The sequence below is a fragment of the Thamnophis sirtalis genome, unplaced genomic scaffold (genome assembly GCF_051295495.1).
Source record: "Thamnophis sirtalis isolate CommonGarterSnake01/CBP01778 unplaced genomic scaffold, rThaSir2_p1.2 scaffold_15, whole genome shotgun sequence".
Classification (NCBI taxonomy): Eukaryota; Metazoa; Chordata; class Lepidosauria; order Squamata; family Natricidae; genus Thamnophis; species Thamnophis sirtalis.
In genome coordinates, this window is record NW_028261395.1 from 24,040,841 (window position 1) to 24,112,929 (window position 72,089).

A 72,089-nucleotide genomic window follows, 5' to 3' on the forward strand; every position below is an offset into this window, starting at 1 on the left:
CTCACTCACTCCCTTCTTCCTTTTTTCTCTTCCTTCCTCCTTCCATTCTTTCAGCTTCATTTCTTTTGCCTATCTACCTTCTCTGTCTTTCTGCTCTTTCCATTTCTCCCTTCCTCTTTGCTTTTGTTCCTTTCTCCTTCCCTCCTTTCCTATTTCTTGCTTCTTCCTTCCTTCTGCCTATCTACCTTCACCTTCTCTGTCTTTCTGCTCTTTCCCTGTCTTCCCCTTTCCTCCCTCCTTCCCTTCTTTCCTTTCTAGTTCCATCCTTTCTTCTTTCCTCTCTCCCTCTTTTTTCCCTTCCTTCCCCCTTCCTCTTGCCTATCAACTTCATCCTCTTTGTCTTTCTGCTCTTTCCCTCTCTTCCCCTTTTCTTCCTACCTCCTTCCTTCTCCCTCCCTTCTTCTTTTTCTTCCTTTCTTCTTCCATCTTCCTCCTTCTCCTTCCATTCTTTCTCCTTCCATCCATCTTTTCTCCTTCCATCTTCTCCCCCCCTCCCTTCTTCTTTTCCTCCCCCCTCCCTCCTTCCTTCCTCTCCTTCCCTTTCTCACACACAGGAAGGGGAGGGGGGGCTATCTAGTCGCTTTCACAGCATAATTTCTTTATCTAACTTTTAAAAAACAGTGTGCAAATCAAACGAGATTTTCGTAACCTGCGAAGCACCAAGTTATATTATGTTGTTACAAATTCGCAACTACTCCATTCTTTCTGATAGGGAACTACATTTCCCAAGATGCCTCAGGTCCTCAAAGTGCTGAACGCAGTTTTGCAATTGACTCCAGCGAGGCCCGGTAGCCGCCGGTTGGGGTGGCTGTCAAGGCGCTGAAAGTAAGGAGCTGCAGCCGAAGGGAGAGACGCTCCCCCCCCGTGTTCAGCAAAGCAAGGTCCAGCCATGGACGAGAAGCTAGCTAGCCCCAACAACAACAACGTGCTGCTCTTGCCGCCACCTCTGGATGGGAAGCAACCAAGCCTTGCAGACTCGCTTCCCGCCGCACCGTGTTGTTGTTGGGGCCAGCCACCGCCGCTTCCCTCGTCCGTCTCGATCCTGGAAGCAGTAACAAACTGGCCGCGTCCGCTCCACCGTCAGCGCCCCGACAGCCACCCCGGGCTCTGGAAGAGGCAGAGGTAAAGAAGGCGGCGGCGGCAGGGGGGGGACCCGCAGTTGGCTTCCCACCACAGCACAGGCGCCGCCAGCGGGCTTGCTTTGCTGAACACGGGGGCGAGCGTCTCTCCCTTCGGCTGCAGCTCCTTCCTCCCGCGATCCCATTCACGAAGAGGCAGCTTCTCGCGGCCGCAGGCGATCCCAATTAAATTCACTCTGTGCGGGCGGCAGGCGCTGCGCCCACGAGAAGCTGCCTCTTCGTGAATGGGATCGCGGGAGGAAGGAGCTGCAGCCGAAGGGAGAGACGCTCGCCCCCGTGTTCAGCAAAGCAAGCCCGCTGGCGGCGCCTGTGCTGTGGTGGGAAGCGAACTGCGGGTCCCCCCCCTGCCGCCGCCGCCTTCTTTACCTCTGCCTCTTCCAGAGCCCGGGGTGGCTGTCGGGGCGCTGACGGTGGAGCGGACGCGGCCAGTTTGTTACTGCTTCCAGGATCGAGACGGACGAGGGAAGCGGCGGTGGCTGGCCCCAACAACAACACGGTGCGGCGGGAAGCGAGTCTGCAAGGCTTGGTTGCTTCCCATCCAGAGGTGGCGGCAAGAGCAGCACGTTGTTGTTGTTGGGGCTAGCTAGCTTCTCGTCCATGGCTGGACCTTCCGTTCTTCCTCTGCACCTCGTTACAGTCGCTGCTGACGTCCGCCGCCACCGCTTCCCTCGTCCGTCTCAATTGCTGGAAGCAGTAACAAACGGCGCGTCTGCTCCGCTGTCAGCGCCCTGACAGCCACCCCGGGCTCTGGAAGAGGCAGAGGTAAAGAAGGCGGCGGCGGCAGACTAGACAGCGGAGCAGACGCGCCGTTTGTTACTGCTTCCAGCAATCGAGACGGACGAGGGAAGCGGTGGCGGCGGACGTCAGCAGCGACTGTAACGAGGTGCGGAGGAAGAACGGAAGGTCCAGCCATGGACGAGAAGCTAGCTAGCCCCAACAACAACAACGTGCTGCTCTTGCCGCCACCTCTGGATGGGAAGCAACCAAGCCTTGCAGACTCGCTTCCCGCCGCACCGTGTTGTTGTTGGGGCCAGCCACCGCCGCTTCCCTCGTCCGTCTCGATCCTGGAAGCAGTAACAAACTGGCCGCGTCCGCTCCACCGTCAGCGCCCCGACAGCCACCCCGGGCTCTGGAAGAGGCAGAGGTAAAGAAGGCGGCGGCGGCAGGGGGGGGACCCGCAGTTGGCTTCCCACCACAGCACAGGCGCCGCCAGCGGGCTTGCTTTGCTGAACACGGGGGCGAGCGTCTCTCCCTTCGGCTGCAGCTCCTTCCTCCCGCGATCCCATTCACGAAGAGGCAGCTTCTCGCGGCCGCAGGCGATCCCAATTAAATTCACTCTGTGCGGGCGGCAGGCGCTGCGCCCACGAGAAGCTGCCTCTTCGTGAATGGGATCGCGGGAGGAAGGAGCTGCAGCCGAAGGGAGAGACGCTCGCCCCCGTGTTCAGCAAAGCAAGCCCGCTGGCGGCGCCTGTGCTGTGGTGGGAAGCGAACTGCGGGTCCCCCCCCCTGCCGCCGCCGCCTTCTTTACCTCTGCCTCTTCCAGAGCCCGGGGTGGCTGTCGGGGCGCTGACGGTGGAGCGGACGCGGCCAGTTTGTTACTGCTTCCAGGATCGAGACGGACGAGGGAAGCGGCGGTGGCTGGCCCCAACAACAACACGGTGCGGCGGGAAGCGAGTCTGCAAGGCTTGGTTGCTTCCCATCCAGAGGTGGCGGCAAGAGCAGCACGTTGTTGTTGTTGGGGCTAGCTAGCTTCTCGTCCATGGCTGGACCTTCCGTTCTTCCTCTGCACCTCGTTACAGTCGCTGCTGACGTCCGCCGCCACCGCTTCCCTCGTCCGTCTCAATTGCTGGAAGCAGTAACAAACGGCGCGTCTGCTCCGCTGTCAGCGCCCTGACAGCCACCCCGGGCTCTGGAAGAGGCAGAGGTAAAGAAGGCGGCGGCGGCAGACTAGACAGCGGAGCAGACGCGCCGTTTGTTACTGCTTCCAGCAATCGAGACGGACGAGGGAAGCGGTGGCGGCGGACGTCAGCAGCGACTGTAACGAGGTGCGGAGGAAGAACGGAAGGTCCAGCCATGGACGAGAAGCTAGCTAGCCCCAACAACAACAACGTGCTGCTCTTGCCGCCACCTCTGGATGGGAAGCAACCAAGCCTTGCAGACTCGCTTCCCGCCGCACCGTGTTGTTGTTGGGGCCAGCCACCGCCGCTTCCCTCGTCCGTCTCGATCCTGGAAGCAGTAACAAACTGGCCGCGTCCGCTCCACCGTCAGCGCCCCGACAGCCACCCCGGGCTCTGGAAGAGGCAGAGGTAAAGAAGGCGGCGGCGGCAGGGGGGGGACCCGCAGTTCGCTTCCCACCACAGCACAGGCGCCGCCAGCGGGCTTGCTTTGCTGAACACGGGGGCGAGCGTCTCTCCCTTCGGCTGCAGCTCCTTCCTCCCGCGATCCCATTCACGAAGAGGCAGCTTCTCGTGGGCGCAGCGCCTGCCGCCCGCACAGAGTGAATTTAATTGGGATCGCCTGCGGCCGCGAGGACCCCTGCACAAATGGATTCCTCACGGCCGCAGGCGATCCCAATTCACTCAGCCAGGGCGGGCAATCTCTGCACGAACGGACTACTCCTCGCGGCCGCAGGAGAGGGAGGAGGAGGGGGCAGCCGAGCCGCCCGCACAGAGTGAATTCAATTGGGATCGCCTGCGGCCGCGAGGACTCCTACACAAACGGAGTATTCCTCGCGGCCGCAGGCGATCCCAATTCACTCAGCCAGGGCGGGCAATCTCTGCACGAACGGACTACTCCTCGCGGCCGCAGGAGAGGGAGGAGGAGGGGGCAGCTGAGCCGCCCGACTCCTGCACGAACGGAGCATTCCTCGCGGCCGCAGGCGATCCCAATTCACTCAGCCGGGGCGGGCAATTTCTGCACGAACGGACTACTCCTCGCGGCCGCAGGAGAGGGAGGAGGAGGGGGCAGCTGAGCCGCCCGACTCCTGCACGAACGGAGCATTCCTCGCGGCCGCAGGCGATCCCAATTCACTCAGCCGGGGCGGGCAATTTCTGCACGAACGGACTACTCCTCGCGGCCGCAGGAGAGGGAGGAGGAGGGGGCAGCTGAGCCGCCCGACTCCTGCATGAACGGAGTACTCCTCGCGGCCGCAGGCGATCCCAATTCACTCAGCCGGGGCGGGCAATTTCTGCACGAACGGACTACTCCTCGCGGCCGCAGGAGAGGGAGGAGGAGGGGGCAGCTGAGCCGCCCGACTCCTGCACGAACGGAGTATTCCTCGCGGCCGCAGGCGATCCCAATTCACTCAGCCAGGGCGGGCAATTTCTGCACGAACGGACTACTCCTCGCGGCCGCAGGAGGACAGGGAGGAGGAGGGGGCAGCCGCCCGCACGCGGTTCAGGGGCTTCTGCCGGGCGGCGGGAGCCCCTGCACCGCATGGAACTTCTCTGCCGCGGGCGGCTGCAGCTGCCCCCACCCTCTCCTCCTGCCGCGGCGAGCGGAAAATTCAATTAGAATTAGATTACTCACCAGTCAGCGCAGCTGCAACCTCTTTTGTCTTTTGTAGAAAGGAAATGGAAACTCGCGCAAGCGTGCTGAAAATTTCCCATCCCAGCCAGCTCACTGATTGGCTGGAGTCCAGGCCAATCCAATCAGTGAGCGGGAGGCTGGGCTGGCTTAAATTTGTAGGTAGTAGGTAAAAGGCTAAAAGCACGCTTTTTTTGGCGCTCGCAGCTCCCGCCCATCAGCTGCTAGCTTGCTGGGCTGGCTCATCTGGTAAGATAGAGAACAGAACGATGAGCCAGCCCAGCAAGCTAGCAGCTGATGGGCGGGAGCTGCGAGCGCCAAAAAAAGCGTGCCTTTTAAAAAGGCGGGCGGGACGCGGGAAAATGCGTTGGAAGGCGGGTGTGTCCCGCCAAAAGCGGGACGTCTGGTCACCTTAGACTAGACAGCCACTTGTCTGGAATGGGATAGGGTCTCCGAGCAGGAGGTTGAACACCTCCAAGTTCCCTTCCAACTCTGTTATGTGTTCTATGAAAATGCCTACCTTTCAGTCCATGTTGCAACCACAGATTCTTGTCAGACCTTGAAGATGTTGGGTGAAGGAAAAAAAAGGGAAGAGATGATGAGAGTGCCCTGGTTTTATACCTTCTCTGGGCTTTTGAATTTGAGCTTGTATTCAGACTCCCATGGGGCCAGGCAGGGGCAACTCTGTAGGTTGTCCTGAGTCCCAAGTTTGGTTGAACCTTGCTGGATGATGTAATCTTCCCAGCTGGCATGTGGTGAGATGGGTAGAGGGATAATCGTACCTTTGTTGGATCTTGGGTGAGGTCATTTGCCTATGAATAGACCTAGCTATCTCTTTATCTCTTAAGTGCAGATATTTGCTGTGGGCTATTGAGGAGGGTGGGGGTTATTAAGAGCGAGTCTATTTCCTGCCTTAAAAAACATGTGTCGCCATTTCTCACCCAGGGAAATATAATATTCTGCCTTTTTAATATTTTCTAAAATATTTCATTTTTCTAGGAGAGGGGTAGGTGCTAACTTCCTACGGTGGAATGGGAGAGAAAGAATCTTAAATGCTGGACACTATTTGTCATGTTTCCATATCAGAATAAACATTGTCCAGGCTGAAGGTAATGGGAGGAAACTTGAAGTAATGCAGCCTGGCTCCTGGGATCATCTGATTTCCAGAATTTGGAATGCTTGGAGTTAGTATTTTGGTATACAATACAACTGTTTTCCCCAAGGTGTTGTCCTACTGGAACTCTATTTGAGCCGGGATGGCTAGAAATTCTAGACGTTGTAATTGATAACCCATCTGGGTAGCACCAGACCGAGAAGGATGTTTGAGGATATGCAGTTGTAAGTATGTGGTGGGGATGGTTATGCCTAGCTGGTATCTTCTTTGTTGCTTGAGTTTGTCAGGCACCTGATACTACTCCAGAAAGAAGGAAAAAAATCACGTGGGATACTTTCACATGGAAATGTTTTGATCTCTCACGAAACCTGGAGATAATTAGCAGCAATCATCTGCCAGCCTTAAAACATTGAGAATACATGAGGGCCCATCTGAGCTAACTTCCAACCAACTGATAGAAAAATCATCCAACCATATTCCACTCCTTGAATTTGACAGTTCCTGGAACAACGAAAACCTCTTATTCCCAAACCTTTTGGTCGTCCTACTACAAAAAAGATGTTGAGACTTTGGAAAAAGTGCAGAGAAGAGCAACTAAGATGATCAAAGGCCTGGAGGCTAAACCATATGAAGAACGGCTGCAGGTTTTTGGGTCTGGCTAGTTTAGAGAAAAGAAAAATTAAGGGTGACATGATAACAGTAGTTCAGTATTTGAGGGGCTGCCCCAAGGAAGAGGGGGTCAAATTATTTTCCAAAGCACCTGAGGGCAGGACAATAAAAAATGGATGGAAACTAACCAAAGAGAGAAGCAACCTGGAATTAAGGAGAAACTTCTTAACAGTGAGGATAATTAACCAGTGGAACAACTTGCCTTTAGAAATTGGTGACCCTCCATCACTGGAGGTTTTTAAGAAGAGACTGATATATATATATATATACACACATTTGTTAAGTCATTTGGAAAAAAATCTTAGTGGTTATTATGAGAGGAAACTCCCTGGCTACAAAGGTGCTATCACTCAGTTGCCTTTAAAAGACCTTGTAAGCTCTGAATTTGAGTTATGGGTTTTTGCAACCAAGCTTTTCCCTTCCCAGATATAATTGTGGCTACTGATTGCTATTGTAATTTGAGAGGTGAAAAGGGGAGAGGAACAGGGGTGGGGGGGGAGGATATTACTGTCCAGAAGCAAAATGGCAAAGTCTTAATAAATTATTGAAGCCCAACATTATATTGCTTAAACTTCACAAATGGTACAGAGAATCAGATCTAATAATAATTTAAATAACCAGAGAAAGGAAAATGAAAACCCGACTAAGCCTGGGCTCCATAAAGCTGACTGAAGTCCCAAGGCTGATGGTTTTTGCAGGTTCTGGCAACATATGAATTAAATGAAGAAGCACATATGACTCAATAATCTGAAGTTGTTTTTCTATCCTGTTCTAACAACTGTAAAGAAGGTTTAATTTATGTTGGCTGGTAAGTAATGTTATATTTCATTGACATAAAAAGAAGATTATTCCAGATGACCGCCGCAGTCAACTTTTTAAAACCTCAAAGCAAGGAATTTTGGGGGCTCAGAGGAACTTCTGGCAGCTGAATCCATTCAGGGCATATTTGCATTGGTGTCAGCTCCGTTGAGTTCAACCATGCCTGGTCTCAGAGAAACGCCTATAAGACTGAAGTTTTCAAAAGCTAAGAAGAAGGTTGAGCTTTGGAAATGTGGGGATATACTAATAGAGTAAATTCAGAATTCTCTACATCTTCTGGTCCTTAATAGGCCCATTTGTCACCCAAATATAATAGATTTTCTTATTTTGTTACTTCATTTTGTGGGTGGTGCTGATATTTGGCAAGACAGAAATAGCTGCAAATACACTGCAAAGCTTCTCAAGCCTCTTTCAATTAGCAATTGCAACCACTCAAGGCCCACGGGCCGCATCCGGAATGCAATGTGGCCGGACTCAAGGCCCGCGGGGCCATCCTGGTCTATCCAATACGAAGAGGAAAGATCAGGCCAGCATTGCTTCGGCCCAGTCTACCCAGTGAGAAGAGGAAACGGGGAGTGGTGTCAAGCTGGACATGCCCACCTGGTTGGCTACACCCATCTAGTCGGCTACGCCTGCCCAATCCCACAAGGTCAACCACAGCCCTGACACAGCACTCAGTGAAATTGAGTTTGACACCCCTGCTCTAGAAAGAGTGCAGAGAAGAGCAACCAAGATGATTAGGGGACTGGAGACTAAAACATACAAAGAATGGTTGCAGGAACTGGGTATGGCTAGTCTAGTGAAGAGAAGGACCAGGAGACATGATAGCAGTCTTCCAATATTTGAGGGGCTGCCACAGAGGGGGGGGGGGGTTCAAGCTATTTTCCAAAGCACATGAAGGCCAGACAGGGAATAATGGATAGAAACTGATCGAGGAAAGATTCAACATGGAAATAAGGAGGAATTTTCCGACAGTGAGAACAATCAACCAATGGAACAGAAGTTTCCTTCTGAAGTTGTGTGAGCTTTCAAGAAGAGACTGGACTGCCATTTGTCAGGTATGGTGTAGGGTCACCTGCTTGGGTGGTGGGTTGGACTAGATGACCTACAAGGTCCCTTCCAACTCTATTAATCTATGTTGTTTTCCAACAGCACTCTCAGCACACATATAGTGAAGTACATTTTTTGTGGGGGTCTCTCTTGACTAGGACGTAGCCTTCTACAGCTGTTTCATGCTGGGCTGCTGCATCTCTTGCAATCTCTCCTGATGCTAATCAGTACAGGAGCTCAGCTCGTTTATCGACATGGGGAGGGAAATATTAAACACAAATTTTGTGGGGCTTTCATGTCAGGTATCTGCCAGGTGCGAGTGGAATTGAGCCAAAGATTGTTCTTTGAAGACAATCTGGGAAACCTCTGCTTCTCTCCCACCTACCCTTTTTGGATATGTTTGCCATCTGTTTTCTCTCACAATTATTAATGGAATTTCACAGCTGTAGTATTACACACTTGAACTTGGAAGCAGCCCTCCTCTTAATTTAGAGAGTCCAGTTTGGAATACAGATCCATAGTAGGACGCAATCCCATTTAAGTTGATCCTCCAACTCCCACCGAATTCAGGACAGGTTCAGATCTTTTAACTGTTGGATGTTTCATTGGTGAACTATGTCATTGGCAAACTGTTGAAACTAGTTGGGTTCTTACAGTATCTTTTAAATGGGCCCCAACCACTTCCAGATCTTGCTATAATTTGCAGTGAAGATTTTTAAGTCCAGTGGGACTTAATATCAGATAAAAGTTCATATATATATATATATATATATATATATATATATATATATATATATGTATGTATGTATGTATGTATGTATGTATGTATGTATGTATGTATGTATGTATGTATGTATGTGTGTGTTTTGTATTTGTGCTGATAAATAAATAAAGGGAGACTAGTATAGATCTATTTCAAGCTATTTAGCTCTCATCAGCTAGCCTAGTCTCCCTTTATTTATTTATCAGCACAAATACAACACAAATATAACAAAGGCAACAGTAAAAATATTTTAGATCATTTGTCATTGTTGTTGTTATTATTATTACCCTGAGTTTGAAAGGTGTTTGGCAAAGAAGATAATTCTCATTTTCAAGGGAAGATAAATACTGTTGCTGTAAAAGTCTAAAGCTGCTTCTTAGTTCTGCAAAAAACTTTTTAACAAAAAGAAGGTGATGGGTTAAATAAACTCTGCCTAATAAGTATCATGGGTGTTCCAGCAAATAAATTTCCAAGCAATTTGATATTAATTAATTTCAAACAAGATACAGCCAACAATTGAGTGCAGAGATAGATTTATTACAAGAAATGGTATCTGGAAGCCTAACATGTAATGAAGGATGTCATAAGATAGCAGCCCAACAAAGTAGAGCAATATAAATGACTGAATCATTCATTATTGTAAATCTTTCTGTCTTGGGAATGAGTTATATGTATGGTGAATTAATAAGTTATTCTGATGTACGGTCTAAAAAGGATTCAGGCTGTGGTCTTCTCCTCACTTATTTAGGGGAAAACCTCTTCCCACTCAATAGGCCAGGACTTAGATATGATATGAATGATGGTCTGTCTGTCACATTTCCCATTGTAAATATCCTTATCTAAAGCAGAGGTCTCAAACTTCAAATTTAAGACTTGTGGACTTCACCTACTAGACATGGCCAGCTAGGGAACTGAAGTCTTAACACCAGTCTTAAAGTTGCCAAGGTTGGACACCCCTGATCTAAGCAGATAAGAGGGAAGATGCAGAGAACACATTTAGAATAGCTACAGGTTCTCCATATATGCATAATGTACATGCATCTGGTGTGCACATACACAGATCTTAATTTTTTCTTTTACGTAGACTCAGTAATGATAATCTGATGGTAATCAGAACAAAAGAAAAGTGAGGAGCAAGGAAGATGTTTAACTCCCCCCCCCCCCCCCGTAGCTCTTTGCTGAAACCTTGCTTCTTTCCAGTTGCTTTCCTTCATAGGGAAAATAGCTCAGGTTAGATTAATTTTACCTACAGCAGAGAAAGCTGTTGAGAAATAACAAAACCAAAGGACTAAAAATTATGATTCTCCTATCACTCTGCAGATTAAAGTCAGAACGTTGGTTAACTGTTGTTCATAGCGGCATGAGGTTCCCCCCTCCCACCCCCCCGCAGTGATTGGTACCTCTAATACATTCCATGTCACAAGTAATTTGGAAGGCGCTGGCTATTCTAAATTTAAATAAATATATAATTAGTTGATACTCTGAATATTGGACTTTGTTAACTTGGGAAGAGGAGGAGGGGGAGAAAAATGAGGAGAATGAAGAAAGAGGTGGAGGAAGAAGAGGTGGAAAAAGGAGGAGAAGGAAGAGGAGGAGGAAGAAGAGGCAGAAAGAGGAGAAGGAGGAGGAGAAGGAGAAGACAAAGAGGAGGGGGGGAGGAAGAGGAGAGGGAGGAGGAAGAGGAGGAGAAGGAGGAAGAGGAAGAAGAGGAGAGGGAGGAAAGAGGAGGAAGAAGAGGAGACAAAAAGAGGAGAAGAGGAGGAGGAAGAGAAGGAAGAAGGAAGGAAGGAAGAGGAAGAGGAGAAGAAGAAAAAGAAGATGACCTACTTGAAACCTTTTTTTGGTGCTGTTGCCTTAAGATTTACAGAATGGAATCCTTCAAGAAGCATTGTAATATTATTCCCAAGCTTTCATTTCCGCTCAGGCCAAGTCCCCTTGGTGGTTTTTTTTTGCTATTCCAGTTTTCTTTACCTTTATCCTTGCCACAGGGGGCAACTGAAGCTTCCTTTAGATCCAATGATTTGAGAAGATATTTTTTGGCTAAGTTAAAATGCTTTAGGCTTTATGGCCTAAGCAAAGCTAATGTGCTGTCCTTATTACTCCTAGCTTCTTGTTTCATCAATGTCTCCCGTTATCGAAGAAGTTGCAGCCAAGCGGTTTAGAAGCGCCCCATATTTTGCGACTTTCCCCCTTCCCTTCTTCATACTTTCCTTCCTCCTTTTTCCTCCTTTTCTGGCATCTTAACTAAGTTGGTTAATTGTTCTGTCTGAAACACATTTATCTCCACCTTTTAGAAAAAGGAATCATTAGAGGCTTCTTTTAGTTTTATCTTTCCTTCGGGGTCTTTTCTTTCATTTTTGAATAACATTATCGAGTAAACTGCCCTTTTCCCATTCCCCCTGCAAGTAACCTCCCTGACTCATTTCAAGTGAAGGGCAGGTCAATCTATCTAACAAAATGAAATTCAATGTAGACAGTGGTGGGATTCAGCCCGTGTAACAACCGGTTTGCTGAGCATGCTTCACTCCATGCGTGCACAGTGCATTTGAAAACAGCTCAAAAACTTATCTTCTATTGCAGCCCTGGTGAGTAAAACAGCTGAGGTGTGGCAATGCATTCTGCCGCACCTATCAGCTGGGCTTCAAACGAAGGAAATATAGGTCAGTATAGTGCAGGGGTGGGTGGGCAGGCCCACCTAATCCTCGGAGCAAACCAGTTTGCTCTCAGCATATCATCGAAGCTGCCAGTTTGCCTGAATCTGTCTGAACTAGCTGAATCCTACCGAATGTAGACAAAAGCAAAGTTTTACACTTAGACAAGAAAAATCAAATGCACAGGTACAGACTAGCTGAAACTTGACTCAGCAGCGGTAACTGCGAGAGGGATCTTGGAGTCCTAGTGGACAATCACTTAAATATGAGCCAACTGTGTGCGGCAACTGCCAAAAAGACCAATGCAATCCTAGATTGTATTAATGAAGGGATAGAATTAAGATCATGTGAAATATTAGTGCCACTTTATCCGACCTTGTTGTGAGACCACACTTTGAATATTACATCCAGTTTTGGTGGTCATGATATATATATGTACAGTATATATGTTGAGATTCTGGAAAGAATAAACAAAGATGATTAGGGGACTGAAGGCTAAAACATGTAAATAACGGTTGCAGGAATTGAATCAGGGGTGGGTTCCTGCCAGTTCTAGAAGAGGTTCCACAAATCCACAGTGTCGTTTAGAACTGGTTCCAGCTCCTGCCCATCGCCCGTCTGCACATCATCAAGATGAAGAGCGAGAGGAGGAATTCTGGGAGTTCAAGTCCACAAGTCTTAAAGCTGTCAAGTTTGAACACCCCTGGGTTTTTTTTCTAAAGGGTTAGGGGTGCAAGGGTCTTGTAACTTGACAGCTTTAAGACTTGCGTGCTTCAAATGCCAGAGTTTCTGAGCCAACATTTTGGTTGCTAAGCAAGAGCGTTGTTGAGTTTCACCACATTTTACAAGTTGGCCACACTCACTCAGTCACATGGCTTGCAAGCCACTCCCACCCAGTCACACGGCCAGCAAGCCACTCCCACCAGTCACATGGCTGGCAAGCCATTCCCACAAAGCAGGCCACACCTACAGAAGAGGTTCTAAATATTTTTGAAACCCACCACTGAATTGGTTATGTCCAATCTAGTGAAGAGAAGGATTAGGAGTGACATGATAGCAGTGTTCCAATATTTGAGGGGCTGCCACAAAGAAAAGGAGATCAGTCTATTTTCCAAAGCATAGAAAGCAAGACAAGAAACAATGGATGGAAAGTAATCAAGGAGATAAGGAATATATACATAAGGAGAAACTTCATGGCAGTACGAACAATCAACCAGTGGAATAGATTGCCTTTGTGGGTGCTCAATCACTGGAGGTTTCCAAAAAGAGACTGGGCAGCCATTTGTCTGAAATGGTGTAGGGTCTCCTGCTCAAGTAGGGGATTGAACTAGATTATATTGGACTCTAAGGTCCAGTGGTGAAATTCATTTTTTTTTAGTATTGGTTCTGTGAGCGTGGCTTGGCTGACATGGCAGGGGAAGGTTTCTGCAAAATCTCCATTCCCACTCCACTCCTGTGGGAAGGCTATTGCAACATCTCCATTCCCACCCCACTCCAGGAGAATGATACAGCAAAATCTCCATTCCCTCCCCACTCCAGGGGAAGGATACTGCAAAATCTCCATTCCCTCCCACCTGAAAACAGGACAACAATTGGCACTGCCGTTGGGTCAAACCCAGTATTGGGATTCAATTTTTTTACTACCACATCTGTTGGGGTGGTGTGGCTTGGTGGGTGTGGCAGGGGAAGGATACTGCGAAATCTCCATTCCCAGCCTACTCCTGTGGGAAGGCTATTGCAACATCTCCATTCCCACCCTACTCCAGGGACAGGATATTGCAAAATCTCCATTCCTACTCCTGTGGAAAGGATACTGGAAAATCTCCATTCCCTCCCCACTCCAGAGAAGGATACTGCAAAATCTCCATTCCCAGCCCAATCTAGGGCCAGCCAGAGATGGCATTTGCTGGTTCTCCGAACTACTCAAAATTTCCGCTACCGGTTCTCTAGAACCTGACAGAACCTGCTGAATTTCACTTCTGCTAAGGTCCGTTCCAACCAGCAGTGGGAGTCACTTACCTTCCCTGCCGGTTCGCAAATGTGATCCGTTTCTGTGCATGTGCAGTACTCATGCATTACACTGGAGCGGGTGTGACGACCTTCTGCAACCCTCTGTCAGTTAAAACGGAGCTCCGAAGGGCTTCCCATGGCTCTTGCAAGCTCTGTTTTTGGCTGTGACGGCCTCTTGAAACTCTCTTCCAGTGAAAACAGAGCTTGCAAGGATCGCCTGCAGCCCTCCTGAGATCTGTTTGCACTGGCAAAGGTACCACAGGCCAGTCCTTTGCTGTTTCCAGGGTGGCCCCGTGGGCCAGATATAAGTACCCCGCATGCTGGATCTGGCTCCCAGGCCTTGAGTTTGACACCCCTGAGATAACAAGTCCAACCCACATGTCTGATTAGGTGAAAGGGTCTTCGTCTCACTCCTCAGCCTCATTTATTTGTAGACGTTCTCCAGGATCCAGCCCTAAAACCAAAACTTCAATTTGTTGCTAGGTTCTCTGATTTCTTCTTTTCAGTTAAGTGATCCTATCAATACCACTGACAATTCTTAGAAAAATTCATCAGGCCCATGTAATGTGGTTTGGTTTTTTCTTTCCAGTGACACACCATCTGGGATTTCCAGTAATATGTTCCTACCACTTTAAATTAAATTTGGATGAAACAGAATGTATTGCTTTGCACCTGTTTGTCTGCCTTTCCTCCTATTAATTTTACTTGTCACAACTGCCATCTTTGGGTGTCTTCTGAAGTCCAAGGTCTGGGAGTTCTTCTTGACGAAAAACTGACTTTCATCATTAAGCAACAGCAACTTCCATTTTCTCAATATCTGGAGAATTTGTTCATTTCTTCTTATTCAAACATTTCAACAGTTCGTTCATACCTTGGTGGTGACTCGCCTGGACCATTAGTGAGAAAGTTTTCCTGACTCTCTTTTCCATTCTGGGTTTTAGGTCCTCTGCAATTCACCTCCTTCCATCAATCCTTCCACTGACTAGGTTTTGAGAGCATTGTCGGTTTTAAATGGTGGATGCTAATTTTTTGAACTGAAGTTTGATTGCAATCGATGTGTCAGGTCTGGAAGCCATCTTTTACCTTTGGGACTTCAGGCCTGCCACATTTTCTGCTGTGGGAAAAATGGGAGGAGGATTATACAGAATATGGGTGATATATAGTCAAAATAACATTCTTTTCTCAGAGAATCAAGGCCAGCTTGCCCTGCAGCTGCGATAAGGTGACTGGGAGGCATCTCCAGTTTGGGATGGTGCCTGATTGGGCCATGTGATGGACATGTGGGTGCTGGGCAGGGACTTGAACTTTCACTTAGGAGGGGAAAACCTGGAAACTTTCAGATTCGGCTTTTTCTGGATGTGCCAGTATGATATCTCTAATAAAATAGAACTTTGAGAAAATTCAAGCCTTCTTTTGTTAGGGTGTTACTTGGAACCTGACATTAACCCCAATCTCTTTTAAAGAACTCTACCAGCTCCCCTGAACTCTGGGGTGCTGTCCGGAGGCCTGAGCCGCAGTGTCAACCTGAACCCTGGCGGCGTCAAGACTTAGGAGAGATGGAGGAAGACAAGAAACCCTTGGAAGGAGCCACCGGAAATGGTTCTGATTTATGTCGAGACCAGGGGTGGGTTCTCGCAAAGATTACTGCTGTTTTGCTCAACTAGTTTCCACAAACTAATTGTCTGTCAAGCAGGTAAAATGTTGAACATGGGTCACATCTACAGAGGAGTTGAAACCTTCTCTGGGGATCATGTGTCACACATCCCCAGCTCCTCCTCCTAACAATCTAGAGGTTTTCATCAACAATGAATGCAGCTTTACAAGCAACTAGTATAATTTGAGGAACAACTCTGTTTGTGTACATTGTGCTGTCACATCCCTGGCTCATCTTGTCCCCCAGATTTTATGGGTGGAATGAAACTAGTGGTGGGATGCCGCTGATTTTACAACCGGTTTAGTGAGTGCGCGTTTCATGTGCAGTGCTATATGATGGATTTAGAAGATCAGCTGCTTATCTTCCAAGTCAGCAATGATAAGTAAAACAGCTGGGGGAGGAATCAGCTGTGGTGATGTGATTGAGATAAGCTGGAAAGCAGGAAATAAAGGACAGGATAGAGCAGAGGCAGGTGGGCAGGGCAGCTGATTGTTGGAGCTACCTGTTCCCCCGAACCAGTCTGAACTGGCTGAATACCACCTCTGAATGCAACTCCCCATTCTGATTGGCAAATGAGCATTGGGCTGAGACATCTCAGGGCTCAGCGATTGGCCAAGAATGGAAAGTTCTGATTGGCTGTGAGCAAGCACCTGTTTCCTGGGTGAACTACATCATAGGCTCATTGTGAGGATAAAAGGAAGGAATTATTCATGCAGGCTTGTAGTCCTTAGAGGCACCAAAGCAAGAATTTGCTGTGATTGCTATTAAATGCCTCATTATAAGCAGTGACATTGTGTTTCTGACTAATAATCCATCAGAAATGCAGAGGGTGGGGGCAGATTTCTCTTAAATAGGACCCCTCGATTTGCCTCATCTCATTTTTCCAAGGTGAGGTTGGTGTGGCAGCTTTTACAAAACTTCAGAGAGAAAACAGCACACCGTCGTCTCAAATGTTTCTCCCTCGCTTGGCCTGTCTCCTTCCATCCATTCAAAAATCTGTTTTTTAATTGCCCTGATGGTGTGAACCTCAATATGCTGGGTGCTAAGCTCTTGGCATACAGAGGTGAATGGAGGGTCGCTGGTCCCTGATTTTTGCTTGCAGATGGTTTGGCCCTGCCTGAATCACGTTGAGTCAAAGCCACGGAGCTGTCAACCGAAAGACAGGTTGACTTCATCCTCTTGATGTCCCTCAGGTGAGGATCTCTGGCAACAGGGAAGTTAACTCAAAGACGGGCCGTTGCTTCTGCCCTTTGAAGTTTGGCATCCTGGCTGTGAACAGGAAGCCTGGGGTTGAAAGCAAATTTTTAATACAAACAGAATGACATTAATATCACATTTTGCCATGATGGGGAGAGACTACATTGCAGGCAGCCCTTTTAAACTCCCAGCAGTGATGTTCTTTACTTGGAAAGAAGGGTAGGGGGGCAGATGCGACGGCAGCATCTAATTTTGCTTCTATCAGAATGAAAAAGGACTTGTCAACTGGATGAAACTGGGATTTCAGGAGTGAACAATTGAGAGACACGACTGGTAGAATGTTGGTGCCAGAACATTTCAGTTAATGCGACTTCCTGGTCTTTGTTTCCAGCCTCTTCTCCCATGTCTTCTTTCTGTTAGAATTGGGGGCGAGGCTGGGTGGGGTGGAAGCACTGAAACTCATTAAAACAACATCAAGCCGTCGGATGCAAAACAAAATATTGAAAAGACACTCTTCAGTATTTCCACATGCAAGTTTCCCTTCGTAATATTTATCGGTACTCTGGGATTTCTCCCTGCCTTTCTGGCTTCCTTGAATGGGGAGGTTAGAAATGTAGGTGCTCTGTTCAGCGTTTGCCTGTCACGATAAAAGGATATCAACATGGTTAATAGTCAAGGTTGGCACATGAAAGGGGAGCTGGAGGGATTAATTTTGGGGAAGGGAGGACAAATCATCAGTTTGTCCTTTCTTTCCATGCAAAAACAACTGCCTCATTTGTTATACTGTGGTTCCATGGGGTGGCTTAAGAATGCCAGTTGTGTGTGGCATTGGCCAAGCGTATAATCCTACTTCCAAAACATGTCAGCTCTGTTTAAAAACAATAAGCTTCTAGCTTTTAGTGCCTGGAAAAATGTTCCTAATATTCTGGATGAGACCTACAGAGCCAGAATGACATTCAATAGCACATCTGGGTGGACATAAGCTTAGGCAGAAGTTACTGAATGGGACAAAAACCAATTTGTATTGGTTTGAGTCCCGTTTGGGTGGACTCAGTGATGGGTTTCGACTCCTGTTGCAACTGGTACGCTACAATGGGAGCTGGGCATGCACCAATGGCACACGTGCTGTGCACTCATGCGCACCCACTGTCTGCGTCACTCCAGCTGCTCGGCGGAGCATCGTGCAGGTGCTATATGCTGCGTGCATGCGTGCAGATAGCCCGTTTCCTTCAAATACAGATAAGGAATGAGGGTGGGCGGGAGGACCCTCCAAAGCAAGCTTTCCGGTATGGTGGCTGCTGCTTCTGGCAGGCACCGGTAAGTGCCTACTGGGACGTACCGCCTGCAACCCCCCACTGGGTGGACTCAATGAAAACAGTGGAACATTTGTTAGTGGGGAGTCGCTTCTATCCTCTTGGTTTTAGCAGGTTTGCTCTAATGTTACGGAGTCTGGATACAGCTAATATTAGGTAGAAGATGGTGAGGGGGATTAGGGGCTAAATCCTAAAAGGATCGGTTAAAGGAATTGGGAAAGTTTAACCTCAAGAAAGAAAGGCTGAAAAGAGGCACGATAGTAGTTCCCCAATAACTTAAGGATTGGCCTTGGAAAGATGGTATGCAGCAGTGGGTTTCATATTTTGTTACCACTGGTTCACCCCGCATGCGCCTGCCCGCTTCACATGAGCCCGTTCCGTGTATGCTCCCGGCCTTCCATGCATGTGCTTTGCTTGTGCACATGCCTTCTGCGCATGTGCCCAGCCTCAAAAACATGCCTAAATAGGACGACATAGAGTCAGGGCAAATGGGCAGGCCCTGCTGCAATTTCCACTATGTTGGGCAAACCAGTCCGAACGGGCTAAATACCACCTCTGATAGTATGGATTTATTTTTTTGTAGCTCCCAAGTATAAGAACACAACCCAATTAGTGGCAGCTTTATAGAGGGAGATCTTAATTTGAAATTAGAAAGTTTCCTATCATAAGAGCTATCCAGCAGCCTGCAAATGTGGAAACGGGTGGACTCCAAAACTGGAGGGTTTCAAAAATAAGTTGGACAGCCTATTGTTTGAGATGATCTGAAGAATCCAGCAGAATATGTCTAGAAGATTCTCCCAAAGTCTCTTCCAAACTTTGGATTCTCTGATTTTTCTATTGCTGATTGGTTTTTCTAACAATCAATCAATCAATCAATCAATCAATCAATCAAACAATCAATCAATCAGTCAGTCAGTCAGTCAATCAATCAAACAAACAATCAAACAATCAAACAATCAATCAAACAATCAAACAATCAAACAATCAAACAATCAAACAATCAATCAAACAATCAAACAATCAATCAAACAATCAAACAATCAAACAAACAAACAAACAAACAAATAACAAATAAAAGATCTAGTGTTAATTATAATTTAAGAAGTTGAGAGCTAGGTTTTTTTTTGATAGGCTAGCTCTCATTCTTGACCTAGAATAGCTCACCAAATATGACATGATGGAGGAAAAATTTGAGTAAGTTATGATGCCTGATTGAGCCTGGAAAACATAATGATATGTAACCTGAATGAGTCTTTCCCTGTTCCGTCAAGATAGGCTGACTTTTGAAATGGGAGCTTTCCTCTTTAGTTCCCAGATTTAACAGAATAGCAGAATAACAAGAGTTGGACAGGACCTTGGAGGTCTTCTAGTCCAAGCCCCCTGCACAAGTAGGAGACTCTATACCTTTCTGGACAAATGGCTTGACCAATTTCTTTTTTAAAACCTCCAGTGATGTAGCATCTACAACTTCTGAAGACAAGCCGTTCCACTGATTAACTCTTCTCCTTCTCAAGAAATGTCTGTTAGAGTTTGCAGCAATCCAATCAGCATACATGTAAATAATTCAGCAGGATTCATTTATACAAGAAACTTCTTTATATACGATAATATAAAGCATGACACATTTATTAGTTTTTTTTATTAGTTTTATTAGAATTTGTAGGCCGCCCTTTTCCCTGAGGGGACTCAGGGCGGCTCACATAAAACTGGGAAGGGGGGAACACATGTACCAATGCAGCAGAAGCCAGAACCAGAATCACAGAAACACATATAATACAGATAGAGGCTATATTGCAAGGACAAACTAACTCTTATATACAGACCAGTTGGCTAAGCCCCGCCCAGGCTCTGAGCCGTCTGAGTCACCAAACAGTCTCCATTGGCTGACCTGTTATCATGTCTATTCCAATTCATGAATTCTTATACAGTGACAATGTCTCCTTAGTTCTAAGTTGGTTCTCTCCTAGTGCAGAAGCTGAAGCAAGATGCAAGAGAAATGACTATCCTTCTTCCATCAAGGAAATGCATAGAAGAGGAGAAAAACTCTTGTCCTCCCTCCTGGATATACCCTTCCTCCATGAAGGAATCACAACTGACAATCCTTTGATTATCAAGAGTGCTAATCAACTGGGTAGCCTACAATAGTGACCAAACTTTAGCAATAGCACTTAGACTTATATACCACTTCACAGTGCTTCTACAGCCCTCTCTAAGCAGTTTACAGAGTCAGCATATTGCCCCCAACAATCTGGGCCCTCATTTTACCCACCTCAGAGGGATGAAAGGCTGAGTGAAGCTAGAACCTGGTGAGATTCAAACTGCCAAATTGCAGACAGCTGGCAGCTGGCAGTCAACAGAAGTAGCCTGCAGTACTGCATTCTAACCACTGGGCCACTGCAGCTCCTAACTGCTCCTAACCCTCTGTTGCAGCATTCTATGGTCCCACAAGCATATGTTACAGAGCCAGAGAAAGTGTTCCAATAGGGGTCAACCTATTCTCCAAAGCACCTGAAGACAGAACAAGAAACAACGGGTGGAAACTAATCAAGGAGAGAAGCAACCTAGAACTAAGGAGAAATTTTCTGACAATTAAAACAATCAACCAATGGAACGGCTTGCCTCCAGAAGTTGTGAATGCTCCAATACTGGAAGTTTTTCCAGAAGATATTGGACAGCCATTTGTCTGGAATGGAATAGTTTTTTTTCCTGCCTGAGCAGGTTATTGGACTAGAAGATCTCCAAGATCCCTTCCTACTCTGTTATTCTGTTACTTGCATCAAAATGCACACCATATACCTTTCATATAAACAGTGGGAAAAGTCATATAAGATGTACCAATCCAAATGTATTGCACTTCATCTCCTCTGCTAGAAATGTAAGACCTTCTTAACAGCATTATGGGCCCCTATTTAATGCCTCATAAGCAGTGACAGTGTGTTTCTGACTAATAATCCATCAGAAATGCAGAGGGAGGGACAGATTTCTCTTAAATAGAACCCCTTGATTTGTCTCATTTTTTTCCAAGGTGATATTGGTGTGGCAGTGTACTGGGGCCCCTACGACAACTACTCACAGGAATAAAAATGTAAATGGTCGATAAAATCAAACATATATTTATTTTATTGGCACTTCCAACAAAATTGGTGTTGAAACATTAAAAGCATGATGTGTAGCAACAATTAATCCACATGAGAAAAATTTGAACAATATACAAGGCTTGAAAAACACAATAATACTCAGTAAGCTATACAGTTTCCGTATTTATGATACAAGGCAGGGGTGAAAACTACTTACCTTTGCTATTGGTTTGCAAATGTGAGCATGCGTGCACGCTTGCTCTGCTCACCCACGCCACCTCCATGCATGTGCAGGATCTTCTGTGCATGCGCAGAGCATCAAAAACAGAAATGACATCCGGGAAGGTGGGTTGAGCCTGCTACCAAGCACGCCTGCAAAGGTAAGCAGAACAGCGAGAGGAGGAATCCGTTGTGACACACAATTTAGATTACTATATTTTTGGAGTATAAGATGCACCTTTTCTCTCAAAAAAGAGGCTGAAAATCTGGGTGCATCTTATACACTGAAATTCAGTGACATGCGGTGAGGTTTATGGCTGGTGAGGCAGTCCTCTCTCCCGACACCCTACTGACTAAAGCGCTTTCTTTCACCTGCCTGTGCTTGCGGCAGAGCTCAGGCGGGCGAAAGAAAGCACTTTAGTCAGTGGGGTGTCGGGGGAGAGGAGAGAATGCCTGAACATTCTCTCTTCTCCCCCGACACCCCACTGACTAAAGCACTTTCTTTCGCCCGCCTGAGCTGGCGGGCTGGTGCAGACATAGAGGCGGGCGCCTCTGCTGGGGGCCTGCCGCGGACACAGGCAGGCAAAAGAAAGTCTCTTTCGCTGGCCTGTGCTGGTGGGCTGCCGCGGACACAGAGGCGGGCGAAAGAAAGTGACTTTCACCCGCCTGAGCTGGAGGGCTGCCCTCCCTGCCTCTCCTACCCCCTTCCCTCTCTTCACTCAAACAAATTATCTCTGAAACAAACAAACAAACAAACAAACAAACAAACAAACACACACACACACACACACACACACACACACACACAGTTGCACCAGGAGGATTAGGTTTGAATTTTTCCCCCTCCCTCTGACCCACACATACATGTACCTTTTCCAGCTGTTTCACAGAGGATTTCAACTCTGCTCTTGCCTGCCATCATGAAAAGAAAAAAAATGTAAAAGGAAAAAGGCAAGAGCTGAGGTCAGGCTGAGCTAGTTGCTGCCAGAGTCGCCATGGATGACTCTGCTTAACTGTTTAAAAAAGCCTCTAAAAAAACGCCCTCTACAGGAGGAGGCAAGAGAATGACATGCCTCATCTACTTCAGGAATTTTTCAGCTTTTAACCTTTGCTAAACTCTGCTCGAGTGATCAAAAAGTCAGACTAGATGAAGCATGTGGTTCTCCTGCCTCCTCCTGTAGAGGGCGTTTTTAGAGGCTTTTTTAAACAGTTAAGTACTAAGCGGAGTCATCCACTGTGACTCTGGCAGCAACTAGCTCAGACTTTTTCCTTTTACATTTTTTTTTCTTTTCATGATGACAGTGGTGAGGCTCTGCCTCCCCTGACTGCACATCCCTGCACTGAATACAGCATTTTTTGCAACCTGAACCCCCCCCCCCTTCACCAAAATGGCCGTGCAGAGCCTGTAGGAGACTTTCAGAGTGTTCCTGAGGGCTGGGGCGGATATGAGTGAAAAACAGGCCTTTTTTTGCTTGTTTTGCCCCCCCCCAGTCCCCAGTAACACTCTATACGCCTCCTAAAGGCTATGCATGCAATGTTTTGGCAAAAAACGGGCTGTTTTTGCTCGTTTTTGGGGGGGAGCACCCTCCAGGAGCACTCTAGAAGCCTCCTAAAGGCTATTCATGCCTTTAGGAAATCCTGCTTTCTAGCTGATTTAAATTGTGCGCCATAGCTGATAGTTGGAAATACTGGTTCGCCCGATCTGGTAGCATTTTTTTTACAACCGGTTCGGGCAAACCGGTCCGAACTGGTAGCATTTCACCCCTGATACAAGGTGCATTGAAGGGTTAACTTAACATGCACAAATTAGTATAGGGCCCCTATGCTTGTGGGGCCCATGGGCAAGTGCTCATCAGACCCATGCATTAAGACAGCCCTGTAGAAATGAAGCTACAAACAGATCACCTCATCTGGATCTCCACATGCAATCCCTTGTTTGAGGTTTGGCAGTCTTTGAAAGCAAGTCAAAACCACTCCAAAGGCTGAGACAGATATGTGATAGAATTAACGTCTTTTTTTCCCTCCTACCCTCTAAAGTAGAGAGTTTCGGGGAAAATGGCCTCCCACAAATCATTTGATCATTTTCTCTTCATGGCTGTTTGCAATTTTTCCCGGGCCCTGTTTTCTTGCTGTTTCCTCTTTGTTGTTGTTTGCAGTAATTTTCTCTCCTCTCCTGCCTCCTTGAGTGATCTGAATCAGTCAGGGATCACATACTCAAAACGATGATAGCCCCAAGCATTTTGCTTAATAAATTGTAGCTGTTTGCTAATGTTATCAGAATGAATGAAGCTCACTCCGTATTTCTATTCTGATCAGAGGGATAAACTCACCGTTTATGGATTTTTGGGGGGCCAAAAACAAATGGATGATTTCTGATTTTACTAAGGACAGAATAAGGGGAGAAGGGATTCATGTTATATTATATTTATAATTGCTGTGAGATCGGAAAAGGCACCAGGTCTTATTTGGGGGGGGGGAGGGATGTTGTCCACTGATTCCAATATTTGAGGAACTGCCACAGAGAGGAGGGGGGTCCAGATATTTTCCAAAGCATTCAAAGGCCAGACAAGGAATAATGGATGGAAACTGAACAAGGAGAGATTCAACCTAGAAATAGGGAGAAAATTTCTAACAGTGAGAACAATCAACCAATGGAACAGAAGTTCCCTTTGGAAGTTGTGGGAGCTTCATCATTTGAGACTTTCAAGAAGAGACTGGACTGCCATTTGTCAGAAATGGTGCAGGGTCTCCTGCTTGGGCAGGGGGTTGGACTAGATGACCTATATGGTCCCTTACAACCAGTGGTGGGTTTCAATTTATTTTACTACCTGTTCGCTCATGCATCGATTCTGTAAATTTACCAGGGCATGCACAGAAGCGTCCGGGCAGGTGGGTGGAGCCTCCCACCACCACCACTACCAGTTTGCCCAATCCAGGGCGCACCGGCAGAAATCCACCTCTGCTTCCACCTCTGCTAATCTGTTAAAACTATCTTTCTGTTTTCTGTTTTTATTTTTTGCTCTTTCTTGCTTTACCACTTTGTCCTTGCTCTCTTATCTTTCTACCTCTTTATTTTGTTTTGTGTTTATCTTTGAACTTTGTAAATGAAACAAAGAACCCCACCTCTTGGATAGAGCTTACAAAAGAAGGGGAATCCAGTCCTGTTAGGCCAGTCCATTCTCAAAAAAAAAAACAAATACTTCTGTGATGACTTGGGGTATAGCATGAAAGCAACAGAACCAGAGAACAGGTCTAATTCCCCTTTATTGCTCCAACTGTGCCCCCCAAACGTTCCCATATTCACTACAAGTCCTGGAGTAAAGCTCTCACACACACTTTCAGTAGCCTCTGGCTGTGAGTAGTCCATGAAGCAAGGTTAGCCACACAGAAACCAGGACCAGCAGTCCAGTAAGCCAGGTTAATCCAAACAGAAACCAGGGCAAGAAGTTCAGTGAAGCAGGCAAACCGGGCAAGCCCAGAGCACAGTAATCTCCAAGCATCAGCAAGTACACACAATTCTCCATAGATTCAATGCTTGTTTCCAACAAATGCCCCTCCCACCAGCACCTCCTTACATCTCAGTCCCCAGATGTGCCTTGTGAAAGGAAGTGGGGCACTCTCCTCTCTCATAGCCAACTCAGTCTGCGTTGTTCTCACCTTCTCTCTTCTCTCCATGCTCTAGGATCAGGAGGGGATGGTCCTTGCTCTTTGCATGAGCTGTGTCTCCCCTGTTCCTCCCTGTCTGCAGGCCTTTCTAATCCTGAAAAGCCTTTCCTGGACCAACTCTGCCCTTCCTCAGTTTCCTCCAAGGCCAACGGAGCCACCCTCTCAGTCTTTGTCAGCTCTTGTTCTAGCTCCTCTTCCAGCACAGATATCAGTCTCCGATGGGGGCATGACAACTTCTCACAACTTTATTTATTTTTTACTGTTGGAAGAAATGTCCTTCTGGGTTCTTCCAAGTGGGGAAAAAGACACTGGAAACATGGAGGCTGCTTGGAAAGATGGTTTAATGGTGGACAGGATCACGTGGCTTGAACTCCTGAACAGAAAAGGAGAATCACATACTTCAAGATATTGGGTGAAGAAGAAAAAGGGCGAAAGGGGCTTGTTGAGAGTTACTGTTTTTTATAGTCTCTGTTTGGCCCCACCTCTGTGTTTTCTGTTCCTGTATAAGAATTGTATTCTCTATTGGTTGTCAGACTCCCAGGGGTGGGATGGGGGCAGGGGTGGGTTTCTCGCCCAACCGGTTCAGTTGGAACGGGGCCGGCGGCATCCTCGTGCACGCGCATGGCACACGCATGCATACTAGCACCTGTGCGATGCTCCAGCTGCTCCTGGAGGATCGCGCAGGCGCTGTATGCGTCCTGCGCATGCGTGGAAGCGCAGAACTCGTCAAAACCGGGTAAGGAGCGCGGGTGGGCGGGTGGGCCCTTCGCCGTTCCCGGAAGTTACTTACTTCTGGGTTCGCCGACCAACCGGTTCGCAAGGACCGCCGCGAACCGGTTGAAACCCACCCCTGGATGGGGGGGGGTCTTAGCTAACTTTGTAAGTTAATTGTGTGTCTTTTGAGTCCCAAGCTTGGTTGAGTTCCCAGATGCCCTGGGGTGAGTTTCTGTTGCAGGCTAATCCTACCTTTGTTATGTAGAATAGACTGGCTCAGGCCTTTTAATGGCCCATTGACAAAGGTGGGGGCTATTAAAAGTGAGTCTGTTTCTTAAAAAATAATAATAATAAAGTGAGTCTGTTTCCTGCCTAAAAACATGTTTCTCAATATAATATTCTGTCTGTTGAATATTTCCTAGGATATTTCATTCTTCTAAGAGAGGGATGGGTGCTAACGTCCTACATTACCATGAGCCAAAAGTTGCTAGTGGCCCATGGATTAAATATTCACATTATATTTAATATAAGATGCATAAGGCAGACTTGCCTTGTGCAACTCTGATTAGTGCTCCACAACAAGGCATTTCTGAATGTCTGTTTATTAAATAGCATGCCAAGAAAGATAAAGCAATGGGTTAAAAAAAAAAGGAGTTTACAGGTTTTAAACTTTTTTTTTCTCTTGAAAAGAAACACAGGTGGGTTTGAGTGACATCCAAGCATAGTAGCGTGGCTTCTAATGCTGTACGATTTCACCTGATTGCTTTGAGGTTGAATGTCTAATAATGTTGGATGGTCAAGTTTTGAGTTCCAAATGGATCCTTCATAAAAGATGGGAACAGGTGAGAGGAGGAATGTCCAATTCGATCATTTATTACTTGATATTGAAAGAGACAGAAATTTATTCCCGTGTTTTGAGTTGTTTTCCCTCCGAGGTAATTTACAGAGTGGGAATGTATGATCTTCCCCAGTCATCTGTCTTTGAGATTTGCAGATATCAGAACGGGCAGCAGTTTTGCGACTTGTTATAAACAAATGTTTCGTTGTATTACAACCTATTTCTCTGTTAAAAGACCCATGAAATTTGCCTCCTGCTACAGCCGGCTAATCGGAGGGTGATTGGCTGGCAATGAAATGGAAAGAGGACAATTCCGCTAAGCAGCAGAAGACGCCGAACTGATTTTCAGCCAATTTGAGACCCAGCTTGGCTGAAGTTCTTTCTCCGAAAAAAACTGCAAAGTGAAAAGCTTGAAGTGCCTCTGAATGTAAAAGCCAAAATCAATTTGATTTTAAATGATTTTCAACTGATTTTAAAAGGCAACGGCGTGGAACTTATGGGAGAGGTTAAAAGGCTTCAATTCGATTCACTTCAGATGAAGACAAGCTTATTTTTCGCCTTTATTCAATGTATTCCTCTTTCTATTGTTTTGCGAGGCTTTGTGCCTAGCCAATTTGTTTAAGAATTGCTAGAGCAGCAATAGTGAATGGTTGCTGTTTTAAACAGCCAGAATAAAATACTAAACAGCTCCCTGAAAATTGTTTAGGTGGATGTGCGATACTTCATTGATGGCAGCAGATTTTTCTTGAAAATAATCCTCTATGATGCATAATGTGAGTTTTTATACATACATACATACATACATACATACATACATACATACATACATACATACATACAAACATTGCATGCATGCATGCATGCATACATACATTGTGTGTGTGTGTGTGTGTGTGTGTGTGTGTGTGTGTGTATGTAAAAGCCAAACTCATCACAAAATCTCCAGAACTGTAAAGCCTACAAACTTGAAATTTGGCACTTATGTTCCTCTTGGCTTCTCGATGCTTGCTAAGACAGGATTTTTCAAAATGACCACCAGATCAGTGTTTCTTATACTGTGTGTGTGTGTGTGTGTATGTGTGTGTGTGTACATACACACACACACAAACACGCTCTGATGCTTAGGAGTTAGATGTTCTACTCCCCCTCCCCACCTGAAAAGAACTCTATTCCAACTGCCACTTGGGCAGGGGCGTGGCCAGCATTTTTGCTGATAAATAAATGAAGGGAGACTAGTATAGATCTATTTCAAGGTATTCCAAGATCTATTTCAAGCTATTTAGCTCTCATCAGCTAGCCATACCCTTGCTGGGATTTGAAATTGGGCTATTTTTACATATTAGGCAGTTATATTAACCTCTAAACTTAATCATTCTCCTGAAATGATTAATATAAAACATATTATACATGCATGCATGCATGCATGCATGCATGCATACATACATACATATATACATCTTTTGGATTAAAGAAATACTTTAATTTAACCATTTAAAGTTATGACAGACCTTTCCACAGATTCTTTCCACCTGTTTTCAGACTTATGACAGTCTCACACACAACTGTATGGTTCACCGACAAATGCGCGATAGACATAAGCGTGCCGACAAAACCGCGATGGACAAATGAGCGCCGTCAAAATTGCTAATTGATTTTCGACAATAGCGCGCTGACAAATGCGCGATGACAAAATCGCCAGTGAATGTGCTGTGCCTTTAACATAGTGGAACGCGTATATGTACGTTATAACCCTGGGCTTGGTGGCCAGAAATGCTTGCAGGTTCTTTGGCTCCTTCTCCAGGGGTCTCTGCTGCTGCCCGCCTGCCGGAGGATTTCCTGAGCCTGCAGTAAGTTGCAAGGCAGAGAACCCCAAGTCCAAAAGGCCCCCTCTCCCCTGGCTGGGTTTGCAGAGACATGTAATGGAATTGATTTTCCTCCCGTTTTACATGCTCAATGAACATTTGAATTAAGATTTGGCTGCCTCTCCTGGAGGACAAGGGGGGCATGGGGGCTGCTGTGAGCTTGGAAGCAGAGGGGGAGAAACTTTCTTTGGGCCTTTGCTCTGGACTGGCCACCGGAGAGGGCCAAAAGGGCTCCAGATTGTGTCTCTGGACTCAGTGGGCATTGAAAGGGACAGGGACGAAGCTGGAGGATGGGCAGAGAACTGGGGTGGGGGAGGCAGCAAAGCCCTTGGCTGTGCCTAAAAGGGCTTGCATGGCACAGGGAACATTTCAGGTGTCTTCAAGGTGAGACCTTCTCCCTGAGCAAGGAGGCTCCAGGCTGAGCTTCTCTTGTGGTTGTCATCATCGCGTTTTTGTCGGCGCGATTTTATCATAGCTTTTTTGTCGGCGCGATTATGATGTCGCATTTAAATTGGCGCTATTTTGTCAGCGTGGATATGTCCATCACGCAATTGTCAGGTTACGCAATTGTATTTGGTCGCTTGGCAACCAGCTTAATTTTATGGCCATTTGCAATATCCCATGGTCACGCCATCATGGAACTTTTTTTTGCTGGTTTCTGATGTTTACTTCCAGTTTCTGGCACACACAAAAATGCCTGTTAGGAAAAATGGATTGTCATAATTTTGAATCCAGTCCCATGCTACCTCAACTTACCACCGCACTGACTTTCAATTGCAATTCTGGGTGCAATTACAGTTGTAGAGTAAGGGCTACCTGTATTCGTTCTTTCTATAGTTTCACGTAGTTTCTGTCTTAAAAAAACAAACAAATCTTTTATTTTATAAACCGGACTCACAGACGATGATCCCAAAAAGTCTTTGCCAATCTTTCTACTTTAGAAACCTTACTAGCCAAGTTCTTTGAAGTCCAAATCATGTCCATTCTTGAAAGAGATCTTTGCCAATCCTTGTATTCTTTTTCGTTGCTTTAGCACCATGATGGTGAACCTATCGCAGAGCCCTCTCTGTGGGCACGCCAGCTATCACCCCAGCATGTGTGCATTCCTCCTGCTGGTCAGCTCGTCTTGTTGGGGGGGGGGGCAGGGCGCATGTGAGGGACATGCAAGGGACATGCGTACACATGTATGGGGTGGGGCGCATTAATGGGGAACACTCACATTGGGGGTGGGGATGTCACCTGAGAATTGCATTATGCGTGTGGGGGCAAGCGCATGAGCACACTTTCAGCACACGATGACAAAAAGATTACCCATCATTGCTTTAGCAGGTGTAAGGAGGGAAGTGGAACCAGTTTATTTTCCTTTTTTTCCTTTTTTTCCTTTTTTCATCTCCCCCCCTGTATGTGTGTGTGTGTGTGTCTGTGTCTGTGTGTGTGTGTGTGTCTTTCCCTCCCTCTCTTCTCTCCCCCTTTCCCTCCCTACCTCGTTTCCTCTCTTTCCCTCTCCCAAATCTGTGACACATCATTTATATTGTAAGACTCCAATTTACCCTAGGAGCCTATCTGGAATTCTTTTTGGCCACAGAGTGAGGTGAAAGTGCTTTAATTAAGTAAAATGTGTCCCTTATCAAGACCGCCCCTGCATTTTTCTCTCCAGCCAAAACTAGATCAGGCCAAGGTAGCACCTCATTTGTCTGCTGTCTCTTCTTTTTTTTTAAATAAAATTTTTATTTTTAATTTAATACAAACACAATCCTTTTTACATGCTGTAGAAAGTGTATCAGTTGGTTACAAAAAGACTTTTGTGCATCTCTTCCACAGTCAACAAACATAATTCATATTAACTCAAGCATTTTAACTCAAATATTTAAACATGTCACCATCATCATATCTCCATTTTCATTTGACTATAATTGTTTAAGCGTCCTTCATCATAAAATATACCAAAATTTAATACATAACCACATACTGGCCTTTCAATTACTATTTCTAAAATCCTCCACTAACACTAAATCCTTATGTCCTATTCTAGCTAAACATCCATAATATTTAATAACAAAGTTTTCTAATCCTCCTTTCCAAATCACTGTTTAAATTTACACCCAGTTTATTCTTATCCCTCCTTTATTTGACTATATACTGTATCATAACATTTTCCCCCTAATAATCAGAACTTTAACTATATCTAAGTTGGCTCCCTTTTTTTATTAATCTTTATGTATAATCCAAAAGGATTTCTAATCTTCCTTACACGGGTACCATTCCATATTATTATCCAATTATACTCATCATAACACTATACATTGTATACATTAGTAACATTATCATTTACTTATTTAAAATATATCTATTGTCAATACATTTCACTAAATTTAACTAGTTTTAAATTATATTCTTCCATCTATCGACCTGTATCTTTCCAATAGCAAAACAGTCTCATATCTTCTGCCATTTGTAGTGCCAGTCCTCTAACCATCTCCTTGATCAACTTTGTGTGGACTCCTCTTAGCAACTCTTTGCTTATAAGATCTCTCACATAATCTTGATGCCCTTCTTCTGTTTCCTTAATCAGCTTATCTTTGATTGTCAATAGTGTTTTCCATGCTATTGCTAATTATATTTATTTTCCACTTTGATTTTTTGAGTTTTAACCACCACATTTTGCATTTGATAAACATCTTCAACTTCTTCATCATATTTGCTGTTATGCGCTCTAAGTCTTCCAGCTTCTTCTCTATCCTCTCATATGTATTTGGTAATTTCTGTATTTCTGAAAATATCTTTTGCAAGCTTAAGGTTTCTGTTTGTTTTTGAAATTGTGCCATTCTCTCCAGCTAACAAACACAGCTTCTCTAGCTTGGAAGGTTAAAAAAAATTAAACAGATTCACAAAAACATTTGTTTTCACTTTTTTCTGGTTAGAGATATACTTCAAAGGGACATCTGTATGCTTCCCTTCTTATCACTCTCTATAACCAAGCAGTAAGACCTTGCAGTGCCAAGCCAAAACAATCAGCAAAGAAAAAAAGTGTTCCATTTCCAATACACAAACCCTCCAGCCTCTGAGCAGCAGTGTTACCATTGCAAATCTTATTTCTTTTGTATCTTTTTTGTATTTCAAGTTAGAAAAAAGAGTCCAATCTTTAAATGAGTTAGAAAAACACACACAGCAATGAAAGAGGAAAACTTTAGACCATAGGTTACAGAGAACAATAAAAGAAAAAATAGAAGAAGAAAACTTAATCCATCCGTTTCAAAAGGTTTGCATAAATTCCATTCATGAAGATAGCATTTAAATTTAATTCCGCCGCTTGATTCTTCTGTTCTCCAATTTAAATGAATTTTAAGTTTTTTATAGGCAGTCTCTTTTTAAAACAGTAAAAGTTTCTTACCAGCTGGAAACACTTTCTCTTTCCGTATCCTTCTGTTTTGGAGCCGCCCCGACTTTGTCAGCCTTGGTTGGATTTTTTGTTGCTGGCTTGAAGAACTTCTCTTGCATTGATCATGGACTTTGTGATGTCCCTGAGGTCAGCAAGATATAGTCTTCCTGTTCACCATCTCTGCAGGATGGTTTAGGTCCAATTGGACCACCCAGCGGCAAAAGTATTGGCTGCTGTTTCGGAGCATCGAGACCGCACATCCATATCATTGCAACGTTAGTTCCTCCTCCTGCTGTCTCTTCTTTTCTGGAATCAGCTGTGATAAAATATTTAATGTTTATCAAACAGTTTACCAGCATATGGTATACCTGGCTTCAGTAACAAATGCAAACATGATATATCAAGGAGGAATACATGAAATGTGTTTAGATATTTCCCATGTTGAAGAAAGGGGAGAAGAACACCAGCTCGTTGTAGCTATCAGACAGGGATATCAACAGTCATCACCATCATTTAATGACCCCATAATCCCTTGCGGGGTGGAGTCTGAGCAACTGAATGGAGCTAGCAGAGTGTTTTAATGGCCAGATGCCCTTCCTGTCACCAATACGGAGTTTTGTTCAGCAGATATATTCTCATGATGCCCAGAGAGAGAAATATCTGCTTCTACCTAGGATTGGCATTCAGAGTTGTCAACCTTATTCTATGTAGTTTTCTCTCTGGTAATGCTATGCTGCTATCTGGGGCATACACAACCTTTGCCAGACCTATCCTTGAGCACTGCTCACCTGCCTGGAACCCACACTACATTTCGGACATTAAAACATTACAGAGGGTCCAGAGGTATTTTACAAGAGTACTCAACTCCTCTGCTCATAATAAAATTCCTTATACCACCAGGCTTGAAATTTTAGGCCTGGATAACCTTGAACTACGCCGTCTACATTCCAACCTGATCTTACTGCACAAAATAATCTGCCACAACGTCCTACCTGATAATGGCTACTTTTGCAATAACACAAGGGCTATCAATAGATACAAACTAAATGTAATTTTGATTGCGGGGAAAACGATTTCAGCAATAGATTAGTAAATGTGTGGAACACCCTACCTGATCCTTTTGTTAGTTCCTCTAACCCCCATTCCTTTTACCTTAAGCTGTCTATTGTGGACCTTACACATTTCTTAAGAGGTCTCTAAGGGGGCGTGCATAAGCGCACCAGCGTGCCTACCTTCCCGGCCCTAATGTCCCCATTGATATGTACTCTTTTTGTGTTTATGGCTATGTTTTTTGGGTTTTTTTTGCTTATTGAACTCACAGCCTCCTAATTGTGAAGCAAGAGCTCCACCTCAAGGCCACCGCACCACTCCAACAGGGACATCAATAGTGCGGAGTGGAAAAAAATACCAAAATGGCAGCCTTGACCTAATGATTGTGAAAAAGTCTTTGGAAAACTTGTAGCTGCCATCTTGAATTTTTTTGACCTCTTTCCCCAGGCTGTTGCTATCAGTAGCCCTGGAAGATGATCGTTAAGACCAGCGTCTCTCTCTTTAACTGTGTCAATGGCAGAAAAAGGAATTACTGTATTTTTCAGAATATAAGATGCATCCTTTTCCCTCAAAAAAGAGGGTGAAAATCTGGGTGCATCTTTTACACTGAATACAGCATTTTTGGCCTCCTGAAACTCTGCCCCCTTCACCAAAATGGCTGTGCATAGCCTTTAGGAGGCTTCCAGAGTGCTACTGGAGGCTGGGGAGGGCAGAAATGAGTGAAAAACAGGCCGTTCTTTTGCTTGTTTTTGCCCCCCCCCCCAGCTCCCAGGAGCACTCTACAAGCCTCCTAAAAGCTATTCATGCCCTTTTTTGACAGAAAATGGGCCCATTTTTTGGAAAAAAAAATGCCCATTTTGGGGAGGTCTGCAGAATGCAAAAACTTTTTTAAAAAATTTGCCTCTTCCAAATTGTGATGCATATTATACTCCGGTGCATCGTATACTCCGAAAAATACGGTAACATGCTTGGTTGTTTACTATAAGTAGTCCAGGTAGTCCTTGATGTACGACCACAACTGAGTCCAAAATTTCCATGGCTACATGAAGCATTTGTTAAGTGAGTCTTTGCCCATTTTGCAACCTTTCTCACCCCAGTTCTTAAGTGAACCACTGTAGTTGTTAAGTTAGTCACACTGGTTGTTAAGCGAATCTGCTTTCCCCTTGACTTCGCTTCTCAGAAGGATGTAAAAGGGGATCGCGTGACCCTGGGACATTGCAACCGTCATAAATATGAGTCAGTTGCCAAGCATCCGAATTTTGATCATGTGATGCTGGGGACGCTGCAATGGTCATAAGTGTGAAAAAAATGATCACTTTTTTCCAGTGCCATTGTAACAGACTACCTTACAGGTCAAGGACTACCTGTGCTTAGATCATTTGAATGCTATTGATACACCCAATTAAAACTCTTATCAGCTGCTCCTGCTCTTTCGTTAACCTAGCAGATAGGCCTTCCCAGCAGGGCCCAGTCTTACAAAACTGCATTCTGGGCAGATGTACAAATTTTAGCTCTAGGTGCATAACTGTGCCAACTCAGGAAGCTCAAACTGCCCAAAGAGCTGCTGATCCACTTCTACAGATGAATTATTGAGTCTGTTATCTGCACCTCCATAACTTTCTGGTTCGTCTTTGCAACCCAACAAGACAGACACAGACTTCAGAGGATAATTAGAACTGCAGAAAAAAGCAATTGCTACCAACCTGCCTTCCATTGAGGACCTGTACACTGCACGAGTCAAAAGAGGGCCGTGAAAATATTTACAGACCCCTCGCATCCTGGACATAAATTGTTTCAACTCCTACCCTCAATATGGCACTTTAGAGCACTGCACACCAGAACAACTAGACACAAGGACAGTTTTTCCCGATCGCCATCACTCTGCTAAACAAATAATTTCCTCAACACTGCCAAATTATTTACTAAGGCTGCATTACTATTACTATTAATCTTCTTATCGTTCCTATCACCATCTCCTCCCACTTATGATTTTATGACTGTAACTTTGTTGCTTGTATCCTTATGATTTATATTGATTGTCTCCTAGCATGATTTGATTGCATATTTGTACCCTATGACTATCATTAAGTGTTGTATCTTATGATTCGTGATGAATGTATCTTTTATTTTATGTACACTGAGAGCATCTGCACCAAAGGCAAATTCCTTATGTGTCCAATCACACTTGGCCAATAAAGAATTCTACTCTATTCTATCCTTTGACTTGTGCGTGGACAACTGAGTTATTCCAATTCCTGTGCAATACCAGCATTGCTGAGGTTGAAGTTGTATGGGTTACCATAAGAAGTCCCCATGGATTATACTCTATAGTCATTGCCGACTCTAGAAGATGGTGCTTCTCTCCATTTGAAGGCCATGGAGCCAGTGCTGTCTGAAGACATTTCCGCAGTCATGTGGTCAGCATGATGTCATGGAGTGCTGTTATCTCCCCCCCCCACCCAAAGTGGTACCTATTTATTTACTCATAATTACATGCTTTGGAACTGCTACATTGAGAGGAACTAGGGTGAGGATGGGAGCTCACCCGTCATGTGGGCGCTTGGGTCTCAACCACGGCTGCTGGATTTCCCCCACCATCATAAGCAAGCATGGGGTTTATTTGAAACTACTGTGACAAGTCTCTGTGAAATCATAGATTGCATCATCTGCAGAAATGGCCAGAATAAAACTTTCTGAGTACTTCAAGACTCTTTCGATGTCATCAGAGGTGGTATTCTGCCGGCTCGGACCAGTTCACCCGAACCGGTAGCCGAAATCATGGATGGCCTCGGCCACCTGCCCCGGCTCTATGCCATCCCATTTAGGCATTTTTAAAGCCAAAATGCATGTGCGGAAGGCTGAGCGTATGTGTGGACGGGGCACTTGTGAGCGAAGAGAGCACATGCATGCGCAGGCTCACATATGCAGATAACCCCTGGATGTCACTCCTTATTAATAGACCATGGGAACATGTTATGCAAACCTGGTTTCTCATGTTTCATGACAGGTGTCCAGGAAAGCAAAGATAAAAAAGGATGGAAAGGCTAGGATCAACCTGAGATTTGAAGGTGGCATGCAGAGATAGCATCGCTTCCATTCTGAATGTTCTTCCCATTGTTATCTCTCATCCAATGTTGTGCTTCAAATGCATACACAAAGTTTGCTTAGCAGTAGGTTAAAATGAATGGGAGGGAGGGAGGGTGGGGAGAGAATTGAGGACACTCAGGGAAACAATGCCTCTCTTAAATTACTTTCCTCTTCCATTGTTTATTTCGAAGCAAAACCAATTTATCTTATATTGTGATGTCCTCGGTGAAAATTAGTGTTCCCAGCCTCCATATAAAAGTGAACAGCTGGGGGAAATTGACATTTTAAATTTTAGGAAGTGCTAAGCGTACATCTCGAATAAGAAATTTTGAATTGGCTCTTTTCTTTTTTTAGAATGATGTGTGTATGGCTTCCAGGAACACAATTCTTAGAACAAGGTGAACAGCCCAGATGATGAATTCCTGTACCGTTCTTCATATGTTTTGGTCTCCATTCCCCTAATCATCCTGGTTCCTTTTCTCTGCACTTTTTCTGGAGTCTCAACATCTTTTTTGTAGTGTGTTGACCAAAACTGGATGCAGTATTCTAGGTGTGGTCTTACTAAGGCTTTATATTAGCACCTCACATGATCTTGATTAAATCCCTCTGTTAATGCAATTTAGGATTGCATTGGCTTTTTTTTTTTGCTGCCGCCACACACTGTTAACTCATATTTAATTGATTGTCTACTAAGACTCCAAGAGCCCTCTTATATCTATCTCTCTATATAAAAGGCAAATACCACTCACTCATCACAAAATCTCCAGAACTGTAAAGCCTACAAACTTGAAATTTGGCATGTACGTCCCTCTTGGTTTCTAGGTGTTTGCTAAGAGAGGATTTTTCAAAATGACTATCAGATCATTAGTATGACATATAGTAATTAATATGCTCTGAGGCTAAGGAGTTCTACTCTCCCTCCCCACCTGAAATGAACTCTGTTCCAACTGCCAATTGCCTTATAATAACATGCTCTGATGTTAGGAGTTAGACATTCTACTCCCCTCCCCACCTGAAAAGAACTCTGTTCCAACTGTCAGTTGCCTCAAATTCCATTACCTCAGTTCAAACTGGCAGATGTTCCACTCCTTCACTCAGGAGCGGTCTGGGGTTCCTTATAGTACTAAATGTTCGTACCTCACCAAAATGTCTGTGCCTTCCACCTGTGGAACTGCTTCTGGACTCAAGGTGGCGGGAGGAATATTCCCTTATGTGTTTCAATCACCAACCATCACTGAGCCAACAGATTGAACCGGAGTGAACCGGATTTCTCCTGCATTGTCTGAAATAGTTTTGTCACGAAACACGGGTCTCCAGCTAGAATACAGTGTGAAAAAGTCCTGCACGATTTCAGTTTTAAGCTGCATTTACATGTTTAATCAACTTTTCACTCATAGAAACCACACAAAATTAGTAGTTTGATGAAAATTTCTGTAGTCAGATTGAGATGCATAATTTTTATTAATATAACCGAAGTCTTTTTAAGGTTTTGAGTGAGTTTATGTGCTAAAATAAAAACAACTTAAATTTTTGAGACTGTTAGGATCGAAAGTAGCTAATCAACAGCGAGCTTTGGCTGACCAATCAAAATGCACAGAGGCTAAATCTGTGAGCCAATCAATGTTGTCATACTCTCTGACTATAAATAGGCATGAAAAGCATCGAGAAATTTAATGTAGCTCTGGCTATGGGCAAGGATGAAGGCCTTTGATTTCACCAGTACTGAGCAGTGGCATCGCATCATTATGCTTCATGAAGAGAGTTACTCCTGTACAGAAATAGCCAAGAGAGTGAAATGCCATTGCACCACAGTGAGCAGAGTGGTTGAAAAATACCAAATAACTGGTTCAGTTGATCACAGGCTCTGCTATGGAAGACCAAGAAAGTCGACAAAATGGCAAGATCGGGCTCTGCAACACATTTCAATGGCTGACAGGAAGCTCACCTCACCTCAGATTACAAGAATTCGGGGTGAAACATGTGATGTAAAAGTGTGCACAAGCACAGTGTGTTGCAGACTGCTTGCCAGAGGGCTCAAGTAAACCTTTGCTCACAGACACTCCTCGCCGATGTGCGTGGGCCAAGAAGTATACCAAGTGGACCCATGAACAGTGGGCCAAGGTCATCTTCAGTGACGAGAGCAATTTCTACTTGACTGGGAATCAGTACAATAAGTATGTCAGAAGATTTCCAGCTGAAGAATTTAGGCCATACTGCCTGAATCTACCTGTGAAGCATCCATTGCACGTGATGATCTGGGGCTGTATCGCTGCTTCTGGTATTGGTCAGATACAAATCATGCAGGGAATCATGAATTCCAAGCAGTATGTTGAAGTCCTGGAAAAGACCATGCTTCCTTCAGCTCATCAACTTGTAGGGAAGGACTTTTACTTCCAGGATGACAACGCTCCTTGTCATCGAGCCAAGTCCATCCAACAGTGGATGAAGAAGCATGGTGTTTGACTCCTGGATTGGCCAGCTCAGAGCACGGATTTGAACCCAATTGAGAATTTGTGGGCCAAGATTGGTTATGAAAGATTGCAGGAATTGGGTATGTCTAGTTTAGTGAAAAGAAGAACTGGGGTGACATGATAGCAGTGTTACATTATTTGAGGGGCTGCCACAAAGAAGAGGGGGTCAACCTATTCTTTAAAGCACCAGAAGGCAAGACAAGAAACAATGGGTAGAAACTAATCAAGGAGAGAAGCAACCTAGAATGAAGGACAAATTTCTTGGCTGCCTCCACACACTATTGGCTCATATTTAATTGATTGTTCACTAAGACTCCAAGATCCCTCTTAAACATACTGTAGATCATTTTCTAGGTGTATCTCTTTTATGTTCTACTAACTAGAAAGATGACCTTTTATCTTCAGCAACTTTTCTATTATGGTTCTCCCTGGCTGGAGCAACCTGACTTCGCCTGTTCTTGGGTACATGTAAATAGACAATAATTACTCAATTATTCCAGTACATGTTTAATACTGTTTGAGTTTTACTGTGATGAATACCCTGGAATTTGTTTATCTGCCATTGTGATTGTGGTCTCAGCCTGATTTTCTTCTATCTGTTCTATCTGAAGGTTGTACGTAGTCTCAAGTGCCTAATAGATGTCAAAGAAGTACTGCATAAATAAATACATCAAAGAAGTAAACAAACTCAAGGATGGGAAGGAGGAAAAAAGAAGAAGGGAAAAAGACAAAGGCAGTTAGATCTGTTTAAAGTTTGGAACTAGGCTAAAGGATTATAGGAGAAAAAAATAAGAGAAGTAGGCTTTAGACATCCGGCAACAAAGCAAAGAAACAGAGCGGCACATTAAAGAATAAGACAAGAGAAAAAGAATCAAACTACTCAGCCAGGTGCCTCTGGGTGTGTTGGACTGCAATCCCCTGATCCCCAGCCAGCAAGGGAAAATTCAGCCCTATTTGAAACAGCCCTTTTGGTTGTGCACAGTCTCGATGGCAAGAAAACTTGCTCTCTTGTGTTATTCTTAGTGAGAATTTTGGACCAGATTTTTTTTTAAAAATTGAATGAAAACATCAGCTGCTGATTTACTGTTCCTCACCATGAATTATGTATTTGCTTTTGGAGAAAACGAGGAAATTCACAGGTAAAATAAAATAGCATCCAACTTTAAATTATGGCCAATGCGGCTAATCGGTGGGGACAAGAAAGTTTTCTCTCTTCTTGTGTAATCTAGCAAATCCACTCTGCAGGGGGTTTAGGGAAAGAAGAAAAAATCATTGCAAGAAGTGAAAATTAGAGAGAAAAGATGCTAATCTTCTGTTCCAAAGATGTTAGTACCCTGTCTCCCCAAAATAAGACAGGGACTTATTTTCTTTTGACCCACAAAATATGACTTGGGCCTTATTATCAAGGGAGGGCTTATTGTTTTTGGGTTTCTGGGTGGCTGTTCTCTTGTGAGTGGACTCCCAAAGAACCAGGCAGAGCCTCAGGGGCAAATGGTTGTGTTGCGCGGCCGCAGCAGTGCAACACAGCAGCCATGAAGCAACCACACTCACAAGTAGCCACCCGGCAAACCCCCTTTCCAGCCGGCACAGTGCCATTCACTGACCCAGGGGTATCACCAAACCGCATGAGCACCTGCATGGGGGTTGCATGAGCAGCTATTCTGCTCCCGCTCACGTGCATCCCAACCTCATGATGCCCTGGCCCAGCTCTCCTGCAGAGCCAGGGCAAATCCACTGCCGCCACCGTCATCACAGCATGGCTTTTTGGGTGGCTTCCAAACTGAATCTTTCAGCAGTGGCCACTCTGGGCGTACGCTGTATGGTTGTACACTCTGGGAGTACGCTCTGCTGGGAGCTGGCCCACAACCATAGAGCATACGCCCAGTGCAGCCACTGCCAGAAGACTCGGTTTGGAAACTGCCGAAAAAGCCACGGTGGGATGGTGGCGGCGGCAGGTAGTGGTGGCAGCGGTGGTGCCCTGGCTCTGCAGGGAGAGCTGGGCCAGGGCATTGTGAGGAACAGCTGCTCATGCAACCCCCCTCTCCAGCCATGCAGAGCACCATTCACTGGCATTTCAAAGGCGTCAAATGGTGGGAGCCGGGCGGAAGCCAGGCGGTCAGTGAATGGTGCTGTGACTGGCTGGAAAGGGGGTTTACCAGGTAGCTGCTCGTGAGCGTGGTCGCTTCATTGCTGCTGTGTTGCGCTGCACAGCCGTTCGCCCCTGAGCTGTGCCCAGCTCTTTGGGATCCCACTGGTATGAGAGCAGCCGCCCGGCAACCCCCCTCTCCAGTTGGGCACAGTGCCGCTCACCAATCTAGTGGTGTCCCAAAGCCGCCAAGCAACACGATTACCTTTCCCCTCCAGTTCCCGTGGCTTGGCTCCTTCGGGATACTGCTAGGTTGGTGAGCAGCACTCTGCCTGGCCGGAGAGGGGCAGTTGTCCAGGAGGCTTATTTGCGGGGGAGGGCTTATATTTTTGCCCACCAGAAAAATGTGACATAGCCTTATTATCACGACATGTCATATTTTCGGGGAAACACGCGAGATGTGATGTGACACAGATAGGGCCCAACATTTCTGTTGCTAAGCAAGACAGTTAAGCGAGCTTTTGTACTATTTTACAACCTTTCTTGCCACACACACCACTGTATGCTTCAATGGTTGTCACATGTGAAAAACTGTCATAAGTCAATGTTTATCAGTTCCGTCGTAACTTTGAATGGTCACTAAACAAAAAGTTGCATGGGTGCATGGTTGGGTGAGCCGACGAGCTTCCATACTGCCTATCTATGGAAGAGATGCAACCCAATGTATGTCTGTTGTGGCCCACCAGCGGCCAAGAGAGCTAGTGGCAGACTCAGACAGGGAGGAGGTTAGGGAGGAATATAGGCCAGTCCTGGACTATGGGGAAGGCTCTGATGAGGGCTCTGCATTGGAGGCAGAGATGGGGCTAGGGATGTCTGACAGTTATCAGCTGCCTTCAAAGTCATAGATCAGTGGAGCAGAAGAACAGGTGGAGCCTGTTCCAGATGTGCACATACGCAGAGCTGCCAGGAGAAGGGAACAGCTAAGGAACAAGGGTCAACTCTGGAGTAAAGGCACAGGTGGACAGTGAATGGCCCCTCCCATGGGGAATAAAGAGGAGCAAAAGAGGAGGGGAGTTTGCAGGAGACAATTAGTTCATTTCATTAGGGTGAAGATCTGTTCCTGATTTCTTGCCAGGTAATTGCTGCTACAGCGTGGTGTTTAGAAGATATTGGCCTGGCAGCTCTCCAAGCCTGATAAAGGTCTGTAGTTGTGAAATCTCATGAAAGAAAGACTGTTGGCCGGGACTTTGCTGGAGAGGAATTCCCTTGAACCTAAATAAAAGAGGTTTTACTGGGACAAGGAGTCTGCTCCATGATCTTAGGAAGCCTAGGTCAGAACATATCCAAAGGAGTCTGAGGCTCATAATCTACCAGCATTATCATGAGGTCAAGAGACTCATGACAGAGAAGGGAAGTCAATGTGAATGGTGTTCTTTCAAGCCTTTGAAAAAACTGACTCGATGCACGATTGTTTCGTGCAGTTGACAGGGGAGCGGAGTTTTGTCTGAGACCACAAGCTGCAACCTCCTCTCCCAAGAATCTGGGACGACAGAGTATCAATTTGGCTAGTTTGCAAAAAAGGTAAATGCATTTTGAATCAGCCAAAAATGGAAGAAAAAAGGACAAACTATGGACTGTAAAAGTCATAAGATTTGCAACTGGGGCAGAGCAGGGGGGGGGGGGGAGAGCTCTTCCCCTCTGCAAACACTTTGTTCATTTGTTTGTTTCTACTCCTCTGCCCCTCTGGCATGGAGAGCCACCCAAGGGGGCTGGAGTGGGGGAGGGAGCAATGGATGAAGAAGTAAACAAGGACCCCCTTTCTACATACTCTGGATCTAATTTTCTGTTAAATTTGGAGTAGTTTCAGGGGCTGGGAGAGCACTGGGCCTGGGTAGAGGAGGGGGGCGAAGACTGAAGTTCTAATGTAGCTATGCTGGAATCTGTCACTAGCTTATTACATGTTGATGACTCAGTCCCGTCTCCGCCATAAGCAGCCCATGATTTATGGACACGGAGTGAACTCCTGCGGCAGAAAAAACACAGCCATGAGATCAGAGAAGCAATAGGAACTTTCTTTTTTTTTCTTTCTTCTTCTTCTTCTTTATTTTTTTGGCAGGAGACGGAGCCCACATTTTTCTTATTCATGCCAAACTGCTTTGCACGGCAATTAGCTGTGTCCTCATTTAGTCTCTAGTCCCAAAGGGTAATGAAAGCCATATATCATCTTCAAGGCTGCTAATTATCCAGCTCAGTTACAGGTAGGCTCTGTGGCTCCGAGAAAGGCTTGTCGGTTTGATATATATTGCTCTTCCAATAAGCGAGCCGAGGAGGAGAGGGTGGAGGCCGGAAAAAGTTTGTGTGTGTGTGCCTCCGAGCCTTGACAGATCTTCAGCAAATGTGCTGGGCGAAGAGGAAATCTCTTCATTCCTCAGCTCCATTTTTCATGATGGGACAGCTACGTCCAGCAGAGGTGAAGAGCGAGGACTTGAAATCTGAGAAGGCAGGCAGGAGGGGAGAGGGAAGGTCAGCGATTTGAGTTTGAGAACCAACAACGCTTTGAACGGCCAGAGCAACTGGGGAGATGGCAGGCGAGACACCAGAAATGGAACCAAGGGTGGTCCTCTTTCTTTCTTTCTTTCTTTCTTTCTTTCTTTCTTTCTTTCTTTCTTTCTTTCTTTCTTTCTTTCTCCTCCTCCTCCTCCTCCTCCTCCATCTTCTCCTTCTAACTTCTCTCCTTCTTTTAACTTCTCCTCCTCCTTCTAACTTCTTCTCCTCCTCCTTTTAACTCCTTCTCCTTCTAACTTCTCCTCCTCTTTCTTCTAACTTCTCCTCCTCCTCTTCCTTCTAACCTCTTTCTCTTCCTCCTCCTCCTCCTTCTAACTTCTAACTTCTTCTCCTCTTCCTCCTCCTCCTCTTCTAACTTCTCCTAACTATTACTACTACTACTACTACTACTACTACTACTACTACTACTACTACTACTCTTTTCAAATGTTGTGCACATCACAGGAAGGCAATAACAAGCGTGTTAAAAAAATATTAATTTGTTTGCTTTTCCCTCCCAGAAAGTCACCTAGTTTTATAAACATTGCTGATCTCCAGGATAAACTGACTAAAACAATTTTTTTTAAAAAAAAATCTGTTTAATCATATCTGAGTCTCAGAGATTACAGTTTCTTGGCAAGGTTTTTCAGAAGTGGTTTGCCATTGCTTCCTTTCCAGGGCTGAGAGGAAGTTGCTGACAAAAGGTCACCCAGCTGGCTTTGTGTCAGAAGTGAGACTTTCTAGCCTATGACTTAACCATTACCCCAAACTGGGTGTCCAGACAATTAGAAAAACAACAACAGCAACACAGTAATAGGAATGAAACTATACATTCTGAAAATATTTAAGGCTCACTGTTTAATAAAAGCTGGCTAGAATAACAGAATAAGAGAGTTGGAAGGGGCCTTGTAACGTAGGTCATTTAGTACAACCCTCCACCCAAGCAGGAGATCCTACACCCGTGATGGCGAACCTATGGTACATGTGCCACAGAGCCATATTTGCCAGCATGGCAGCCCTCAGCTGCCCTCAGCTCTGCCGCGCATGTGCAGGCTGGCCATCTGATTTCAGCCTTCCAGAGGGCTGGGGGAGGCCGTTTTTGCCCCCAGGCTTCAGGAAAGCCTCCGGAGCCTAGGGAGGGCAAAAAACCAGGCCCAATGGCCCAACCGGAAATTTGGGAATGAACTTCCGGTTGGCCTGTTGGGCCTCTCCCAGAGGCTGTGGAAGGCCGTTTTCACCCTCCCCAAGCTTCAGGAAAGCTTCCAGAGCCTGGGGAGGGTGAAAATCCAAGAAACACCAACACGGGGGTCGCTTGTGCATGCACAGTGGGGATTGATTGTGCATGCACAGGTGGGTGAGCACATGCGGACACACAATAGCATGCACGTACACCGTTTTGGCACACCTTTAGAAAAAGGTTATCCATCACTATCCTTCACCATTTCTGACAGATGATAGTCCATTCTCTTCTTGAAAGCTGTTTAAGGGACTACCTCTGTTGCATTTATTAATAGTAGCAACTCTTGCTACTATTGATACTACAAGTAATATCATCTTAACTGCTTAACAACACACAGACACATATTCCACTCAGAAGTAGCCTGTCTTTACTCAAAATAAGTCCACTAGATGGCATTGTAATTAATGTGATAGCAACAGAAAGGATCCTAAGCAAATTAAATTCTAGATGGGTAAATGTTGGAAAATTCCCTCACCAAAGTGGTAAAAATTCATCTTGCAAACAATCCAAAATAGTTTTGTTCTTTAGAGAAAAGTAGGACCACAATTGGGATGTCCAAAAATATAATTCAGTTCAATGTTTTAGACATTTTACAGAAGAAACTTTATATAATCATATTCAACATAGGAGAGAAAAAAGCATTAAGAAAAAAAGAAGGAAACCTCCCATTACATTACATTTGCGTCAAGGTGGAACCGATTTATTTTTAATTTAATTTTCAGATAAGTGGTTGGTCTCAGTTCTGTGTTATTGATATACGAGATGTCACATTTCCTGATTTTTCATATTTTAGTTTTCTTACTCAGGGCTACTTGTTTGAACTCTTTTTTAAAAACTAAAAAATATTCGGGTGTCAGAGATAAACTGTCTTACTTTTTGCAAAGTATGAATCTATAAATCACTAGTAAAATTGTACTCTTCATTTCAAAGGCCATTAAGAAGAGGACAGGAGTTCCAGATCAGATTGGGGATGATTTTTTATGATAAATCAGCATGATAAATTGATGATTTATTATGTACAGTTCCTATTGTTTTTGTTGTATTTTTGTATCAGTTTTATATATTTGATACGTTCAATTGATTTAATACGTTTCTATCTGTCAATATATCTATCTTGTCTTCCGGAATGATACAAATCACATTAGTGGTAAGCGTGGATTCTTTAGAGCAATTGCATTCAATCTGAGAAATATTTGCAATGTTTTTAATTCAGGTTTTTTTTTGTTTTTGTTTTTGTTTTTGTTTTTTGTTTTGCTATCCATCTTGCTGTAATGAACAGGAAGCTACTGTAAGGTCTGCATTTGGAGAATATACTTTTGTTTATACTGCTTTATAAAGCCTTAGTAAGACCACACCTGGAATACTGCATCCAGTTTTGGTCACCACACTACAAAAAAGATGTTGAAACTTTGGAAAAAGTGCAGAGAAGAGCAACTAAGACGATTAAAGAGAGAAAGCCCATACAGAGAGTAGTGAGGACAGCAGAGAAGATTTTAGGAAGCTCGCTTCCAGTTATTCAGGATATGCTTATAAGTGCTATTTGCTTAGAGCTCAAAACATCGCTAGAGACCCCACACACCCATTTTACAGTCTGTTTTCTGTTGCTCCCCTCTAGCAGGAGGTTTCAAAGTATTTCTATCAGGACTACCAGATTTTATAACAGCTTTGTTCCCGCAGAATTCTTTTTTCTCGCCAGGAACATATATACATCCAAACTAGATTGCATTATTTCTCTGTGTAATATAACATATGTAGGTGTATACATAATTTTGTATTTGTTTATTCATTTATTTTGTTGTGTTTATATGGTGTAAAATTGGAGGTGATGACCCCTTAAGAGCTGTATGCAATGAAATTTCATTTTTAATGTATGTCAATTAGTATACATTCAAAGTGACAATAAAATTATTATTCTATTCTATTCTATTCCATTCCATTCTTATTCCAATATTCTATTCTATTCTATTTTTATTTCTCTATTCTATTCTATTCTGTTTCACTATTCTATTCTATTCTACTCCATTCCATTCTATTGTATTCCATTCCATTCTTATTCCACTATTAAGGGATGGATGAGATGACAGCTGGAATTGAAATGACAGCCTGAAACATGAACAGCTTGAGATGTGGAGGCATCACGACTGTGTTGACTGAATTTAAACTTAGAAGAGCATCTTGTGAGCCCCAAAGATGTTTTTTCAAGGGCAACTGGGCTTTGTTACTTTTTTTTCCTTTTCTTTGAAAGCATTCCGGTTCTCATCCAAGAAGCTTCTTCAGTTCTTCTTGGATGAGAAGCAAAACATTTTCAAGGGGAAAAAAATCCCAAGAAAGTCCACTTGCCTTTTGAAAAGCCCCTTTGAGACAGTGGTGAAATCTAATTTTATTTCCCTCCGGTTCTGTGGGCGTGGCTTGGTGGGGGGGGTCACATGACTGGGTGGGCATGGCCAACTTTATTTTAGCTTTTTAAAGCATTTTTTTCCCCTGCCGGTTCACCCGAACCAGCAGGGGAGAAATGCTTTAAAAAGTGGGGGGAAAAAAAAAGCTTCCGATGATCGTGTGGCTCAGCTGTGAACTGTGTGACCCTTGGAAGCATTTTTAAAATTAATTGTTCGCAGAACCAAGGACAATTGTCCCTATGGGTTCGGCCAAACTGGGATGAACTGGGAGGATTTCACCCCTGCTTTTGGACAACCATGATCTGGATGATTGAGAAGCTCCATAACAGTGATGGGTTCTGGATCCCATAGCAACTGGTACAGTGCAATGGGGCCGGGCGTCCACTACATGCATGGTTGCAGCGTGGGCGCAGCCCGCACATGCATACTTACTCCCTGCAATGCTCCAGATGCACGGCGGAGCATCGCGCAGGCACCATATGCTTCATGCTCATAAGCCGTAATCGGCTCAAATACAGGTAAGGAGAGCAGGCGGGTGGGTGGCCCTCCGGAGCACCATACCGGAACGATACCTGGTCCTCCCAGCAGGCACCGGTACGCCCGTACTGGGGCATACCGGTTGTATCCCACCACTGCTCCATAGACAATATTGTGTAGAGGTGAACATGAAAAATGTGAAGAAGACAACATTAATTCAGCAAGTGTGAACTTAAGAGTTGACAGAAAAGAAGTGAAGAAGGTAGATACTTTTATTTGCTTGGGCTGAGGAATGAAGGAGTCCTCACATTTTATTTTTTAACTTGAACATATCATCTTTCATTAAACAATGTGTCGTCTGGGTATAAATATCCCTGTGCAATTATAATCAAAGTTTACAATATTCATTACATTGATGATAATTCTCTAATCCTACAATATTAATAATCAGTATTATAACTATTCATCTCTCCCACTAAACATATCTTCTAATGAAAATATAATATATTGAGTATGGTCATCTTAACAATTATATATAATAATCACCATATTGTTTACATCTCTATCTTAATATATATTCTTTGTTTCACTAATCTCTATTTATTTCTCACTTCTATTTTTATTCTCCAACCATCCTTAAAACAACTCCCATGTCATATAATATTCAGTTTCTCCTTTCTCTTTTATAGCAAGTGTTAATCTATTCATTTCTGCACATTCTAATATTTTCCTGATCACATTCTCATCTGTAGGACTCTCATTACTTTTCCAGTTTTGTAGAAATATAATTCAAGCTGCAGTTAATTTATGCATACTTAAATATGCATTTCCTTTACTGTAAATTTCGGGCAAAATCCTGAACAAAAATAGTTCTGGTTTTAAATCAATATGTTGCATTGTCATCTTTTCCAATCACATTTGTATTTTGTCCAATATTTTTTTTGCCTCTACACATGTCCACCACATATGATAATATGACCCAGGTATCAGGTGGCATTTCTAACATTTAGCTGATTTGTCTTTAAACATCTTTGCCAGCCACCGAAAACTGACAATATTGAGGGAGAATGGGGCAAGTGAGATAGATACTTGACTCCATATTATGGGTTAGGAGGTGGTTACAACCTCTTAACCCATCATCATGGATAATAAGAAGAATCTATCCATCGGTCTTGGATGAAATAAAAATTGATTTCCTCTTGAAATCATGATCATCTGGGTGAAAGTCACATGCTTTGGATATATGATGTGTGATGGTTCAGCAACAAAAATTACATAGGGCTTAGTAAGTTTGGAGGAAGGAGAAGGGAGAGGAAAAGGTGGAAGAAATGAGATAAAAGGAAGTACAGAAAGGATTTTAAAGAGATATAGGTTATTACTATAGATAGATAGAGATCCATGCAGTGACCAGGAGTTAATCCCAACCACAAGGCAGGTTCATTAAAGGCATTTAGTCTGAGTATAATATACTAAAGTCAGTAGCAGTTTGTGGTACATAAATAGATACAAGATAATAGACCTGTACAATTGCATGAAATAAGAGAGGTTATAGAGCTGTGATGGTGAACCTATGGCAGTGTGCCACAGGTGGCATGCAGAGCCCTTTCTGTGAGCATGTGGGCCCAGCCCAACGTGCATGCCTCCACATGTGCCTCCTGCCAGCCGGCTGATTTTTGGGTCTATGCTGTGCATGCACAGGGGTGGGGCACATGTGGGAGATGGGTATGCATGCATGGGGGAAGGGGTCACATGCGCATGCATGGGAGATGGGGTGTTGTGTGCACATGCCTGGGGGGTGGGGCGCAGGCAAGAGATGTGTATACATGAGTGGGGGACCGTGGGGTCATGTGCACATGCATGGGGGCATGGGGTTGCATGGGCATGCACAGGGTGGGGGTGGGTTGTGTGAGCATGCACGGAAGCAGGGGCTGCTTGTGCATGCACGGGGACCAGGGGTGGTACGTGTATGCGTGTGGGGTGGGGGACCATATGCACATGCACGGGGACAGCGTGGAGGAGTCATGTGCACATGCACAGAGGGGTAAGGTACGGGGGGGTTACGCACACATTGCATTATGGGTGTGGGTGTGCGCGCGCTTTCAGCACATGACAACTAAAAGGTTAGCCATCACTGTTATAGAGGAACTAATGTTATTATTTCAACAGAGATACCCAAGTTCTGTGAATGGCAGTTTGGTGAATTGGACATTATGATTCTTGTTTTATTTGCTTGCTGGCAATCATATTTTGAAGCTTCCTTTCAGAAGAAAGTAATATGCTAGGCTTGATCTAAGAAAGTCAAAATATTACATTTGATTGGCATGTGGGAGCACGATACAGCCACTTTACAAAATGATAGAGTCATAGAATCGGCAATGGAAGAGGCGACTTTTCTGCGTGGCAAGTCAAATTAAATTACTCCTAATGGTAATAAGCACTACTAGAAATGCAAATTCTGCAGACCCTTCCTTGTTAGGGCCAAGAGGTCCACAATTGACCTATAGAATAATTCCTTCTATTACTACTAATAAAGCAAAGTATTACAACTCATTGGGTGAGGGTTAGGGTGGAAATGCAATTCAACTCCCGTTGAGGTGAAATAATAAAGAAGAAATTGCTGGAAGATATTTTTTTTTAATGGAAAGTATAAAAGCAGCAACTCACTAATGGGAAGAGAGAAGAAAAAAATCTAAGCCAATATTCCAGAGTAGGTTGAAATATTTCTGGACTCAGGATGGAATCTAAAACACGAAGGCTTCTAAGAGTAGTAAGTATGGATAGTCCTTGACTTATGACCACAATTGAGTGCAAAATTTCTGTTGCTATACAAGATAGTTGTTAAGTGAGTTTTGCCCTATTTTACTATTCTCTTACCAGACTTAAGTCAGTCACTGCATTGTTGCTAAGTTAGGAACCCGGTTGTTAAGTGAATCTGGTGTCTCCATTGCTCATCTGGAGGGTCGCAAAAGGGGATGACAATTGTATGCAACAAATAGAGGCCAGTTAGATGTCTGAATTTTGATCATGTGATGGTGGGGCTGTCAGAGTTTTCAGCAGCAATCACATCCAGAAAGCACACACAGGTAACTGATTCACCAGGATTCAAACTTCTTTATATACTGTAGGAAGTTAGCATCCACCCCTCTCCTAGAAAAATGAAATATCCCGGGAAATATTGAAAAGGCAGAACATTATATTTCCCTGCATCAGAAATGGAGAAACATGTTTTTAGCCAGGAAACAAACTCACTCTTAATAGCACTCACCTTTCTCAATGAGCCATTGGGGGCCCTGAGCTAGTTTACTATACATAACAAAGATAGGATTAGCATTCTACAGAAACTCACCACATGGCATCTGGGAACTCAACCAAACTTGGACTCAAAACTCAGCCTAGAGAGCTGCCCCTGCATGGCCCCATGGGAGTCTGTCAACCAATCAAATACATTTCTTACACAGGAACAGGAAACAGGGAGGTGGGGCCGAACAGAGAGTATAAAGGCAGGGACTTTCAGCATCTCATTCTCTTTTCTTCTTCACCCAACATCTGGAAGCATGTGATCCCTCTTTTCCGTTCAAGAGCTCAAATCATGGGATCCTGTCCACCATTAAACCATCTTTCCAAGCAGCCTCCATGTTTCCCGTGTCTTTTTCTCCACTTGAAGCGGAACCCAGAAGGACATTTCTTCCAACAATATAAAATAACACATAAGGCTTATATACAATACCCATGATGGTTTTTTCCCCAACATGGTAGCAAATACAAGCAAACGCAGGCAGAGCAGAGGAATTTCAGTTTTAGTTCAGAGCAGCAGACTAGTGTTGATCTCAGCACAGACTCAGAGCTTTGGTACAGAACAGTTGAACTAAGCCACATCCAGGCTCCTTGCTGTCTCCTAGTTGCTCACGCAGCAAATACTGTTTCAGTTTCCAAACAGCCCTCATTGGCTGACTTAGTTACTATGCCTATTCATTGGCTGACCTTGTTACTATGCCTTCCAAGTCTCTCATGCACTGACAGGGGCTGCTGCAATAGTCCTATGAAAAAGCAGTCATAAATCTCTTTTTTTTCAGTGCCACTGTAACTTCAAAGTCATTAAACGAATGGTTGTAGGTCAAGGACTACCTGTAGTAGCTGTCAGCCTCTACTTCAGTTCAGTTCAGTTCAGTTCCTTTATTTGTATGCCGCCCTTTTCCCTGAGGGGACTCAGGGCGGCTCACAAGTCAGGGGAGGGGAGGACAAACAAGTCATGAACAAAATACAATACATTGTTAAAAGATAACACAACAGTCATACCATTCGGGTGGGGGTTAGGTCCTTAGCCCCAGGCCTGCTGGGATAGCCAGATTTTAAGGGCAGTGCGGAAGGTCTGGAGGGTAGTGAGGGTACGAATCTCCACGGGGAGTTCGTTCCAGAGGGTCGGAGCAGCCACCGAGAAGGCCCTCCTCCGGGTAGTTGCCAGATGACATTGGCTCGTTGATGGAATTCGGAGGAGGCCTAATCTATGCGATCTGATCGGTCTGGTGGAGGTAATTGGCAGTAGGCGGTCTCTCAAGTACCCAGACCCAATACCATGAAGGGCTTTGTAGGTGATAAGTAGCACCTTGAAGTGCACCCGGAGAGCAACAGGAAGCCAGTGCAGCTCGCGGAGGATAGGTGTTACGTGGGTGAAACGAGGTGCACCCACAATCACTCGCGCGGCCGCATTCTGAGCCAACTGAAGTCGCTGGATACTCTTCAAGGGCAGCCCCATGTAGAGCACATTGCAGTACTCCAGCCTAGAGGTCCCAAGGGCACGAGTGACTGTTGTGAGGACCTCCCGGTTCAGGTAGGGGCGCAACTGGCGCACCAGACGAATCTGGGCAAATGCCCCCCTGGTCACAGCTGACAAGTGATGCTCGAAAGTCAGCTGTGGATCCAGGAGGACTCCCAAGTTGCAGACCCTATCTGAGGGGCGTATAATTTGACCCCCCAGCCTGAGAGATGGAGCACTGGGCCAATTAGTGGGAGGGAAGCACAACAGCCACTCGGTCTTATCTGGATTGAGTACAAGCTTGTTAACCCCCATCCAGTCTCTAATGGCCTCAAGACCCTGGCACATCACGTCCATCGCTTCATTGAGTTGGCACGGGGCGGACAGATACAGCTGTGTATCATCCGCATATTGATGGTATTTTATCCCGTGCCGTCGAATGATCTCGCCCAGCGGTTTCATGTAGATATTAAAAAGAAGGGGGGACAGGACCGAACCCTGCGGCACCCCATACGTTAGGGGCCTAGGGGTCGATCTCTGCCCTCCGACTAACACCGACTGCGACCTGTCCGAGAGGTAAGAGGAGAACCACCGTAGAACAGTGCCTCCCACCCCCACCTCCCGCAGTCGTCGCAGAAGGATACCATGGTCGATGGTATCGAAAGCCGCCGAGAGGTCAAGGAGTACCAGGATGGAGGCGTGGCCTCCATCCCTGGCTCTCCAGAGATCATCGGTCAATGCGACCAAAGCAGTTTCTGTGCTGTAGCCGGGTCTGAAGCCTGACTGGAATGGATCCAGATAACTAGCTTCCTCCAAGGACCGCTGGAGCTGAAAGGCCACTACCTTCTCAACAACCTTCCCCAGAAAGGGGAGGTTGGAGACTGGACGATAGTTGTTTAAAACGGCTGGATCCAAAGATGGTTTCTTCAGGAGGGGTCTCACCACCGCCGTCTTTAGAGCGGGGGGAAAGACCCCCTCCCGAAGGGAGGCGGCAACAACCGCCTGGATCCAGCCCCGTGTCACCTCCCTGCTGTTTACAGCCAGCCAGGAGGGGCACGGGTCCAGCACGCATGTGGAGGCACCTACAGCTCTCATCGCCTTGTCCACGTCCTCAGGGGTAACAGCTTGAAAATCAATCCAGAGATGACTTACCAGATTATCCCTTAGTGCCTCGGCTGGGTCTGCTAAATTGGAGTCCAGGTCCGCCCGAAGCCGAGCAACCTTGTCCGCCAGGAATTGGACGTAATCCTCAGCCTTGCCCTGCAGCGGATCGACTGAATCCCTCCTATTTAGGAGGGAATGGGTTATCCTAAACAGGGCGACTGGGCGCGACTCGGCGGATGCAATCAGAGAGGCGATATGATTTCTCTTTGACGTCCTAAGTGCTCTAACGTACTCTCTGACGCAGGTTGTCAAAAGTGCTCGGCTCGATTCAGATTTACTGGATCTCCACTGGTGCTCTAGGCATCTCTTTCAGCGCTTCATCTCCCGGAGTTCCTCAGTAAACCAAGGAGCCCTCCTGGATCCACTGCCTTGGAGCGGCCGTAGAGGCGCAATCCGGTTAAGAGACTCCGTCGCTGCCGAATTCCAGGCAGCAACTAGAGTCTCCGCCGGACTGCAGGCGAGGGTATCAGGGATAACCCCAAGCTCCGTCTGGAACCCCAAAGGGTCCATAAGTCGCCTGGGGCGGAACCACCTGGTCGGTTCCTCCTCCCTACAGTGGGGGTTTGGTCTCCGAAAGTCAAGTCTCAGTAGGTAGTGGTCTGACCACGAAAGGGGTATGATCTCACTACCCCTCAGACCAAGATCACAAGTCCACTGCTCCGAAAGAAATACGAGGTCAAGCATGTGACCTGCCGAGTGGGTTGGGCCCCGAACTACTTGGGTCAAGCCCATGGCTGTCATGGAGGCCATGAACTCCTGCGCTCCATCAGAGTGTTCACCGAGCGAAGGCAAATTGAAATCCCCCAGAACCATAAGCCTGGGGAACTCAATTGCCAGCTCGGCTACCGACTCGAGGAGCGAGGGGAGGGCTGCTGCAACGCTGTTGGGAGGCAGGTACGTTAACAGCAGACCCACTTGACCCTTGAGGTCCAACTTCACCAGCAGGGACTCACACCCGACAAGCTCCGGAGCAGGGATCCTACGAGGTACTAGAGACTCTCGGATAACAATGGCCACACCGCCACCCCTTCCCTGAGCTCTCAGCTGATGAAGCACCTGAAAACCTTCTGGGCACATCTCCACGAGGGGGACTCCTCCCTCCGGGCCCAGCCAGGTTTCAGTAATACATGCCAGGTCTGCCCTCTTGTCTAAAATTAAGTCCCGGACGAGGGGAGCCTTATGAACTACAGACCTGGCATTTAGCGACAACAGCCGGAGACCAGGGTCCTGATTACTCACGCCATCTGGCCTTGGAGTGGGACTCATAGGGCCGGAAGGAGGGATCTCTGTGACGTAGCGAGCCCTCCTTCCCTGGTAATGGCCAGCCCTAAAGTCCCCGCCATATCTGCCCCTCCCTGTTACGACCGTAATGCTCTGGCCCACTCCCGTGTCCGCAATTCCCCCAACCACCCCGATGACCCCCGTGTTCCTCGGCAGGTCCTCCGAATCAAACACACTCATTCGTTCGCCCAAGCAATCCCCAAGTAATAATTAAAACACACAAAATACAGCAAAATAGGTCAATAAAAGTGGGATCATTCACTCAATCACATGCATATCCCATGCATATCCCATACAAAAGAAAGAAAAAAGAGGGAGAGAGAAAAAGAAAGAAAAAGAAAATTGCGCAGTTATTAAAAAAGGTGCAAATTCTGGGAAGGTCCAAAAAGTCCAGAGTAGTTGAGGGAAGGAGAGGGCCTTCTTACGTACTGTAAGCACCCCCACTCGTCCAGTAGTGGCGCTATCTGTGGCAGCAGGTCCGAGGCGGCATCAGGCAGCGATGGCCGTGGCAGATGAAAGTGCAGATGAAAGTGCAGATAAAAGGGCAGATAAAAGGGCAGATGAAAGTGCAGTCCAAAAAGTCCAAAAGCCGCACTCAGGAAGGAGTCAAGTATCAAACAGCAAAAGACCCTGCAGCAGCGATGGCCCAGTGGGGGGGAGAATGCACCGACAGGAGAGGCCAAGCCGAGGGGGGAGGGAGGGGGGGTGCGTCCGAACAAGCTGCAATAGCAGCAGGTAAAAACAGCCTCCCATTCTCTCCCAGTACTGTCCCAGGCTGACCGCCTTCTCCCTGGGGCGATGGATAGTCCAGCGCAAATCCAAGAACTCCTCACAGTCCTCACGATCAGGAAGGCGCAGCTGAAAGCGCCGAAAAAGCTGAAAAACGCCGCCCAAAGGCGCCGCCGTCAGCTCAGCGCCGCCCTCACCGCCATCGCCGACCGGCACAGAAGCAGAAACAGCCAAGAGTAGCGACACCATACGGGGGCCGCCCGAAAGCGGCAACCCAGCTGATTGCCTCTTCGGGTCCCCTGGAGCTCGCTCTCCTGCAGGAACCTCTTCCCGCACGGTTTGCAGATTTAAATTCATGCCTTTTCAAGTCTTTTTCGCCTTCCACAGTCAGAGCAGCAAGGCTCGGCAGCCATTCTCAGCTTGCACATGCGCAATCTTACTTCACTTGCTTGCTATCGGCTGCCATAGAAACGGGGAGGGTGGAGGCTTAAGGTATTTGGGAAGGGAACTGTATGGTACTGGAGGAGTTATCAGGAGGGGGATTGAATCTCACGATCTTCTGCGCACGCTGATGACCTGTGTTTGGACTTGGTCAAGGTCAAACATCTCTGCATACCAACTGAATGAGAAGTTTTGAAGATGCATCTCACATGACACTTTAGGGAGGTGAAGATTGGTTGTTGTGTTGGGGTGACTGGGGGGAGGGTGCTGGGTAAACGTTTGATATATACTTGTTCGTGCCTTTTTGGCTCAGATCTTGCTTTTCTTTCGGTGCTATCTTTTCATAACCAGTAAAAGTATCTTTAACTCCACAAGCAATGGAGTTGGGAGTTTTCTTTCTTGGTTATTGATGGAGGCATCCACAGGGCATGGTCAGAATAGACAAGTTACTGGCCACAACAATACAACTGAATCTCTACCTGTCTTTTATGTGCAACCCTTCCTTGGATCATACCTTATATAGGGCCTTGTTACCTGAAATTGATCTGTTGCCTGGCAGCTGGACTGTTTGGATCAAAGATTCCAGAGTAGGCTCAATCACCCAGATTGACAGGGTTTAACAGAATGACAGTGTTGGAAGGAACCTTGGAGGTCTTCTACTCCAACCCCCTGCTCAAGCAGGAGACCCTATACCATTTCAGAAAAGTGGCTGATCAGTCTCTTCTTAAGAACCTCCAGTGATGGAGCACCCACAAGAGCTGTGGTGGCACAGTGGTTAGAGTGCAGTACTGCAGGCCACTTCTGCTACCTGCTGCCTGCCTGCAGTTCGGCAGTTCAAATCTCACTGCCTCAAGGTTGACTCAGCCTCCCATCCTTCCAAGATCAGTAAAATGGGAACCCAGATTGTTGGGGGAAAGAGGCTGACTCTGTAAACCACTTAGAAAGGGTTGCAAAGCACTGTGAAGCGATATATAAGTCTAAGTGCTATGTGCTTTTGCTATTGACTCAGCCTTTCATCCTTCCAAGATGGGTAAAATGAGGACCCAGGTTGTTGGGGGCAATGTGCTTTTTTACATCATGGCAATGAAAACGGGACAATTGACCATCTACCCAAAACAGTCATCAAAAGACAAACCTGGTGGATTTTTTTGTAATGAATCCGGACGTTATTGACAGTATCTGTAAAAGAAACGTTAATCTCTCCCCCACCCTCTCTCTGCAGGACCTAGCATAAATAAATTAATGCAGGCTCGGGAAATCTCAGGCTACGAATTTCTTTGACAAAAACTTTACTGGCATGCAAAGACACATTCACTAAACTGATTTGTTTCAGCTATAAAAAATATCATTATGTGTTGGCATGTGGATAAATGAAAACATGTGACATATCATTTATTATCTATCCTGCTGTTGTCTGGTTTTTGTGAGAATGAGAGGCACTGGATGCACATGCTCCAATCTCTCATACATACATACACACATACATACACACACACACACATACATATATACTAGCTGGATACCCGTGCTTCGCTATGACACTATGTGATTGGGCTTGATAAATTGACACTTAGAGCTTGAAAATTGTTGTAGAATGTGTAACTCCTTAGCATCAGAGCGTGTTAATATATGGCAACTGGCAGTTGGAACAGAGTTCTTTTCAGGTGGGGAGGGGAAGTAGAATATCTAAACTCCCATCCCACAGGCTGGATGAGTCATATGCTGGCCATGCCTAGATAAGGCAACTGGCAGTAGGAACAGAGTTCCTATCAGGTGGGGAGGGGGAGTTGACCATCTAACTTCTTAGCATCAACATATGTTAATACTGTATAAAAAATACTGAAGATCTGATGGTCATTTTGAAAAAAATCCTTTCTTAGCAAGCACCTAGAAGCCAAGAGGAACATTTGTCTTACACACACACACACACACACACACACACACACACACACGTGTGTGTGTATGTATGTTTTCGTAGATTTTCATGGGTATAAGTATGCTGGTCTTATTGTATTCAGGTCTTTTCCCAGAGTTTGTCTTGGCAACGTTTCGGCGAGGTCTCACTTGCCATCTTCAGGCTGGTTTTTTCGGCTTCGTGTTTGGCAATAAGTCTGCCACATTTAGCCTGGAATATCAACCATCGTTAGTAGGAATTGTTGGTAGAACAACTGCAGTTGGGAAGAACTGGTATATTCTTTTGGCTTTGACAACTGCAATTCATAAAGATTTCGGTCTTGTTTTACCTGGTCAAGCTTCTGCCTCCCTAACCTTCAACTGCCAAATTGTACAATCACCTTTTAACTACCATCTTAGTCCCTTATTACTTCTCAAGTCCAGCTGCAGACCAGCTAGTTCCCAAATCAACACTTGCTCTAATGTGTAGCTCTCCATAAAACCTCACAATGTTCTTCTGACTTGATCCAGATGTTCAAACGTCCAACTGGAAAAATGTCCTGCATACTGCCAGTTGAATATCTTCCGGCTTCTTCCCTCATCACTCCGCCCCCTTCAATAGTCCTCACATGTTTAGTTTATCATCCACAACCCAAAGCTATGCACCTTCTTCAGAAGTGGACCTCACATAATGTAATAAGCAGTTCACCCAGAACTGAAAATTTGAGTGCATGCATGTGACTTCAAACACATTGCGATTATATAGGATGGGATAGTGCTGGGGCAGGTGAGTGGGGCCAGCTGCTAGTCAGAATTACTGGTTCACTCAAACTGCTCCGAACCTGCAGCAGCCCACCTATGGCCTTCTTAGACATTCATTCACACAATTTATTCTTCTAAAAGAAACTGACTTCACAATGCCATCCCTTTTTCATATACGTCAGGTAAAGGACACCCACTGTAAAGTTGAGGAATAAGGATGCTGCAGAGCTTTCCTTCTCCTCCTCCTCCTCCTCCTCCTCCTCCTCCTCCTCCTCCTCCTCCTCCTCCTCCTCCTCCTCCTCCTCCTCCTCCTCCTCCTCTATGAGCCTTCAAACAACTTTTATTTCAGCATTTCCTCCATCCACTGTGTGCCCTGTGCATTCTCAAAAACAATTCCAAATGCCCATTCTTTCAAATTTGAGATTCATTGCTGAAATTGGGTATGTCTCTAGTTTAATGAAAAGAAGGACTAGAGGTGTTGTGACAGCAATGTTCCAGTATTTGTCACAAAGAGGAGGGGGTCAACTTATTCAGAGGTGGGTTGCTCCCAGTTTTACTACTGGTTCGCTTTGGGCACTCTTTGCACATGCACTGCTCGCATGTGCAGAACAATTTACAGTGAACTGCGCATGTGTGCACACTACTGACCAATGTTCCAGCAACAGCAGTGACTGCCAGGGAACTGGTTCGAGGGTGTGGCCAGCCTAGGTCACTGCTGGTTCTGTGACCCAGGCCAAAATACCACTATTGGTTCCGCCAAACTGGGCCAAACCAGGAGCAACCCACCTCTGACCTTATTTATCAAAGTACCAGAGGGCAGCACAGGAAGCAACAGATGGAAACTAATCAAGGAGAGAAGCAATTTAGAACTAAGGAGAAATTTCCTGACAGTTAGAACAATTAATCAGTGGAACAACTGTGGTTTCTGTTACTACTTCTCCATCAAAGCATAAAAAGCCTCCCTCCTTCAGACATCCTCAGGATAGAAATATTGCATTATGAATTCATGAATGGCAGGGTAACAGAATAACGTAGTGGGAAGGGATCTTGAAGGTCTTCTAGTCCAACCCCCTGCTCAAGCAGGAGACCCTATATGCCATGTCTTCTTTCTTAGATATGTTGCTTTAGAGAAAAATCTCAGAACATGCTATGGGTTAAAAAGGCAAGGTGATGAGGATAATATGGGACTGAATGATGTAAGCAAAAGGGGCGAGGTTTTAGTCATGCAGTCGCAGCTATTGTCTTTATTTTTGTTTTTTTTAAATCTCACCAGAAATTCTCTAGCATTAGAGAGCTTTTGTTTAAAAGCCTCATTACAGGTAACTACACATTTTCCAGCTTCAGCAAGCTATCATTGTTGCCCTGGCTCAATTCCTTAATTCCTAGAAGATGTTATCGCTTCCAAATAATTTAAAACAAAGCAATGTCTATCCTGTTAAATTTGCATCCTGGGAATCTTTGCCTCAGTTCTTCCTTTGCAAAAAAAATATTATTAATTATTAATTATTAAATTATTAACCTTGTCTGGTCTTGTAGTTTTAAGGAATGAGCTGTACCTCTCCTTTTGTCCACTCCTACCTTAAGCATAAATGCAGCATTTTAAATATTCCTCCTTCTACTTGTAGGAAGTTAGCACCCACCCCTCTCCTAGGAAAATGAGATATTTTAGGAAATATTAAAAGGGCATAATATTTCCCCTAAAAGAGAGGCAGAAATTCACACACACACCTTTGTCAATGGGCCATTAAGGCCTGAGCCAGTTTATTTTACATAACAAAGATCTACCTCCTTCAGGCAGAGCCATAGTAGGAATTTCCCAAAGTCCTTTTGTTACATCATCACCCAGCAGGAGTCAACCAAGCTTGGGACTCAGGACAGCCTACAGAATTGCCCCTGCATGGCCCCATGGGAGTCTGACAACCAATCAGAATACAAGTTCAAATTCAAAGTCCAACAGAGGGTATAAATCTCAAACACCTCAAAATGGTGTTCCTGTCCACCATTAAAACCATCTTTCCAAACAGTCACTATTATTTCCAGTGTCTTTCTCCCTACTTGGAACTGAACTCAGATGGAAATCTGGAGGGGTTTTATTTTAAGCCCACCATTTCCTGGGTTGTGTCCTAGTTAGGTCAAGAGATAGATGTGTGTTCTGATCTAATTTGGTCTGTGAATCAGTTCATCAATCAATGCAGTCCACTTTATCAGGAACCCAATAATCAAAGAGAAGTAATCATAAAGTAAACCCAGAGCATAAATAGAATAAGCATCTTCAAGGATTTGCGCTAACAGATGCTCTGAGATGATTATATCCAAATATATACTTGGTTGTCCTAAGAGGAAATAAGAGGAAGCAGGCAAAATAAACGTCTCTTGACATGTTTTATTTTTGAAAAAAAAGAGAAAAGATATATTTTTGGGTGTGTGTTTGTGTGTGTTCTCAGCATGCTGGGTTTTTTTTCCTAACCCTTCTCCTGCAAACCAGAAATACGATAGTGGCAGATAAGCTAGACTAAAAAGAAAAAAAATCACACACACACACACACACACACTTTAAGAAATCAAATAAATAAGTAAAGGCCAAATCAGGGAGCAGGAAAATGAGTGTGTGCAGGAGTCGGCTGGTGGAAAGGTTATTGCAAGTATCAGAGAAAGGGCTAATTGTCAAGGTTATATCTCTCCGGTTGATTGATGTAAGACTGGGTTTTTCTGTCAGCCTGTCACAGGACAGGAATGTTTAATGTTCTCATTATTGGTTACGCTGTTGTGTATATTTCTCTGTCAGCACAGTGGACCCATCTGAACTGCCAAGGCAGTTCAAAGCTCTACAGGTCATTTATCATCTTCCTGACACGGCAAATGTTCAGCCTCAGCTGAGTGCCAGAAATTTGTTATGACTTGAGAGCCAGCTGACAGGCAGGCCTGCTGCACTAAAAGGAGTCCTCTTTGTCACACGGCGAAAACATCCATGTTCCTCTAATGGCCTACAACTGTCAGAGGGGGGACAGTCACCTGACCACGGTGTGATTGCACTCATTTGCAGCCCGGCGACTTGTTTCCATGATATTTTTCCCCCCTCCGGCTCCATTCTGAGGTCGCATCTAAGCAGCTCACCATCTGGTTGCTGAGGATGTGGGCCAGAGGGGACAGCAAGGGGCAAGGATTTCAGCCGAAAATGGAGGGACACCGGCTTCTCCAAAGTGCACGAAATGGCCGCCCGGACAGAAGGCCCAGCTCTAATGCGTCAGGGATGTGCCAGGCTCTTGAAAGTTGCCATGAAAAGGGAGACTGGGAAGAGAAAGGAAATAACTTGCAAAGACCAACGAGAGAAGGAAGGGGGTGGGGTGGGGAGGAGAGAGGGGGATGGAAGTGTTGAATATCAGGGCTTTTTGTTTCCTTTCTCAGGCCATGACATGATTAATCGTTTTCTTCTGATCTAATTTTGGAACATGAAAAACAGCACATTTGTCTTGAAGAAAAATGATGTGCTGTGCTGCACAGATGGAAATTTCGAGCAATGAAAAAGATTAAAGTGAAATTCCACTCCTTAGACTAATCATGAGTTTTAGATTATTCTGTCATTCTAACCAGATGGTAGGCTTGATTCTGCAGGGGCTTCCCCCCCACCCTCTTATATTAATGAATTCTAGACTGTTATATTTGACTTAGGTAAGTGAAATGTCTATCAGCTCTAATGGACTGCCAACCAGCATAACACATGTTGTACCACTGAGGGTCTTTGCTTCATTCCTCATGTTTTATACTAATGTAGAACATTTTTGTTTCCTACTGTTTTCCATCATTGTCACTGTTTGCTAAATATTTTCACATTGTGGGGGAAAGAAGAGAAGGTTTAGAAGGAAGGGGGGGGTGAGGAAAGTGGTGTCCAGAGCTTAATTTCTCCACATCGGGTTGCGAAGGCTATAATTCTGCAAGTAAAAGAGTCACCTGGAGCCATGAAGACAAGAACTCAATAGTAACTTGATTAAGTTCCCAGTCAACAAGACTACACTGGGCTGTACGTTAGCAAACCTAATTATAGGCAACACGGTGATAAATTGTGCGAGACGCACACAGCACATCTCCGAGGTCATGTCTTGGAAAACAAGTTTCTCTCCCGGAGGGGACAGGGAGAAGGTGCTGCTGTCAAAAGGAAGCCCTTTCCTTTGGACTCCCCTGATAAGTATTGACAAATGCCTGTCTCCTGGATGCATCTGGAAAGATCAATGGAAGAATCGAGATTACGAAAGAGCAGAAAATGTGGACGCTCAAAAGAAAGGATGGGTTTGCTGGCAGTTTTACCCTTCTGGATCCCAACGTTTCCAATCCATTTGCAAAGTCGTAGTAGAGAGGTTGTCTTGCTCGGTCCAGGTTTTTGAAAAATGGCCCACGAAATGGCAAAAACGCAAACACAAATGATTGGTTTTCGTTTGCAAAGTACCTTGAAAATCCCAGGCTGGGAGTTGCTGCATGCAGCTGCTAAACAGAAAAGGGAGAACTGGAGGGGGCTGTGATTTTTTTTTTCTTATTTTACTCGGTTTGGCATTTTTAAAGCTCAAGGATGGTGTGACGTGTTATTCAGCTGTTAGAAGGGGAGGAGGAAGTTGCCAGCAATTTTCTTCTATAGACTTATTCCCCAAAGCAGCAAAAGGCAGGGCAAGAAACAATGGATGAAAACTAATCAAAGAGAGAAGCAACCTGGAATTAAGGAGAAACTTCCTAATAGTGAGAGCGATTGACGAGCGGAATGGACTTGCCTTCAGAAGTTGTGGGTGCTTCATTACTGGAGGCTTTTAAGAAGAGACTGGACAGCCACTTGTCTGAAATGGTATAGGGCAGTGATGGCAAGCCTTTTCGGCACCGAGTGCCAAAATCAGAATGTGTGCATGTGCGCCGGAGCCCTGGAAACTCAAAAACTGCCACCTGGTGTTCTGGTTTCTGGTGCATGCATGTGCACCAGCCAGATGGTCTTTGGGTTTCCAGGGCTCCAGCATGCACAAAGATCACCTGGCCAGTGCACATGTGCGCAAGTGCGCATCAGAAACTGGTGATGGCGAAGGTGTGCATTTCCACAGAGAGCTCTGCATGCCACTTCTGCCGTATGTGCCATAGGTTCGTCATCACAGGTATAGGGTTTCCTGCTTGAGCGGAGGGTTGGACTAGAAGACCTCCAAGGTCCCTTCCCGCTCTATTCTGATTGATTGATAGACTGGGGCCAAAAGAAATATTGATTTTGTTAGTTTGTTTTGGGAGGTGGGAGCAATGCTACACTCCAGACTTGAATAATTTAAGAGATAAATATTTAATGCTAGCTGGGTTAAGGGCAGAAATGAACAGCGGGGAAAACCAGGGAGAATTCCTTGGTTGCAAAGATCTGCAAGAGAAATGACCTTTTGTAGCATTATATCGTATAAGGAAGTGACCACAAAGATACACTGATTTGCATGGTTTGTTTGTGTTATATTTTTGTATTTCTCCTTTTCCTCTGGGAGGTCAAGGCAATATCCACAGTATTCCCTCCTCTTATTTTTCAAAATAATCATCTGTTATTATTTGTGTATTTGGAAGTAAAAAGAAGTAAAAATGTTTATCTGAATGGGTATAAAACAAGGCACTGCCATTCTTTATTACATATCTCCAAGCCAATTGATTCTCTTTTATTGCATTTTAATAATACTTCTTTAATTCTTCCAGAATGAATTTTTTTTACCATACCATGAAATCTTTTACCATGTTGTTGTTGTTAGTTGTGAAGTTGTGTCTGACCCCCATGGACTCCAGGCCTTCCTGTCCTCTATCATCCCCCGGAGTCCATTTAAGCTCACGCCGACTGCTTCAGTGACTCCACCCAGCCACTCATTCTCTGTCGTCCCCTTCTTCTTTTGCCCTCAGTCTTTCCCAGCATTAGACTCTTCTCCAGTGAGTCTTTCCTTCTTATTAGGTGGCCAAAGTATTTGAGTTTCCTCTTCAGGATCTGACCTTCTAAAGAGCAGTCAGGGTTGATCTCCTCTAGGACTGACCGGTTTGATCACCTAGCAGTGCAAGGGATTCACAGGAGTCTTCTCCAGCAATAGAGTTCAAAGGCCTCAATTCTTTGGCGCTCAGCCTTCCTTATGGTCCAATGTTTTTTACCATGTTGTTGTTGCCATCCATTACAACTGGGAGAATAAAATCAGAATAGCAAAATCAGGTTCCCTCTTTTTCTGGAACTTTTCAATCTCTCTTCAAGATTTGGCTGGCTTTCAGCAATCAAGAAAACAGACGTTGTGCTTGTAAATTATTCATTATGTTAAAATTTTGCTCTTCACACATTTGCTCTCCTTCCACTGGTTTCTCCATCATGAAGCTATTACTTTCAGCCACACATTTCCCTGCCCCAAATCTGGAAAATTGTCAGCATCTGCTGCATTCTGGTTTTTCCCACCTCAAGTCACCCCTTCAAGTGCTGTCGGAAGAGTCGCTGGTTGATAGAATATCTTTACGCAGCTTTGCATGTTCATAGCTTAAGAAAAGAAGTAAGACAGGGTACAAGATACTGTAAGCGGTCATCATCTGTTGCAGCAGCTGGCAACGTTCATACTTAGGACTGTTGCTGTCAAGTGATCCCCTTTTGCGACCTTTTGACAAGCAAAATCATCGAGGAAGACATATTTGCTTAACAAATAGCTAGCTAACTTAACAACTGCAATGATCCACTTAACAACGGTGGCAAGAAAAGTCATAAAATGGGACAAAACTCAAAATTAACAAATGTGGAATGAATAGAATGAGCTGGAAGGGACCTTGGAGGTCTTCTAGTCCAGTCCTCTGCTCAAGCAGGAGACCCTATACCATTTCAGATAAGTGACTGTCTAGTCTGTTCTTAAAAACCTTCAGTGATGAAGCACCTACAACTTCTGAAGGGGAGCTGTTTCCACTGATTAATTGCCCTCACTGTTAGGAAGTTTATTCTTATTTCCAGGTTGCTTGTCTCCTTGATTAGTTTCCTCCCATTGTTTCTTGTCCTGCCCTCCAGTGCTTTAGGGAATAATTTCGCCCTCTTCTTTGTGGAAAAGTGCTATCATGTCACCTCTAATTCTTCTTTTCTTTAGACTCGCCAAGCCCAAATGCTGCAGCCGTTCTTCATAGGTTTTAGTCTCCAGGCCCTTGATCATCATAGTTGCTCTTTTCTGAACTTTTTTAGATGTCTCCAGCGGTGGGATGCAACTGATTTAACAACCGGTTTGGTGAGCTTTGCGCTTGCCCGCAGCATTAAAAAATCACCCATTTTAAGCTTAAAAACTTACCGTATTTTTCGGAGTATAAGATGCACTGAAGTATAAGGCGCACCAAGGTTTTGAAGAGGCATTTTTTTAAAAAAAACTTCACTCTGCAAACCTCCCAAAAATAGCCCCGTTTTTTTTTTAAAGGGCATGACTAGCCCTTAGCAGGCTTGTAGAGTGCTCCTGGGGGGGGGGAATGAGCAAAAAAGGCCTGTTTTTTGCTAAAACAGGCCCTTTTTTGTCAAAACAAAGAGCATGAATAGCCCTTAGAAGGCCTCTAGAATGCCCCTGGGGGCTGGGGGGGAGGAGGAATTGGGCAAATTGAGCCATTTTTTGCTCATGTCTGCCCTCCCCAACCTCCAGGAGCTCTCTGAAAGCCTCCTAAAGGCTATGCATGGCCATTTTGGTGAAGGGGTGGGGTTTCAGGAGGCAAAAAATGCTGTATTCAGTGTATCAGGCACACCCAGATTTTCAGCCTCTTTTTTGAAGTGAAAAAAATGCATCTTATACTCCAAAAAATACGGTACCTTCTATGTCAGCACCAGTGAACAAAACAGTTGTTGCACGGCAGTCCACTGTGGCACACAAATTGGCTGAGCTAAAAAACCAGGGAAATATAGGACAGGAAAGGGGAGGGATGGGTGGGCGGGCGGGACCAACTGCTCACCGGAACTACCGGTTTACCCGAACCAGTCTGAACTGGCTGAATCCCACCCCTGGATGTCTCACTTAACAACAGAAATTTTGGGTTCAACTTTGGTCATAAACCAAGGACTCCCTGTATATTTCAGGATTGCATACTGGTACTAAGAAGGCACAAAAACAGAATATCTGATCCACATGAAGGGCATATGGTGCCCCTGGAGAAGTAGGGTTTGTTCTTAACGACACCCACACAGATACATACAAGTACCCCTTGACTTATGACTACAACTTATCCCAAAAGCTCCATTGTTAACTATAATTACCTGTTGTGGCCTGGCAGGAGCTGTTGGCCACCAGGTGGCAGCAGAGCATTGGATCAGAGGGAGTGTTCAGGGAAACACTTGGGAGTGGTTGCAGGATGCACCCCATCGAAGGGTTACTCGACGGAAGGAACAACTGAGTACTTACAGGAGATAATTGTGAGCAGCTGTTGCTCATTGGCTTCCTCTCCTGAGTATAAAGAGACTGCTGGTGCCACACCCTGGTTGCAGAAGTCAACGTTCCGTTCCTGTTCTAGTGTTTGTTCTTGTTCGCGTTCACATATCGAGAGAAGCTAACTTGGATAAGTGGCTTACAGTGTTTTGTGAGTTATAGGACTTTTGCCAGAGCTATTATCTTTGTTTATTCGGGCTTGCAGCCAACAAGAGCTTGGACTGATTAAAAGAAACCTTTTGAGTTACGTGGCTTTTGGCTTTCATTCCTGGACGGAGAAGGGAGGGTCAGAACAATTACTCACTAAGGCTGCATTACTATTAATCTTCTCATCGTTCCTCTCACCCATCTCCTCCCACTTATGACTGCACGTTGCTTGTATCCTTATGATTTACAGTATATTGATATTGATTGTTTCCCGATTGCTTATTTGTACCCTATGACTACCATTAAGTGTTGTACCTTAGGATTCTTGATGAATGTATCTTGTCTTTTTATGTATACTGAAAGCATTTGCACCAAAGACAAATTCCTTATGTGTTCAATCACACTTGGCCAATAAAGAATTGGATTCTATTCTATTCTATTCTATTCTATTCTATTCTATTCTATTCTATTCTATTCTATTCTGTTAAGTGTGTTAGTTGTTAAGAGAACTTTTCCCCAATTTGTGACTTTTTTGCCCCAGTAGTTAAATGAATCATGCATTCGTTAAGTGAATCTGGCTCTTTCCCTGTTGATTTGCTTGTCAGAAGCCAGTTGGGAAGGCCACCAATGGTGATCACGTGAATGGGAATGGAGATTTTGCAGTATCCTTCCCCTGGAGAGGGGAGGGAATGGGAATTTTGCAGTATCCTTCCCCAATCACGCCCACCAAGCCACGCCCACAGAACCAGTAGTAAAAAAAAATTGAATTTCACCACTGCAGAGGTGGTATTCAGCCAGTTTTCTCTGTCCCGATGTAATGCGTGAGCACTGTGCATGCAGTGAGCACGCGCTCACATTTGCGAACTGGTAGGGAAGGTAAGTGAATCCCATCACTGAGCTGGACTACTTGCAGCCAGAGGCTGCTGGAAATTGTATGAGTGCTTTGCTCCAGGACTTGCCATAATCCTGGGAGCGTTTGGGGGACAGTTGGAGCAATAAAGGGAAGTTTGAACTATCCGCTGGCTGTGTTGCCTCTGTGCCTTGTCCTGGGTCATCACAATTTGCCAGGCCATTCTGTCCTTGGTGGCTGGCTGATTCTGGCTTGGCATATCTGGTTCTTGCCAAATTCCTCCCAGCATTTGTCTTCTCATTCCCATACCCAAGCTGTACTACCCTAAATTTCTTCCTCCCCTCCCCTGCATCTTATGGCAGGATGCCAGTGAAGCACAGAAGCTGAAGCTGGCAGACCTGACAGTTTGGATATAAACAAGTAAACAAGTAAACAAATTTTTCTTTGATATTCACAAATAATGTAAGGTAAAGGTAAGATTCCCCTTGCACATATGTGCTAGTTGTTCCCAACTCTAGGGGGCAGTGCTCATCTCGGTTTCAAAGCCGAAGAGCCAGCACTATCTGAAGACACCTCTGTGGTTATGTGGCTGGCATGACTAAATGCCGAAGTCGCACGGAACGCTGTTACCTTCCCACCAAAAGTGGTCCCTATTTTTCTACTTGCATTTTTACCTGATTTCAAACTGCTAGGTTGGCAGAAGCTGGGACAAGTAACGGGAGCTCACTCCATTATGTGGCGCTAGGGATTCAAACCACTGAACTGCCTCACTTTCTAATCAACAAGCTCAGCGTCTTAGCCACTAAGCCACTTGTTATTGTATGTAGTTATTGTAATAGAGACAGAAGAATGCCAGTTCAAGAGAGTAGACCTATTTTTCAGAAAGACATAGAGCTTTTTCAAGATTAGGAATGACTTGGATTTCAAGAGACTTGGCTACTAACATTTCCGAGGTAGAAATTTTACCGAATACCTTTGCAGACCATAATTCTGTGAGTCCAGTTGATAAAAGAAAATCAATTTATTTCAGGTGGAGAAGAAATGAAGCTGACAAAAAAGGTGAAATTGTGGACGATTGCAAAAAGAAATTATTTTTTTGAAATAATTTAAATAAACACATTGATATGAGAATAGTTTGGCATGTAAGTAATGCCTTTATCGGGGTTATCTGATGCAACAATCTGATCTGGAGAAAAAATGGCAAGGGAAAACTGAAAACATTTTGGATGCGGTAAAAAGAAAAGAAGAATTAAGGAATTTCCCAGGGAGCACAAATACCTCTTGACAAATTAAGATTTTACAGCAACAGTTATCTGTGTTACTAACAAGAAAGATGAAAATTTGAATTTGTGAATAAACCAGGGAAATGACTGTCTTATATATTCAGAAAAGATAAAGAAAAGCAAATAATATTGAAATTACAAGTGGGAGATACTGAATTAACTGAAAATACGGTGGAACAAAAAATAATTTGTTATCAATATTATTCTAATCTGTGTAAAGAACATGATATTATGTTGGCAAATAGATGTGTATCTTAGAAAACAAAATCTACTGAGTATTACAGAAGAACAAAACAAATTATGATGGGACTGTAGGAAGTTAGCACTCACCCCTCTCCTAGAAAAATGAAATATTTTAGGAAATATTAAAAGAACAGAATATTTCCCCTAAAAGGGAGGCAGAAACTCAACTCCCCCACCTATGTCAATGGGCCATTAAGCTTTGAGCCACTCTATTCTACATAACAAATATCTACCTCCTTCAGGCAGAGCCATAGTAGGAATTGCCCAAACCTTTTCATTACATCATCATGCAGCAAGGCTCAACCAAGCTTGGGATTCAGGACATCCTACAGAGTTGCCCCTGCATGGACCCATGGGAGTCTGGCAACCAATCAGAATACAAGCTCAAATTCAAAAAGTCCAGAGAGGGCATAATACCAGGGTGCTCTCAGCCTCTCTTCCCTTTTCCCGCCAAGACCTCAAACCATGTGGTCCTGTCCATAATCAATAAACCTTCTTTCTAAGCAACTTCCATGAATCCAGTGTCTTTTCCCCCACTTGGAACTGAACCCAGGTGGACATTTCTTCCAACAAGGCAAGGGAAGTTTCAGAAGGAATTAAAAAGAGTGAACCAGGAAAGCTGTGTGGGCCATTGTTCTGATTCAAATTCAGCCTTGCATTGTTCAAAACCATAAGATCTTTTATCTATCTGAAACTTTCTTGATAATTGTACATAAGAAAACCTAGAATTTTTCTCAAGAAGGATTCTAAAATAAAATCAAGTGAAGATTTGACAATAGAAGGATATGCTTGTCACTAGGTTTCTTATAAATTGATGTGTTGTTGGTATTTGTCACCAGAGAAATTGTCTAGAGCGAATAAAGGCACTTTGAAAATGTGACCAACACGAAGGGAAATTTTATCATGTTTTGTAGATGTGTGGAAAGCTTTAGAAGTGTTGGATACAAATACATCAATTCAGAAGATTTTAAAGACTAAAGTATATTTGAAATCAAAGATTCCAATAGTACCTTTTCTAATTAGAATAGAATAACTGGCTGACAAACCATACTAAATGAGTAGTCCTTAATGGGTTTACGTCTACAGGGAGAGAAGTAAACAGTGGGGAACCACAAGATTCTGTCTTCGGCTCAGTACTTGTCAATATCTTCATAAATGACTTAGATGAGGGAATAGAAGGGGAACTTACCTTACTTGCAGATGATACTAAGCTGGCAGGAATAGCCAACACCCTTGAAGATAGGCTCAAGATCCAATGGATCTTGACAGATTTGAAGACTGGGCCCTATTGTGGCCCAGCAGGAGCTGTTGGAGCTGCCACCAGACTCTGACAGCGAGGGGCCCTATGAGTCAGCTCTGGAGGATGTGGAGGACCCTGGACAGGGTTCCGACTCCGAGCAGGATGCAGAGAGGCTGGTTGGTCACCAGGAGGTGCCTGAGCCTTGGACCAGTGTGGAGGAGACAAGGGAGTGTGATCCTGATGGCAGCAGTGAGTTGTTCCTGGATGCCCGGCACCAGAGAGCTAATAGGAACAGTTGCACAGTTACAGCAGGTAATTGCACTCAGCTGCTGATAATTAGGCTCCTCTCCAGACTATAAAAGGAATGCTTGTGCACATGCCCCTTTTGCAGAAGTCAACGCATTAACAAATGTTGGAGAACAGTATTGTGAGTCTGGCAGGCTGGATTGCTGCCACAGTTTATCTGTGTTGGATTGCTGCCAAGGCTTATCTGTGCCGGTTTGCTGCCAAGGACCTGTCTGTCTGTTAATAAATTCCGTAAAGTATCTTTGACTCGGAGTGCGTTGGTGTGGGACGAGGGGGATCAGAACAGGGTCCTATCTAACAAGATGAAATTCAATGTAGAGAAAAGTAAAGTCGTACACTTAGGGAAGAAAAACCAAAAGTGCAGATATAGGCTGGGTGAAACCAGGCTTAATAGTAGTAACTGTGAGAGAGATCTTGGAGTCTTAGTGGATAACCAGTTAAATATGAGCCAGCAGTGTGCAGCGGAAGCCAAAAAAAACCAATGCAATCCTAAGCTGCATTAACACAGGGATACAATCAAGATCAAGTGAGGTACTAATACCACTCTATAAAAGCCTTAGTAAGACAACACCTAGAATACTGCATCCAGTTTTGGTCACCACACTATAAAAAAGATGTTGAGACTCTAGAAAGAGTACAGAGAAAAGCAACAAAGAAGGTTAGGGGACTGGAGGCTAAAACATATGATGAATGGTTGCAGGAACTGGGCATGGCTAGTCTAGTGAAGAAAAGGACCAGGGGAGACATGATAACAGTCTACCAATATTTGAGGGGCTGCCACAGAGAGGAAGGGGGTCAAACTATTTTCCAAGGCACCTGAAGGCCAGACAAGAAATAATGGATGGAAACTGACCAAGGAGAGATTCAACCTAGAAATAAGGAGGAACTTTCTTCTTTTTTTTTTAATTGAAATTTTTTGAAAAAAAAGGCTTTTACAAATATTTACCTCCCCTCCCCCACCCGAACTCACCCGAACCCACCCAACCTCCCCTCCCCCCGACTTCCCAGAACAAATACAGGGTATAAATCTTTAACAAAGATGTTCTAAAATAAACTTTAAAAAAGTTAGCATCATCTTTCATTTGAGCTTTAACTTCTCTTTTGTTAGGCTAACTCTAAACAGATTATATCATTCCTTGCTTCTTCAGTCATAAACTATCTGGAATTTCTTAGTCTCGTATTTATTTTGAAGAAATAAAGAAGGTTAGGGGACTGGAGGCTAAAACATACGATGAATGGTTGCAGGAACTGGATATGGCTAGTCTAGTGAAGAAAAGGACCAGGGGAGACATGATAGCAGTCTACCAGAGAGGAAGGGGGTCAACCTGTTTTCCAAAGCACCTGAAGGCCAGACAAGGAATAATGGATGGAAACTGTTCAAGGAGAGATTCAACCTAGAAATAAGGAGGAACTTTCTGAGAGTGAGAGCAATCAACTAGTGGAACAGCTTGCCTAAAAGGTCCCTTCCAACTCTGTTAACCTCTAACAATCTGTAACAGAGTAGAGTAGAATAGAATAGAATATTGGAGGGACCTTGTAGGACATCTAGTCCATCCCCCTGCTCAAGCAGGAGATCCTGCACCATTTC

At 44.8% G+C, this 72,089-nt stretch overlaps 1 pseudogene; it reads right to left on the reverse strand.

Annotated features, from left to right (window-relative positions):
* Positions 1-15,735: 15,735 nt before the first annotated feature.
* On the reverse strand, positions 15,736-54,193 carry LOC148042526 (uncharacterized; annotated as a pseudogene).
* Between the last annotated feature and the right edge of the window lie 17,896 nt (positions 54,194-72,089).